The 71501-nt window shown below is 44.9% G+C and overlaps 1 protein-coding gene, 1 long non-coding RNA gene, 1 other non-coding gene and 1 pseudogene across 3 annotated transcripts; 2 read left to right on the forward strand and 2 right to left on the reverse strand.

Moving 5' to 3' along the window:
* Positions 1-534: 534 nt before the first annotated feature.
* On the reverse strand, positions 535-8838 carry Eif5 (eukaryotic translation initiation factor 5). The gene is made up of 12 exons (XM_020167363.2): positions 8706-8838; positions 8387-8580; positions 7391-7670; positions 7194-7275; positions 6728-6900; positions 6304-6415; positions 5089-5231; positions 4667-4825; positions 4357-4518; positions 3873-4037; positions 3611-3745; positions 535-2711 (listed from the first exon to the last, which is right to left on the reverse strand). Exons 3-12 carry the CDS (start codon positions 7460-7462, stop codon positions 2622-2624), a joined length of 1293 nt encoding a protein of 430 aa, XP_020022952.1. The 5' UTR covers positions 7463-7670; positions 8387-8580; positions 8706-8838; the 3' UTR covers positions 535-2621.
* Positions 5879-6004, reverse strand: LOC141422247 (small nucleolar RNA SNORA28). The gene has a single exon (XR_012446846.1). It is a non-coding gene; the product is annotated as a small nucleolar RNA SNORA28 (small nucleolar RNA).
* Positions 8839-8938: 100 nt separating the features above from the next.
* On the forward strand, positions 8939-41978 carry LOC141421471 (uncharacterized). The gene is made up of 3 exons (XR_012445997.1): positions 8939-11168; positions 11931-12007; positions 40239-41978. It is a non-coding gene; the product is annotated as an uncharacterized lncRNA (long non-coding RNA).
* Positions 41979-60489: 18511 nt separating this feature from the next.
* LOC109688800 (ras-related protein Rap-2a pseudogene) lies at positions 60490-61756 on the forward strand (annotated as a pseudogene).
* Positions 61757-71501: the final 9745 nt, after the last annotated feature.

Here is a 71501-nt window from a genome sequence, read left to right on the forward strand (position 1 = left end):
AATCACATCACAAAAAAGGGTTGGTGAAATGGCTCAAGGTGTGCTAAGGTTTTTGGGTGGCTTTTTTCTCCCTCTGCTGAGAACTGGAGTTTGAACAGTTAAGTCTGTACTCAATACACCCAAACTCAACATTCTTCTCAGGTGGGAAGCGCTGGATTAGAGAATCCCTCCTGTCCTTTCTTGAGGATCTAAACTAGAGCCTCCTGGTTTCAGAAAGTCATCTTCCCCATTTCTTTATGAAGAGAGCTAATGCTGCATTGCAAGTTTATACAGCTATATATTTAACTTCCCCAGTAAGCACATTTTAAGGTATCAAGAAAAACTGAGGCAGACTTTCAATTCACAGAACACAAGAGCATCAAACTTAAGCCAGTAGTCTAATGAAATGACCAATGTACTTTATGCACATGAGTCACAAGTATTCCTGCAGAAGAACATCCAACACAACTCCAAAGCAGTCCAGTTTTCAAGGCTTTGATCTCATTATAAAATAAAACCTTAGGTTAATTTTAATATTAAAGGTAAGACAAAATATAATTTTAACATTGTTTTAATCAAGTAATGTAGCTGTTTGAAACAGGAAATTTTAAGACAATTCAATAGAGCAAAGTAAAGGATTACTCTATTACAATAACCTCTAAATAAAATCCAGATTATGTAAATTTGAATTACACTGAAATTTGGCATCAGACTCAACTCTAGTCCAAAACCCAAAACCTTTTCTTAGTGTTGAGAAGCCCTGAATGTATTTCCTTTCAGAGCAAAAGCCCACAGCTCTACAACAGAATCTCAGCTTGATATGGGGTATGCTGATCTATAGAATTCCAATTAATAACAGTAAACAGGCCTTTTGCATCAGAATTTGAAACCTTGGAGACATTTGAGTTTGCAAAAACCCTTTCTCTTTGGTGTGACACAGCACTTTCCCTCCAGGTATATGGCTCCTGTTCCACACTCTCCATGCTCTATCAAAAAGGTAGATGGAGATAATCGTTTTCCAGTAAGATTGCTAGGTTTCAATTCCTTAAAATATCAAGCTAACAAGGTTTTTATTTTTATCAAATGTTTGTATAGTTTCAATGTGAAAAATCTTTACATACATGTTATTAAAAGTCTCATCATCTGAGATGGATGACAAAGCAATAAGAGGTGAATGATATGAGCCAGCGTGCCCACAAAATTAACATGGACCCTCAGAAACTCCCAGAATGTACTTTTTGTTTAAAGGAATAAATGCCAAATTTTTACCTTGAAGATGATTACTCAAACATAGTCAGAATCGATATCAAGTGACTTTACATCGACTAACTGGGTTAAAAAAAAAATCTTTTATGTATGTCCAAATTCAAACCCTAGATGGGCTCACCAGGTAACTACACCCAGAGGCCATCATCCAGACTTCTCAGGTGCACCCAGTGATATTCAATGTGAAATAAAAAATATCCCAAGTCTTAAACCAAAATACAGGCCCTGACTTAGAAGTATGATTTTAACTTTCTCTAAATAAGACATTGAGGGAAAAAAAAAAAAAATCAAGCCTGAAACACAGTTAACACTTATTTTGGCAAGATAGCAACCAAAATCTAAAAAGCGTAAGCCATGTGTCCAAATGTAAAAGGCATTAAATAAACAAAGCATAATGTTGAAGGGGGAGGGAAAAAAACCACACTGAACACAAGATACAGTATGTCCAAACATTTTGAAATTATAATTTAAGGGTAAAAGCTGAAAAACTATGCTGTTTCTGCTAGAGATTAAGTGCACCTTTTCCTGTTTCTCCCAAATAAAATCATAGTTTACTATTTAATTACACCTCAAAGTTTAAGTTTTCTCTCAGTACAAAGCAACCACTACATACACATAAAATACTTATTTGTTAATGTAATAATTTCCCTGGCTCATCCAACGTGCAATGCACATGACTCTAAAGACTACAATTTGGGGCAAGTGTACATGAACTGATAAACCACAATTTCAAGTTTCAAAACTTTTTCTTAAAAGAATTTATAGGACACTCAGGTCATTTTCACTTCTTAGTAAGATGTTGCACTGTCATTTCATTATCAGTCCACCTTTAGTACTAAAAGAATTACCAGATGCCAATTTGAAGGAACTACAGATACAACTTCAAAAGTACTATTATTTCTTAATGGCCAACTAAGGTCATTATAAATATCTGTTTACATCCTGCTGAAGAGCTCTGTATAGTTTCAGCACCTAACTATCTACCAGGCTCCAAGGACTCAGGTTAAATGATAGTGCGATATTTTAAAAAGGAGCCAATTACTTCAGCATAAGCCATTCAGAGCCCCAAATCCGAAGAATGACCAAAATCAAATCTTTATTTTTTATAACTATAATGTGATCCAAATGTGTCCACCACTAGTTTTTCCAAAAGAAACATGCTATAAATAAGCAAACTACATCTGCTCACTGATGTGTATGGACTCCCTAGATGTCTCATTGGGCTTAATTACAGACCACTCACAGTAATAATTTTTAGTATAAAGTGTAGCATGATGTTAAGCCATTTAGCTTTTGCACATACATGTTGCACTTCTGGCTGATAATGGAGAAAAATTTGCAGCATTACACTGTTAAGCTAGGTTGCATCCATCCTTTTAAATGGCATCAATATCAATGTCATCATCCTTGTTGTCAGACTTCACAGTTTCAACTTTCGGTACGCTGGCAGTCTTCGAATACACCACCTGATAAGATGAACAGTTTTACCAATTGTATACCGTTATCCCAACAAATCTTCGTGTAAAAGAAATCAAGGGGTTACAGCCAAGTGCCTGTGGCTCAAGCCTATAATCCTAGTTACTCAAGAGGTACAGATCATGAGGATTGAAGCCAGCTCCAAATAGTTCATGAGACCCTATTTAGAAAAAACCATCACAAAAATGGGGCTGACAGAGAAGCTCAAGAGGTTAGAGCACCTGCTTAGTAAGCACGAGGCCGAGTTCATATACCTACTGCCGACAAGAAAAAAAAAGAGGGAAAAAAAATTTAGGTGTCATGAAGGAGAAAAAGTGCTTAGATGCACTATTTTTTAAGATAAAATTTCATCATGCAAAAACTCATCAGTTATGTGACATGATCTTTATTCCATAATCTGAGATTAGATTTTCATTATTCAATTAATGTAATTATTTTCCAGGGTGGGGATGTAGCACTTGCCTAGCATGCACAAAGCCCTGGGTTTGATACCCAGCACTACTCCAAACCAAAAAACCCCCAAACAAAACATTTTCCAAATTGAGAGACTATGTTTTATTCATCTTTAATCTTAAATCAGAAATCACCCTGTATTGTCATTTCATGTTACCACTCACAATTCTTTTAATCTCAAACACGTATTACCAACCACTGCTGGGCACTGGTGGCTCATGCCTGTAATCCTAGCTACTCAAGAGGCAGAGATCAAGAGGATCGAAGTTTGAAACCAGCCCCTGGCAAAAAATTCATGGGGAAAACAAAAAACAAAAAAACCCAACACAAAACAAGGGCTCGTGGAATGGCTCAAGTGGTAGAATACCTGTCTTGCAAGCATGACACCCTGAATTCAAACCCCAGTACCACCAAAAAGAATTCCATCAGTATTTACCTCAATGTTCTCATCTTCATCTTCTTCTTCACCACCCGAAGATTCTTCCTCTGCCTCCTTCAACCACTTTATAAATGGTTCTGCTTTGACACGAATCTCTTTGGCAAGTTCTTTTGAGACATATTTCTTAGAGGCCTAAAAAAATTTCGGTACAATTTGCTAGTGAAGCTTTAAAATACCCAGTTATAATCAAACACAGGGACTGCAATTTAAAGTAGAGAGAGACTAGCCATTATAAATTATTTCTTGATACATCCCCCACCTTTTCTGACCAGCTGATGATGACCTCCTCCTCTAAAAGGTCTGCATCATACATCTCCTTCAAGATATGTGGAATCTTGGAGATGAGTTGAGCTTGATGCATTGCCACCACACATTCCAAACCATGAAGAAGGTACCGCTGAGCTTTTTTGTTGTTGTGACAAAACTGCAAATAGACAGTAGGCAATAACAAGAATTTTAACGTGTTCAAAGTTGGTAATTCCAATATCCAAATATACATTAATTTTCTTAAGGTTGTTCCTTAAAGGTGTGGCCCATAGGACAGTAGTTCAAAAAGGTAAATACAGATACCCTGTACTACTGTATCTACGAGAACCCACATACAGCATTCACATATGGATCACAGGCTTTTAAAGTGGTCAGTTATCTGTTTTTTCAGAATGACAATGAATTAGAAGTAATTTAAAGCCAACAGTCCCAAGGTCACACAGCCATAATTTCAACTATGGGTACAACTTGCTTACTCTTAGGAAATGGCGCCTATATTTCTTAATTTGTTCTCTAATCTTCTCATTAAAAAGAACTTCAGTCAGAACAAGAGGGCCCATGGCTTTTACATCCAGTCTCTCTGCTTCAGCAACAATTTCTTTGTCTGATGAATCAATAATGCCCTCTTCTTTCTTTTTCTGAAAATAAGAGTGAAAATAAGTCTTACATTAATGCATTAGTATTCAAAAAGATAACAGAAAGTAGTTATCAATTAACCTGAAAGTAATAAGTATCTAAAAGGCTGAGGCTGTGAAATTCATTTTGTAGATCAAGCGAATGTTTTACCTTAACAAAATCAAACAGGATATTGACACGCTCTTCTACAGTTCTTTCCAAATCATCACTCAGTGTCAGAACTTTTGCATGGTCACTGATTTCATCCATTCTGCGCCTCTGAGCTTCCTCAGTTGTATCCTCTCCCCAGTCATCATCCTCCTCTTCTTCCTGTTCATAAAAACAAAGATGCTTTGGAAATGGTCTTAAAAATATAAAAAATAAAATTTCAGATTCCTCAAGTTGACAGGATCAAATTCATTTCTTCCTGAAATATATTTATCTTAATTCAAGCAACCAAAAACCACTTGGAACCACAAATACTGATGTAGTAATGCACTGAAGGCTAGTTTTATCTTGTCTGTCCTCCTCAACCAAATGCCAGGTACTTCACACAATTTTAGTACCCACCAGGTTGTCAACCCTGCACTCACCACAGCATGTGGAGGAGGACTGATTTCATTTGGTGGTGGAGGTGGTGGTGTCTCACTGCTGGATACGGAGCCATTTTCCTTGTCTTTGCCCTTTCTATTTTTCTTTTCCTTTTCTTTCTTTCCTGTACCACTGTCACTATTCTCTATAGGGAAATAGATGGGAAATAAATTTAGTCCCATGTCTTACATCACTACCCATCAGAACATTTTTTTGGGTGGTCCTGGGGTTTGAACTTAGGGCCTTATGCTTACTAGGCAGACACTATCACTTGAGGCATTCCCTCAGCCTTTCTGCTTTAGTTATTTTTTTAACAGAATGATGCATTTATGCCTGAGTTGCCCTGGATTTCAATCCTCTTCTTTATGCCTCCTGTGTAGACGGGTGACAGACATGTACTACCAAGTACAACTTACTGACTTGAGATGGAGGTCTCACTAACATTTTGCCCAAGTTGACCTCAAACCAAAATCATCCTGTTCTCTGCTTCCTGAGCAGCAAAGGATTAGATGTGAGCCACTGCTTCATCAGAACATTTAAAATCCTGCCCCTTGCTATCAGTCCCCTACTTATAGCTCTAAAGGGCTTTGCAGACCAAATCCACTGCCTTTCATAGGTGGATTTTTTCCACAGGTGGATTATCTGGCAAAAAACAGTGACAAAAATCATTAAGGGTGCTAAACTACTGGATAAGCCTAAATGGTGATGACTCCAATTATCAGGTAGTCAAAAGATGGTCCTCGTAAGTGTGAACAGGGACATACCTCAAAACTCAGCTTTACTTAACAGAACACTGTTTAAGCCTATATAACGGCTTGTCTCATAGAGGAGAGAACACCGGAATAGGTTAGGCTTCCTTGCTATAGCAAGCTCAAATTGTGTCAGACAGCTTTGATCATCTGCCACAGAGTGTTGCTTGCAATGTTCTAAGGACACAAGTTTAATGAGGTAAGCTTTTCCAGCCCCCAAAGTAGATCCTTTGATGAGCTCCTATCACAATCTGTTTCCTCAAACCTAAGATGTCGTCTTAATTAGCAGCCTTTTTCACTTGTAGTGATACATAAAATAACACACTTTTTAATGAAACCTTATAGCTAATAAGTAAAATACAGTAGAAACTTTGAAAGTTCCTTAAACTAGTTTTATAATGACAAACTATTTTTGTTTTCAACAACTTCTTCATGTTAAGGCCTTCAAGGTTTATTATGAAGACTTACCAGGTGGGTTTTTGAGAATGAATGTGCAGAGCTTATGATGTGTATCAAGCATGCCTCGATAGCCACAGGCTTTACAAGAATTACCTATTGTTTGCTTCTTTGGATTGACATGCTGTCAAGAGAATAAAAACAAATACGTCACCCATAAGATGAAAATGCCATACAAATTTCTCGAACAAAGTATGAAAACATCTCAGAAAGCATCTAAATTCAGCATATTTTTATTCAGTAACCCATTTAAGGAAAAAAAAAAAAAAAGACACAGAAACACTTCCAAAATTTGTGGTCTTGTATTTTACTTACAATTAAGTCAGCTGTGCCTCACCAAGATCATGACTTAGTGTTATCACAGAACTTAATTCCAAAAGCAAGTACGGATTTATGGATTTCCTTTTATTGACAAAAAAATCTCAAAGGCACTCACCAGATCTGTTTCAGGATTCTCACACTCAGGACAGAGAACAAATTTTTTAATGAATCCATCCAACATGTCTTGCAGCTTATTCGCCTCATGAGACCCATTGACAATGTAACGGTCATTCTTAACATCAAACTGGGTCTGGGCTCCCAGCTCACAACCAAAATATTTGGTGGGATCTATTTGAAGAAATGATTTAATTCATCATAGTTAACTAATGGCTAATTATTCATCTACACTTACACAAGATTCACCATGTTTTAAAATTGTGGTGTTAATGAAGTGTGTTGCATGGGTAGTTTAGCAAACTTAGGGGAACCAATGGACTGGTTTAAAGCCCAAGGTTCCAAATTTAACACTTAAGGTAATTAACGTACATACAGTCCAGGCAAAATACATGTTAAAGCTGAAAAACTGTCAAGATTCCATCTGTAATATACCTGTTCAGATTTCTCCTAGAAGCTTTACTTACACGTTGGAGGCCGATTAAGCGCCTTTGCAACGTCAACCATGTTGACTATAACTGTCTTGATTCCATTTCCTTTGCCCTCAACCTAAAGGAAATAAGAATTTCAATTTTGCATGGTCTTGCCTGTAAAACGCAAATCTTTCAAAACCTACGGAGAGGGATTATAGACTGACATCCTATAAAACAAAGATGGGTATTACCTTGGCAATCAGACGGGGCATCTTGTAGCGATAGAACTGGTCTGACACACTGCGGTTGACGTTGACAGACATTTTGGCTTATTAGTGGCTTTATCAATAAGATGAAGAGATCTTTGATTGCAACTTTTTGGTATCTTCTGTCTGGAGAAGAAGGGATGACATAAACGACTGCAAGAGTTCTCGGTCTCTGACATGAAAAATTTTTCGCCACTGAGGCTGTAAGCTTCTTGCTTGTATGCTATGTTTCCCCAATACAGGTACCAATGGCTGCGCAACAGCTCTGAAAGAGAAACCGAGAAAAAAAACAAAACACATCCCCGAGGTTTAACGCCATCCATCACGCCATGCCCCGCTTCCGAGCGCTTCCCCAACTCTCCTAAGGCTACCAAGCCAGCCGGTTCAGGTGTCAAGCAGGTGACACTCTAGAGGTGTGCCCTCCATTTTGACCAACTGTGTGTCTAGCAGGGAAATGCCGCCGCGGGCGTGTCACCGAGCCCTGCGCCCAGCGAGTGACCGACGGCGTCTCAACCGCCGGGAGGCGACGCGGCCCCACTCCCCGGCCCGGCCACCCGGCCCACAACTCATCCACTTGCGCCTCCCCCGCCGGACGCCGTTGAAACGGGCAGCGCCGGGCCAGGTCCCCCGCGGCCGGCTTACTTCAGAGCGGCAGGTCGGCGGCGGGAGCCATGGGCCCGCCGGAGCCTCCGCGCGGACCCCGCCGCCCCCCCGCCCGCTGCCACCTTCGTCCTCGTCCCCATGGCTACGCCGCGGCGGGCGCTCGTCGCCGCGCCTCTCCCGGCCGGGCGGTGGAGGAGCGGCGGCCGCCGCCGTGACTCACAAACGCGCCCCGGGCCTGAGTCAGCCGGGCGCCCGCACGCGCGCGCGCTCCCGCCCAGGCCGGCCTCCCCCCCACCCCCAAACTGCGCCACACGCGCGGCGGGTCACGCGGCCGCGCCGCCATCTTGTCGCCGCCATGGCCCGCCGCCCGCGACTCACCGTTTTCGTCAAATAAAGACATAAACCCAACGCGGCTCGCCCGGGACTGGGAGGAAGAGGCGCTGGAATCCGGGTCCGAAGCGGCGGGGCGGGTGGCGAGCGGAGAAGCGGCTGGGCAGGTGCCGCCGCCGAGCAGCGGGAGGGGCTGTCCCAGCGACGTCCGCGTCCACACCGGCAACGCCGAGCCTGGCGACCTGGTCGGGGACACGGCTGTGAGCCGCGGGCGGCCGGGCGGTGCCTGCCCCCGCCGGCGGCCCGCGGAGGGGAGGGGCGGGGAGCGCTGGGCAGGGGCGCGGGCCGCCGCCCCCCGCGGACTCACCTCTGGAATGTTCTCGCTCTGACTGAACAACGCCGCCGCCGCGCTCAAGCTACCCTCGGCCCCGGCGCCCGCCCCCCACGACGGGCCGTACTACCCATTGGCCGGAGACCCGCCCGAGCTCGCGCTTCATTGGCTCGCAGGCTGCGTCAATCGCACATTTCCCCCGCCCTCCGTTTCCTGGGCCTCCACTCGCGGCCTCGTCCCGCCTCCAGCCCGGGGTCGGACTTCCTTCCCTTCCCCTCTCCGCCCTTCCCACAGGCCTTTGCGGTCTCGCGACAGTGGGGCAGGACTATCGGTTCGGCTTTCTGGGAAGATGGTGGTTGCCCCCTCCCTCGCCGGGTGGGGCCGTGGTGACTCCCAGTGGCGCAGGACCAGCGTGCTCGCAGCCGCCCCCGAGGCCGTGTTTTCCCCCAGCGAATGAGCTCTAGTGCGCGGCTCATCCCGGCCCCGGGGCCGCCCGTCTCCCTCCGCGGTCCCAAGCCTGGTTCTGTCAGTCTAGGTGCTGCTTCCGCGGGTAGTGAGGTATCCTCACTTTTGTGGTTCCCCGTTTTCCAAAGCGGAAACGCCACCTTAGCGTGCGATTGGGGACCCTGAGAGCGGATGGTGGTGGTGCCTCCGCCCTGTGAAACCCCGATCGGCTCCCTCCCTGCTTGCATCATCCTCCCCCATGGTGCTCCGCTGCGGCTCTGCCCGCCACGTCGGGCCACCCTCGGCGCAGCCCAGCCCAGCTTGTAAACTGGATTCCTGCTGGTGAACCGTAGTAGCCCAGGGCAGGTGTTCGTGATGACATGCCAGTACTGTATTCAGTGAATACAATTTCTGTAGCAACTCTCCCATTCTTTTAGAAACTTAGATTTTGTGCAAAAGTTGCAGCTAAGACTTAAAACCACACCAGCCTCCACAATGAACCTCGACGGTTTACCTGGGTGGCAGAGCCTTTGGTTCCAGGCCGTGTGGCCCTGAGACCTCCGAAGAGCAGCCTGGCGAAGTCCGAGCTGCTGCGTCGTTTCCTGGATCGGGGTGAAACAGCAACACTGTGGTTGATGAGGGGCTGCCCTTTGTTCTAAGCCAGTCGAGTTTGCAAGAAGGTTAGAATTCAAACATCTGTTTTTTATTGAAATCCAAGATTAGTCTTCTATGATTTATACTCTTCACAAGCCATTTACAAATTGGAGAATAAACCAAAGGAGGGCATGATGCAGAATTGAGAGAACTGCTCTGTGTCCTTTCAGTCAGGGGCTTTTGTTACAATCACACCGAATGTATACTGCTTTATGGGCACCGGGGTTCCCCTCAGCAGAGTGGAAGGGTAGATCCCAGACACATTGCTTCCATTCACTGTGGAGCATGACTTAGCAGTATTGAAACGAGTTTTTGCTTGGCTGCACACGAATGACATTATATTAGAAACTTGGAAAATAGGGGTGTGAAACTACTACAAGGTAAGAGGCTTGTCTCAGCAAAGTTCTTAAAAAACTAAATACGAAGTTTTTAATATATGTTTGGTGGCCCGATTTTTAATTTCATTTTAAAAGTTCGTGCTAATTTTAACTTTTTTTAGTATGCTCCATCACTTCTGTGTATTCATAGATAACATAAAAAATATTCTCAATCAGACTGTTGAATGCTGATCATATCCTAGAAACTTGCTAAGTCTTTAGAATACCCTGTTGACTTCTCGGAATCTGAGGAATTTTAATTCCCATTTTACAAATGAGCAAATTGAGGCTCGGTGGAAAAAAGCTGCTTGCCCAAGATCATATTCCCAGTAAGTGGCAGAACTAGGATTTAAACCCAGATCTCTCTGATCCCTAAGCCTGTTTCCTTAACCATTATGTGTCACAGCCTTTCCAGATAAATGTAAACATAAGTACAACTAGATGGTTTGCACGTGTAGCCCCATTTAATTCATTAATAATCCTGTGAAGGGGTGTTGTTATGCCCGTATTTTACAGGGGAGGACAGAGACTCAGGAAGGTTAAGCAATTTTCCCCAGTTACCTGTTTAATAAATGGTGGACAGCGTTTGAACCCCAGCTTGTTAGACGCCAAGCTCATTACACAATTCCACCTACCATTTCTGTCCCCGCCTCATTTGGCTATGTTATTTCCATCAATCAGATACTCACACGTTGTTAAATGGACACTCAGTGGTTATGAAATCCTTGTGGAGTGAGTGCACTGATCGTGCATTTCAGCGTACACCCCGGATGGCAGACATGAATAGCTGCCAGAAAGATAAATAGTAAATTGGCCTTGTGGTTGTTTAGACATTGGTGTCTGTGAGTCTGTTCAGTGTGAATTAGCCCCCTTCAGCAAGGACAGCTCTTCCTGAACTGAGAACCTGTGTTTCTGAGCTGTGGGCCATTGAGGGGACTGATGTAGTGCCCATTGTGAGGGACATCTGGTTGGCTGTCTGGCCCCCCTCTGTGACATCCTTTCTCAACTTTTAAAGTTGCATAGGGTGAGTTACTGTCTCCCCTACTTGAGCATGAGCTTCAGGGCATGAGCAAAATTCGCTGCAGTATGCATAGAGCAGAATTCAAAGATGCCAAAAGGGAATGAAGGTTATCTTGTGAGTACAGAAGCCTTGGCTGACATGAGGGCTGTTGTCCTAAATCATGGTAACCTAATGCATCCATATCAATAAACATTGCAGTGCTGGGCAGCGAAGATACAGGGCCATGTGCATCACAGGCCCTGCGCAGGGAGGCCACGTGAAGGCTAATAACTGCTTGGTGGACTTCTCTGAAATCTCTGACCCTCTGGGCAGGATGCCTCCTTGCTTTTGTGACCTGCCCACCCTGCCCTACCCCAATACCACATCGTTAGCATTCATGTCACTTTATTGTGGTTGTCTGTTTACTTATCCCTCCTCCTTATTAGTCCAAACAACTTGGGGTTAGGTGTCTGAGCAAAAGATTAGAATCTTAAGTGAGGTGTGGCTGGGGATGATATAGTATCTGCCTCCTCTCAAGGGTAGCACTGTGACCCTACCAGACTCTTATCTTGTTGCTTCTCTGGAAGGAGAGACAAAATTGCAAAATGATATGAATCAGCCTGGATGTGGTTCCATACACAGTAGGTGATGGGGGCTGAGAGAAGTGGGAGAGCTGGCCCTGCTCTTGGATTGGTTTTGTATTGGGTACCTGGAAGCCACAGATAGCACTCTGCATGGGACTGCCACCCTTCAGAGCCATACTCTGATGTCTTTTGCTCACTTCAGGTACATAGCCACTTAACAATCCCTGCCTTTGGGACTCTAGTGGCTCCAAGGAAGACATCCCTGGAGGAATGCACGGTGTGAGTACTGCAAATGCTGGTTGAGGGTGGAGGTGTGGCACGCAACTGGTTCTTCTGCCTGAGACCCTGGGATGCCTGCTTTGGTTCCTTATAGCCGTCTGTAAACTTCTGTGAATGAGCATTGCCCTTGTACCCTGTCCTCTCACACACTGTCCTCCTTACTTGTGAATCTGGCGAAGTTCCCATTACCTAGGGGGTGAGCCCTGAACCCTGATGGTCTGTGTGGGGAGTAGGTCCTGTCATTGGAGTGCCAGGCCACACCACTGGGAGTGTTCTGACTAGCTCCTCAGCACTGAGTCACCAGCCCCCTCGTCTAGGTGTCATCTCAGTTTTGAATACTGCATTCTGGGTTTCCCTCCGTCTTTTCCTTCCTTCCTTCCTTCCTTCCTTCCTTCCTTCCTTCCTTCCTTCCTTCCTTCCTTCCTTCCTTCCTTCCTTCCTTCCTCATGCTAGGCAAGATCTCTACCTCTTGAGCCATGCCCCAAGTCCTTTTTGTTTTTATTTTTGTTTCTGAGATACAATCTTTGTCTGGACTGTCCTCAAACTCATGATCCTGTTGTGTCTTCCAAGTAGCTGAGATTACAGGCATGTACCACCACACCTGGCATTGGCTTTGTTTTTTAAAGGAAACCTCCCCTACCTACCTGTGTGTGGGTAGTGGGTGGTAGGCGGATGCTGGTTCCTTTGAAACATGGATTCTCAAATGTGAGGTCTGAATAAGCCTTCAGGGTTCAATGGAGGTTTATTAATCTGCAGCCTGAGCCCTGCAGAGGGTCTGGTTCCTGATAGGACTGAGAATTTAGATTCTGACAAATTCTCAGAGTTGCGGGTGCTGTGGGTCCCAGAACTGGACTCTGCCTGAAAGCTAAGGGATCCCATAACTTTGGAACCCCTCAGCACAGTCCCAGAAGTTTCCTTTTGAGATATCCGGGTGCCTGAATCAGGCAGTCCTTCTGCAAATGAAAGCAAGAAAAGAGGAACAGTATCTCTGCCCCAGTAAATGTGTGAGGTAAGCAGTATCCAGGTCCAGTGGTGGGTCTGGCATCATGCCTAGTAGAATCAGGATGACCATGAAGTGCTTGTCAGTGATCTCACATCTGTGTGAGACACATGTGCATGTTCTCCTCAACTCATGGATGTGGAAACTGAGGTTCAGAGAGATGACTTAGCAGCTCAGGTGTCCTGACTCCCAGTTTCCAGGCTATTCCCTGCATGTGGACTGCATATTCCCTGCATATCCTGTTTGGTGGCTTCTGGTGCTTGGAAGTTTGCTTTGCTTCCTGTAGATTCAATTGCTCTAATGCTCTTTTTCAGACGTGTCAGAGGGGAAGTAGAATCTGAGCACCAGCCATGGGAGGGAAGACAGGATGTGTGAGTGGCCTGGAGGTCCACTAGAGACCTGTGAGGAAATATTTTCCTTTAGGCCGCTGATTTTCATTCACCAGCCTTTGTGCATCCTGCCTAGAGTTGCACCAGACATTAGTTGCACCAATGGGCCCCTTGGGGGGGGTACAGTATCCCCTCACTCATATGTCTATTTTGATTGGGAGCCAACATTTTAAAACTTAAGGAGACTTCACATAAAAATCCAGATTTCTGGCTCCTTGAGAAATTCAGAGCCCTGAAGCATTGGTACATACCTCTTCACAAGGTAGCCTTTCTAGAAGTCTAGTCTTAGCCAGCAGGCCAGAGTGGAAGATGGGGCCAGAGTGCAGAGTGCTCATAAATGTGAAGTATTGGCCCTCCAGCTGTGCATGGGCCCCCCCATCCAGATGTGTATGTATCCCACTCCCCTATATAGGTGTATATGTGCACTGCCCCATCTATGTACACTGCTGTCATCCAGGTATGCATGTACATTACTCCCATCCATATGTGCATAACATTCTTTTTTTGGGGAGAAATACTGGGTTTGAACTCAGGGCCTCACACTTGGCAGGCCAGTATTCTATCGCTTGAGCCATGCCTCCATCCTGCTTCTAGGTGTGTATGCTCCCTATCCAAGTGTACATGTGCCCTACTCCCAACCCAGGTGTGCCCCATCTGCCCCATCACTCACTCACTGTTACTTGTCTTACCTCTGTTCATCTTCACTCATCCTCATTCACTCCTTCAGCCAGTTTATGTCACATGCTTTCTATGTATCAACACCAGAGAGTGAGTATTAAACACATTGTGCATCAGTCTATTTTTTTCCTTACTATTGTGCTGGGGGCAAATTGTGACATTTACAAAAGTTCTTACAATCTATCATAGTTGAATTCACACCCTCCATTATTCTCCTTTACCCCTCCTCCCCCCATTCCTAGAATCGTTTCAACAGGTCTCATTTTTCCATTTTCATACATGAGTATATAATATTTGCACCATATTTACCCTCCTACATTCTCCCCCCTCCCACTGGTGCCAATCCTTAGACAGGACCTAAAAAACAATACAAAACAGGTAAAATGCCTTCCTGTTCTCCATTTTTGAAAAAAGATACATATTTTTAAAGATAGCTATGCAGGGAATTTCATTGTGACATTTCCATGTATATATGTATTATAACATGTATTGGTTCATCCCCTCTATCTTTGACCTTTCTACCTTAGTCCCCTTATGGTGATTTCAGCAGGTTTAAAAATTTTATATTCACTCTTGTACGGAAAGTGCATCAACCATGTTCACCTTCTTCCTTCTTTTATCCTCCCTCTCCCATTATTGACTTCCCTTTAGTGTGTCCCGCTTTTCACAATGTTGCTTGTACTTTCTCCCATATATGAGAGAAAACATGTGGCCTTTGGCTTTCTGAACCTGGCTAACTTCACTTAAGATGACATTCTCAATTCTATCCATTTATCTGCAAACGACAAAATTGCATTCTTTATGTCCAAATAAAATTCCATTTTATATAAGTACAACACCAAACTTCTTAATCCATTAATCAGTTGTGGGGCATCTTAACTGTTTCCACAGCTTAGCTATTGTGAATAATGCTGCAATAAACAGGTGTGCAGGTGTCTTTATTGTAACCTGTCATTCTATTTTTTTTTTTAAATACCTGAGGCAGGCTAACTTTATAAAGCAAAGAGGTCATAGTGTTGAGGACTGAAAGTGCATGATCAAGCAGCTGTGTTCAGCCTCTGGTGAGGTCCTAATAACATCATTGTAGGAGTGTGTACCAGAGGTCATATTTTTTTTTGTTGTTGTTTTTTGGCAGTACTGGAGTGCCACAGTTCCTTCCAAGGGACTAATTGACCTTAGGACTTCTTAGCATCACTCTTTTTTTTTGGGTACTGAACCTTTTTGTGGTGGGTATTTTTGAGATAGGGTCTCGTGAACTATTTGCCGGGGTTGGCTTTGAACCAAGATTCTCCTGATGTCTGCCTCCTGAGTAGTTGAATTAGATGCATCAGCCACCAGCGCCCAGCCCCTTACTTTCACTCTTAAAACGTTTGCCACCTCTGATTGCCACACTGGTGTTTCAAGCTTCCAACACTTGAAACTTTGGGGGACATATTTAAACCCTAGCACATTGTATTAGTTTCTTAGGGCTGCTGTAAGACAGCACACAAACTGAGTGACTTAAAACAACAGAGATTTATTTTGTCACAGTTCTGAAGGCCAGAAGTCCAAAATTAGGGGATCTAAATGCCATGCTGTCTCCCCTGGCTTCTAGTGTTGCTGGCAATCTTTGGTATCCCTTGGCTTGTCACTACAAAACTCCAATCTCACTGAGCATCTGTAACCCCAGCACTCAGGTGACCAAGGCAGGAGGACTGATGAGTGCAAGGCCAGCCTACATTATATAACAAGACCCTATTTTTTTTAAAGTAATATTAGAATATATTTTTAAAAACTCCAATCTTAGTCTCTGTTGTGAAATGGTTTCTTTGCCTTCATGTATCTATGTCTTCACGTGACATTCTTTGTGTGAGCCTGTTTCTGTGTCTGTTCTTTTTTTTTGGTGGTACTGGGGTTTGAACTCAGAGCTTCACGCTTCTAGGTGGGTGCTCTATTGCTTGAGCCAAGACTCCAGCTGTTCTCTTCTCATAAGGACACTATACACATTGGATTAAAGGCCTGCTGTACTCCAGTATGACCTATCTTACTTGATTATATCAAGTTAAAAACCCAAATAACCCAAAATTTACAGCATGGCTCTTGTTCATCATCCACTTGGGGAGCTAAGTTAGCCAGTGTCCACTGCTGAGCACTCCCAACCAAGTGTGCCCCTGAATACTTTATGTAGATTACTTCATTTAATCCCCACAGCTCCAGGTATGTTCTCTTGTTACTGCATTTTGCAGATGAAGAAACTGAGGCACAGACAGGTTATGAAGCTCTGCCAAGGTCTCCTGGGGGGAAGAGCTAGTATGAACTCAGCAGGTGGTAGGGTTCAGAGAAGCTTGGAAAATCTGTATTCTTTTCCATTGAAAAAGATCTCCCTGTGACAAGGACAGTGTAAGAGCAACTTTTGTCTATATAATCCCCCTGAGAGGTAGAACAGGCCAGCCCTGCTGCTCTGTGCACTTTCCAGGGTGATTGCAGGGCTTCAAGTGCGATGTATAAACAAGATCTGATTATCTTCTGCACCTGGAAGGTGATGTTTCTAAACTTCCAATTAAGCAAGATTATATCCACATTTAGGATCAATTTCTATATTTTTGTTATGTTCTGTAGTAGATGGAAGAACCATCCAGAAACCATAAGAACATGTTCTAAGTAACCTTTATTTTTCAGTACTGATCTAAGTAAATATAGCTAGTACCAGATGGGACTGTTGCAATGTAGAATTCTTAAGGAAAGAATGGATTAATTTTGAGTTTTCTTAAATTACGTGAGCAAGTTTTTTCCCCCTGGGTGATGAACTCCCACGTTCAACACTCTTGGCGTGACATTTTGTGCTGTTATACTTGGTAAGTGAAGCCCAGCTATTCTGAGCTTTGTGTGCCAGAAGCCTATGCTCAGAGTTCCTTTTTTAGATTAGTTCATAAAGGCTGCTTATATGTTTGGGTATTTCATGCAGAAAGAAGTCTTTCCGGCTAGGTCACTCACATTCCATACTGTTTTGCTAGATATTTACAAAGTTTATGGTTGGTTTTAACACACACCTTTGTTACCTTAAAATCACAGTTGAATTTGAAGTTATAATTGGTTTATCGTCGTTAGGAGAATGCTTTCAAAGTGAGTCACAAAAGGACAAATACTGTAGGATTCTACTTACTTGAAGTGCCTAAAATAAGCAAATTCAGAGATATAAAGTAGGTAGGTAGCGGCCGGGCTGGAGGAGGAGGAATGAGGAGTTGTTCTTTCAGGTGTCAGAGCTTCAGTTTTACAAGACTCAAAGAAGTCTGGAGCTGGATGGCGGTGATGGTTGCACAACATATAAATACACTTAAAATTGGTTAACATGGCAAATTTGACGTTACATATATGTATATACACTTTTTTTTTTTTGGTGGGACTGGGGATTGAACTCAGGGCTTTGTGCTTACGAAGCAGACTCTCTACCACTTGAGCCACACCTCCAGCCCATTTTGCTCTAGTTATTTTGGAAATGAGGGGGAGGGTCTTGTGAACTATTTGCCCAGTCTTATATCACTTCATATAAACCATCCTCAAATCATCTTCCTGGCTGATGTAGAGAGAGAATCCCTGCCAATGTCTGATCAGCTATCTTACAACAGAAAGTTCTTTTTCTACCACCACCTTGCCTCTGCTGGTTGGCTTCAGTTGTGTGGCACGCACAGCAAGACTTGTGCGGTAACAATGCCGTTGAGCCCAGAGCCAGATACCCATGGCCTTTCAGGGGCTGGGCAGGCGATAGCAGAGTGAAGTAAGGAGTGGCAGGGCCTATGGCAAACTGGAGTGTCTCATTTAAAGGCATCACATTCAATTTAAAAAAAAGAAAACCCAAATAAAACTCTGAACCAAATAAAACGTTCTGGGTGGTGTATGACTGGTGGACTACCAGACTGCAATTTCTGCTGTGGAGTGAGAAGATTAGATCTAGGAGTATGGGAGGTCTATTCAAGCCAACCTTTACTTTTCAGAAGAGAAACCCTTAGAGGTGCACTCTTCAGAAAAGTCTCGTTCAGAATCTCCATCTTCCCTCCCACTACAAGCGAGAAACATTTCCCCCCCCAGATAACAAATTCTTGTAAGTTTGAATTTAAATCTTTTTAAAAACATAGATAAATTTACTTAATTTAATCTTGCCTAACGTCAGCTCCTGGTACTTTTCTGTTTTCATAATAGCTCCCACTTCCTGACAAAACCCAAGATTCAATGTTTGGCAGAAATTTTGATATTTATACTATGTGCCTACTAGCCTTTTAAAATTGTAATTTAATTTTGCTCTTTGGATTACCATGCCAAAGGAATTTATTTGAGAATATTCTCGTAGCTGGGATTCTGTTGGACTTCTGTGAAATTTAGCTTGTCTTGAGAAAGATAGCTTTTTTCTTTGGCTCTCAGGTTAACATCTACTGTGAGAATTTGCATGATTTTAGTAAAACTCTTAACTCAAGGGGACAACTTGGCAGACCTTAAGTGGACATGGTCCCTGCAGAACTATTGTGTTTGGCTAACGCTGTGTTTCAAATCTCCTCCCTTCCCCCCTCCGCAATGTCTTGAGGGCATTGGATGCTAGGGCAGCCTTGTACCCTGCACATTCCCTCTCTTCCCCCAGATGACAGCTTCTTCTTCCCAATTGGCCACTTCCCATTGGCCAGTCCCCCCTGGCCAATGAAGCTGTGTGTAGTTGTGACTGGTGTCACCCCAGATGCAGCACAGCACTGTGTTGTCAAAGTGAGGTTCTCAAGGAGATGTGTAGAGGTAGGAGGCAGTGCCAGAGCAGCCTGAGTCACCAGACAGTATGGGCTAGTTCAACTGCTCCCAACTCCATGAGGGCTGCCTCCTGACCATGTGCAGAAATGCCATCTGGTTCTTTAGCTCAGGTGGTTGTCCATGAACAATGGAAACCCATATAGTTTGAGACTGTAATCCTGAACCATACCAGCCCTGTGTCCTGAGCAAGCATTTGTGGCAAGCATCCTTGCAGCTCATCCCTGTAAGACTGTCAACATGAGCTATGATAATACAGCAGCTGCCCATATTCATCCAGCTACTGCCAGGGAGCATGTTTTGATCAAAGGAATTTGTCCAGGGGATGTTAGAATCTGCATTACAAACACAACTTCCCTTTGATGGGGGAGCTGAGGTCCAGCTTGTCCAGGTATGCTTGGAACTTTCCTGTCTTAGCACCGAAGATCCCTCTACCTGGGAACTCCTCAGGTCCAGGCAAAACAGAAATTTTAGCCTGCCTGTGCAGGGCATGGGTTTCACTTAAATTACTTGGTATAACAGAGTGGAATAAACAACAACAACAAAGTGGAAAAAAGTAGAATTTAAAAAACTAGACCCTTGTGTGTGCTCAAGTGGTAGAACACTTGGCTATCAAGCTCAAGGGCCTGAGTTCAAACCCCAGTACCATCAAAATAACAATAGTAACAATAGCAAACAAACAAACAAAAAACTTAGACCAAAAGAATGATCAAGTTCTGTATGACCTATAAGACATGCTGTCTACACTGTAGGTAATAGCTGGGAGAAATCAATTTAGCAGGGCCAGAACACTTAATTTTTTTTAAAAACAGTTTTAGATTCATAACAAAATTAAGATGAAGGTATACAGAGATATCCATGAACTACTGTCTCCCAAATCTCCCCCCATTCTCAGTGCCTCCTTTTATTTCCTGTGCCATGGATGAACCCATCCAGAATCTGAAACTTAACTAAGGCTCATTCTTGGTGTAGTATATTCCATGCAGAAGAGCATTTTAAAAAATGAAATAGACTAGACCTGGCCAATGTACTCTTCCTGTGTGGTGACAGTATTGTCCTGTGAAACTTTTGTCTCAGTCATACATCTGCACGTGTGTCCTGGCAGTCATATGAGATCCTAGCCTTGTTGTGGGTTGTGGTGACGAAAGGTTGAGAGAGATGCTATGGAAGCTCAAGGGATGGCAAGGCATGCCAGGTCAGGAAGACCTTGAAGGGACTCTCAGGGAGGATTGAAAGGTAGGGAAGGAGAGAAGAAATCCAAGAGAGGCCTGAGAGTGTGAAGGAGTGACTGTGGGATAACCAGGAATATGAGGGGCATGTTCAGGAAAGGGGAGTAGACAGGTAGGGTGGGAGCTAGGGATAGAAGGTTGTGAAGGGTGACCAGGCCTTGGATTTTATTCCATGGTGAACTGGTTAATCTTTATTGTCAACTTGATTGGATCAAGAGATGCCTAGGAGATTAGTAAAGCACATGTCTCTGTGGCGATGAGGGTGTTTCCAGAGACAATTGGATCCTGATCTAATCACTGATTTAATCATTAATGGATTCAAAATTTAAATAGACTATTGGGACATGATGGAACTGTGTTAGGTGGGAAACCGGTTAAAGGAAGTGAGTTGCTGGGGGAATGACTTTGAAGGGTTTATCTTGGCCCTGACCCCTCCTTTTTCCTTCCTGTCTGCTTCCTGGCTGCCATGAGGAGAGAGCCTCTACCACAAGCTCCTGCAGTCATGATGTTCAGCCTTACCACCTTAGGTCCAGAGCGATGGATCCAGCCAACCTTAAACTAAAACTGTGACTCAAACAAGTCATTGCTCTCTTAAGTTGTTATCTCACATATTTTTGTCACAGTGATGAAAAGTCTGACTAACACACATGAGCATTGTGGAGCTGTGGAGGGTGATAAAGAGGTGCTGGGTATTTGAATCCTGCTCTCCCATGCATATCCCAGTGCATTGCTGATCTCTCTGAGCCTCTGCTTGTCTACAGTGAGACGGGGCAGCAATGGCACCCACATGGGTGGCTTGGTTTGGGCATCAGGTGAGTGAATCCATGAGATCCCTTGACATGGTGCCTGAAGTAAGATTTTATAACTTAGCCTTCATTATGGTCAGATTTCATCTCTAGCATAGCTAAGGGAGGGCAGAGATGGTGCCTAATCCAGGCAGACAGCCAACATGGAGTGCAGGTGGGAGATGCTGGGTGACCAGCCTCTGATGTTTTACCTTCAGGGGACAGTGTCCACTGTGCTTATGGTACTGATTTGGTTTACAGCGTAGAGGTTTGTCTTTAGCACACTGATGGTAAATCAGGAGAGTGGTGGGAACTGTCAATGTTTGTGGCACCAAGGAGATCCCAAAGTCTCCCGGGTCTGCCACAGAGGACTGTCTAGTTGAATGCATTGGCTCTGCCCTGCTGGATTCTCCAAGGGTCCTGCCACTCAGGAGTTGCATCACCCTACCCTGTTCTACATCTGGAGAGAGCCTTGACTATATTGTTTCTTAATCTCATGAAACACAAAGAGAGGTGCTTCCAGGATACCCAGGACTCCCCCCTACTAAGCCCTATTTTTGGCACCTGTTTATGGACTGGCTTTAGTGAATTCCCACTGCCCACCTGTCTCGTAGCTTCCTGATACTCCTTTTGAAAACCAAAACACTAGTGACCTTGCCAGCTTGAATCATAGATTTTAGAGCCCTAGACTTTTGAAACAAAAAGCCTGTTTATCACACCCATGTCCTAGGACAAGACAGGGACTCCATATACTTCTCTTACCAATCAAAGAAAACAAGCACCATTTCATCCAGATCAGGCCCCGCTCCCTTGGGTCTATGTGCCTTTGCCCCCAGGTAGATTGTTGGTTCTTTAAGACCAGTCAGAGATGGACTGGTCTCAGTCATGGAACTTCCTACTCACATAGCTGCGCAAAGATCACCTTGGCTGCTTTCCACCTCGGGAGAGTTGGCAGTAGGGCAGTGGGCATCCATGCTGTCTGTGATTGAAGCATAGTGATGCCTGGGCTCAGGGGGCTCCTGCCGTGCATCAGCTTCTCATGAGTTAGCACACCTTGAGTGCACTGTGCTTCCAGGAAATCCTGAAGGCAGGATGCATGGTGATCAGTGCGTAGACACACCTAGAGTTCAGTGCACTGTGCATTGGGGGCATGCAGTGGCCTGTGTACCTCTCTCTAGTATAGATATCTTGGCCCTAGCCCCTCCTGTTCCTTCCTTTCTGCTTTCTAGCTGCCCATGAGGTGAGAAGCCTCTGCCACCATAATGTTCTGCCTCACCACCTCAGACCCAAAGCAATGGATCCCTGTCAGTGTGCCTCTCTCCAATGTGGTGACTGTTGTGTGTGTGAAGGTGGAAGGTGGGAAGGCAAAGACCACATTTAGCAGATAATGAGAGGCCCAGGCTGGCTGCTGGTAAGTCCTAGATGGCACATTGGAAGGAGGGTGGGACCGGACCCTCATAGGGGACAGCACTGGCTTGTGATCATTAGCAATCAATATTTATTAGCAGCTTCCTTTGTTCAGGCCCTGTGCTGGGCTTCAGGACACAGCAATGAGCTGGAGAGGTAATCCTAGGTAAAGCAGCCACTGCTCATGTCCTCTAGAACCCTGGGGTCCAAGACGGGGAAGGGGAACTCCAAAGGCTCTGGGGATTATACAGGTACCTGTATAGGGTAAGGGGGTGGGTGGTGGGGCGTCACTGGACATGATATGGAGGCCTGCTTGGTGAAGGTTTCTCAGTGTACATTTAGTTGTTACCCAGGAGCAATTTCTGTATCACGATTAGTGCATTTAACATTGTTCTGAAACCTGTAGCTGTCACAAGGCACATACAAGGGACATTGTCTTCTACCTGAATGCAGACCAAGCTGATGGGGTCTGTGAAGGCTCCTTGGTGGTATGGGACTACCTCTGGCTCAGGTGGGCAGAGAACAAGCCACTGTGGTCTTTCCCAGAGGCCCTGCTGTCCAGCATTGGTAGAGATGAGTGCTCTAAGCAGGAGCTAGGGGAGAAAGATAGTGTCATGGCACTAAGATGCGAGTGGGAGCTCAGAGCCCAGTGGTGCTGCTGGACCGCGGGAAAGGGGCAGCAGCCAACCTTGCCAGCAACTCATTTGATAGTCTGGATTCATGGGCAGCAAAATGCTCAGCTCTTCTGTTGTGACTGTTTCATCACATCTTATGAAAGCCTCACTTCACAGCACACTCACCTTCTGATAGATCCTGGACAGAGCGAGAGACTTAACCAGTTCACCTTGAGAATAGTGCATAGCATCTCCTGTGGTCAGATGTTTCTCCATTTTGCACATGAGGAACAAGTTGGGATGGTTACTTGTTTTAATTGCTGTGCTTAGAAAGATGCTGGTGGGCTCAACTGCTTCTGGCAATGGGCTGGGCCTTTTAAGGGACTGGTGATTCTGTTGTGGGACTTGGCTTAGGGCCTCTCTGAGCTGTGAGTTCTCTGCAAGCCTATGGTGAGGACGGCTTATCTTTTCACGACAAATGTGACTGACACTCTCAGACCAACCTGGGAAACCATCGTATCAAGGCCCCACATGCCAGAGACCTGGGGCTGGGCAGGAGGAGGTGGTTCCTTGGTGTTGGGTGTGTGTAAATAAACATTCTACCCACCTGGCTTCCAGACCTCACTCCTCCCCGCCAACTTACTATTTCCTGCATGTCCTCTTCTCTGAGAATGTAAAATGCACACTTGGTGGATTCCATTTCCAATTCTGCTTACTGGTCGCCTTTTTTTTTTTAACTGGCGCTTTTTTTTTTTTTGGTGGCACTAGGACTTGAACTCAGGGCCTCACGCTGGCTAAGGAGACACTGTTACCACTTGAACCATTCTGCCAGCTCCTGTGCTTGGCACTTCTGTCTGGAGTGTAGTGTCTGTTCTGGTTCTCAGAGAGCAAGGGCTGACTTTTCTATGTCTGGATGTTAGTGTCTTTTTTCAGTTCTAGAAAACCTAGCTATCCCCACTTTCCTTCTGGACTCCTGATAGTATTCTTTAACCCATGAATTATTTAGTGTTTAGGTGTTTTTAACTTTCCAAACACTCAAGGGTTTTAAAAAATCCATCTCTTTTTTTCTTTTTCTTTTGAGACAGGGTCTCATAGTCCTGGCTGTCCTAAAACTTACTGTGTAGCCCAGGATGGCCTTGAACTCACGATCTTCCTGCCTCCAACTCCAGAGTGCTGGGATTACAGGTATCCACCACCACACTTGGCATAAAACCCATCTTTTCTGTTAGGAACATTTCATTTTAGCAATACATGGTCCAAGCTCATAGTCAAGTTGAGACCCAGTCTTTGCAACAAGCTGAGGCCTAGAAAGTATAGAGAAGATTTTTGTAAATGCCCTCTGTGGGTCACTATAAAACTCTGTGGATAAACACTGTTACTTGTTTACTAGAGCTAAGTCCTTGCTGCTTTTACTGTCAATATTTAAATGATTAATATTTGAAGGATGGGACTGGGGGCTGGGTAGCTCCATGGTAGAGCACTTGCCTACATGCACAAAACAGTGTTGATTCTCAACACTGCAAACAAAACAAAACCCCTCCAGCATTTGAAAGATGTGTTGAACTCTCCCATTAAGATGGTGGCTCTGTCCTTTTCTCTCCATTCTTTATGGATTTTTGAGGCTACTCTATCAGGTGCATACAGGTTTAAGGCATAATCTACCACTTGTGCCATGCTCCTAGCCTTTTGTATGTATTTTGTTTTTGAGATAGGGTCTTACTAACTTTTGCCTGGTCTGGCCTGGAACTCATAATCCAAGTAGCTAAGATTACAGGTATATTCTACCATGCCCAGCAAAACTTTGTCTTTAAGTCTCTTTCTTTCTTTGGCTAGCGCTTACCTGCTTTGTTGATTTCCATTTTTCATTTCTAACATTTGTGTATCCTTAGACTTCACATGTGTCTTTGACAAACAGTGTATACTATATATGGACTTTAAAAAAATCTAGTGTGTCAACGTCTATCTTTTGACTGATAGGTGTAGTCTGTTTTCTTTTATTGTAATTATTGATATATTTGCCCAGTTTCTATTCCTTTTCGGTATTTGGATTAATGTCTTTATGCTCCCCTGGGCAGAGAAGAAATGACCAACTGCTGGGTGCCAGTGGCTCACGCCTGTAATTCTAGCTACTCAGGAGGCAGCAATCAGGAGGATTGAGGTTGAAAGCCACCCCAGGTAAATAGTTTGAGAGACTCTGTCTAGAAAATATCCAACACAGTACAGGGCTGGCAGAGTGGCTCAAGTGGTAGAGTGCCTGCCTAGCAAGTGTGAGGCCCAATACTGCCAAAAAAAAAAAAGCAGGGGGTGGGGAGGAAGACCAATTGTTTACATCCTTTGGTTCCCACTGATCCCTTGACTTCTTTTTTTTTTTTTATTTATTATTTATTTATTTTTTTTTGACTTCTTGAGTTAATAGCAAACTAGCAGTGCTATGCTCCTTTGCCTAACCCCGCACTATCTTTCCCCATTTTAATGCTGTCCTAATAAATCTTTGTTTTCTCCTAAAAACAAAACAAACATACAAAAAAAAAAAAACCCACAAAAAACCTGGCCTTTTACTTCTGGGTTGTTGTGGATGGATGTTTCTCCTTTTGGTCTTAGCTAGGTATTCTTTTCATTTTAGTCCATGGGTGTGGGTTTTCTCTGAGTCTTAGTCTCAGGTTTTCTATGTAGTTTACTTTTTAGTTGTGGGAACTGTATCTTCACTATTTCTTTAGATGTGTAGCTGGCTTCTCTTGGCTCTCTTACATCTGGCTGTTAAGAATTCTGTGTCTATCCACTGCCTCTTTTGGCATTTCCATTTTCTATCCACCATCTCTCTGGGCAGTTGTTTTCTACCCACTACTTTCTTGGCATTTTCATTTTCCGTTTCTTCGTCCTACTCCTCTTCCTTCTAGGAAGTTTCTTCCATCAGATCTTCCCATCTTCCAATCTGCTCCTCAACTGTGTTGTCTGCTCTTTATTTCACCTATTGTGTTCTGAACTTCCAACCATGCTTTCCATGGTCCAGCTTTCTGCTTGGCTCTTTTTCTTTGTAATGCCTTCCATCATGATTTTGTGCTGCTCATACTTCCCCCTTATCTCACTTGTGTTTAGCAGGCTAATTTCAAGCTTCTGGTCATTTGTTGCAATATTTGTGTTTCTGATAGAATCTGTAAACACAGGTTGTTGGTCTCCTTTTGGAGCAATCCTGCTCTGCAGTGCCTGGATGGTTTTTTTTGTGCTTAATTTCCCTGGAGCAAAAACTATTTTGTTGGGCTGTGTACATAGAGGAGGCCATGGTGCAAGGCTTGGGGTGGGGTAGGTGAGTCCCAGATGGGTCAACTGTAGATCAGGGCCTGCTGCCCCCAGGGAGACCAGGTCAGGTTTCATGGGATAGAGGAAAGGTTGGAGTGCCCTTGGGCACTGAGTGGCCTAGGAAGGTTTGCACTGCTGTCAATGAATCCTAGAGCCAAAACTGGCCACCAAGTGTTACCTGTCTGAAATAGATGGTAAGGACCTACCTTTCCCTGGGGCATTGTTAGAGCACTGTTCAATACTGTTAAAGGACTGTTACTGATAAGCCTTTGTTGTAAGCACCTCTTCCATTATTTACTTTTTCCTGCTTTAACTGTGCTGAGATGTTGGGGCTGGAGAGTCCTTAATTGATCCTTCCCAGAGGCTCTTGTTACCTTGAGCAAAGGACTGCCATCCAGGCAGCCAGACTGCCCTCCTGCCAGCAGAACTCTGACTCCAGAACGCACTGTCCCAGGAAGCAGCTTGCACTGGACTTTTGCCACTGCAAATCAAATTGAACTCTGGAAGATGCTGCAACCACTTTCAACAAGACCAGAGGCAGAATACTTCCTTCCCTGGTGGCCCAGCAGAAGAACTGTGACTGGTACAAACACAGTCCTTCATTTGCAAGAGGGGATTGCCATGATTGGTATAGACATCCTTGTCATACCCACTTTCTGGCTATATAAGTAGGCTGCTCAGCTTACTTTGTGAGTAGTGGAGAGTCAAGTTTTACACTTTTCCTTGGTGTTGCAATAGTAGGTCCAATAAAGACAGCTCTCAGTAGTCTTCCTTGCCTACTTTTTCACTTCCTGGTGATACTAAGGGTTGAACTTAAGGCCTGAGCTTGCTAGGCAGGCGTTCTGTCCCTTGAGCCATGCCCCCAATCCTTCTTATTCCCCCCTTGTCTAATTTCGATTCTAGTCATTAGTAGAACAGTTGACTTGGTAACGGAGAAAGGACCAGGGGTGTGGCTCAAGTGGTAGAGCCCTTGCCTAGCAAGCACAAAGTTCTGAGTTCAAATCCAAGTACTGAAAAAGAAAGAAAGAAAAGAGAAATGGCAACAGAAGTAGCAGCAGCAAGTGAGGCAGAGCTGACGGCAAAAGCAAGAGCTGACAGATGGCTCCCATGACATTGGAGCCCTCAGCAGGAGCAGCCTTGGGTCAGTCAGGTGCATCACACCTGGGACAGCAGAAGCAGCAGCAGCAGAGGGGCAAGGGCAAGAGCAGATGATTCCTAAGGTAGCAGAAGCCATCATCAGGAGTGGCACTGAGGTTGACAGAAGCTGGTTGGGGCCTCCCCCATTGGTGGAAACAGAGGAACTGACCAGGGCCACCACAGCAGTAGGGGCAGGATTTGACTGGGTAATCCATTGGAACCACAGTGGTGGAGGCAAAAGTGATGGAAATGACATGTGCAGCCCATGGGGCAAGCAGCAGCAAGAGTGAAAGTGAAGCAGACTGGTTGGATGGCAGAGAGATGCCCTACAGTAGGCTATCAAACGTTCTGGGCCTGAACCCACAGTAAAAGCTATAATATACCCTTGCTGTGGGCTGTCTATTGACCTGGACTCCAACCCTGAGGCATGGAACTCCCTGCACAGCCCTAGCTGTTAAAGGCCTCAGGCTGACCCCCAAGGCCTGGGACCCTCTGCTGCTGCCCTCACTGTGAAAAGCCCAGGTCCAGCTGCTGCTGCCTGCTGTCATCCACTGCTGCTGCTTATGAGCACTTGCTGAGGGCCTGGAATAACTGAAGGAACTTCTCATCTGCCCACAGTTTCTATCTGGGTGGGGCAGAGCAGAAGGACCCCAGCCTGCTAGTTTATGACATATTCGGAACAGGCCTGCCTTCATGTCCTTGCCACACTAGGTCACTGGCTGGGAGCAACCTGTGGGAAAGATGAGTTTCAGAGCTCAGTAACTGGAACCCTGGGCCAGGGACGCTCCCTAGAGCTGGAAGTTGGAGAGGCTCATTCTGATGGCCACACACACTCCTGGGCATTATTGGCCTGGACCTGTCCCCTCTACTTTCCTCCATGGTGACAGGTCAAGGGGAGCTGTGACCCTAACTAATGTGTCTGTCACTAGTTACTTCCTGCTTCCTGATACTCCCACCTTTCACTTTGAGGATCAAGTTCCTGTTTGATGGATGCTGGGGTCAAAATGGAAAATAATTCTGTTGCTACCATGTAGGTTTCTGAGGAGGGAGGATGGAAAATCAGGTCATGGGGCCTGGGCTAGAATGCAGAATAATTAAAGCATACAATCTACAGAGGTTCTGTGAGACAGCCTGGGGCTTGAGGGAGAGAGATGCATAAGTAGTGTTGTCCCAGTGACTTGCTTGCTTGGGGCTGTGGCCTTTGGATAATGCCGGCATCACTGTCTCCACGGAAGAGCAGCCCGAGCTTGTTTTCAAGCTTTGCTGCTTCTGAGCAACATTTAAATTCATCCCGGTACTTCCTCGACTGCCTGGGAGACGTCCTAATTCAGGCCGGGAATCTGGGTCAGCTGTTTATAAGCACGCTGTTTGCTGAATGAAGTTGGCAGCTCAGGCAGCGGGTGACCTCTGGGGGTGGCAGGAGGTGGGCATGGGAGAGATTTGACCATGAGCTCATGCATTTGACATCTGCTTTCTGCTACACTTATTTTAATTCTCAGAGTGGTTTGGTGTGGTCATTGGCCACTGCACTGAGCACACAGGGAAAGCCCACAGCACAGTGTGGCACATAGGAATTCTTCTCTCATGGATGACGTTTGCAGGGCCAGAGTGGTAGTTACCTATGGCACAGGCAACTCGGCCACTGCATGCAGCTCTGTGCCCCTGCCTGCACCCGCCTCGAGCTTGCTCATGATCCAGCAAATAGCAGAAGTTTCTCCTGCCCAGCATTTTCTTCTTCATGGACCAGGAATGGACCAGACTGACCTTTGATTCTTTCTGAATTTTTACTGAGGGGGCCTGGGGAGGGGGGGCCTGCATAGCCCCCCTCCCCTACCATACCTTTCTCCCAAAAAAGCAGCCCCCACTCATGAGATGGACTACCCCTGTGCCTTTGGCCCCTGGTGAGAGGGTCCAGGTATTTGAGCTCAGACTCTTCTTTGCTGTCATTGTTTTCATACCTGAGTGGATGTGCACACACACGCACTGCACAATAATGCAAGATGTGTTTCTTACAGTGGTCCACACTCAAGAGGTGGAGATACCTTAAGAGGAACTCTGCCTTAAGCTCTGTCTGTGTATGTGTATGGATGGAGGTGTAGCTGTCTCCCCGACATATCTAATGTAGAGAAGTTTTCCAGTTGGGAAGAATAACTTGGGTGTAGTCCCCTTGCTTATTTAAGTTAAGGGAAAGTCAGTCATAGGATAGGCTGCTGCTTTGCCTGGGATGCATGGCTATCATGGCTTTGAAACCAGGGCTTGCTGGTCACTCTAGAAGGCCCTATCACAACTGGACACCTTTCAGCTTAGTCAGTAGCCAGACATCTCAGGGACATTCTAGGAGAAGAGGGGGATCTGAGAAGAAGACTGGCCTGGTCTTGGCCACCTGGTCCCCAGCCTCCTGGCCCAAGACCCAGCCTAGTCCCGTGTGGTCCAGGGGAAGAGGAGCTCAGTCTTAGGCTATCAAAAGGTGGACCTAACTACACTGATCAGTAGACTGGCACTTGGCAAGGTCAGTTTGAGTCAGGCAGGTGGAGCACTTGCTCCTAGCTCTCCTGCTGGCTTAGTGCTGGCCCTTGTCTCAGGATTCCTGGGAGGGGGCCATGCACTCCCCAGGGGCAGCCAAAGAAGGGGGCTCCCAGCAAAAGTGATCAGCAGCCCTGATCACTGGCAGAGTCCATCACTGCCATCATGGGGCGCTTCCTCTAGTCCCACCCCTCCCCAGGCAGAGGCAGCAGAGAAGTTGTGATGGACCAAGGCTGGTGAGTGGAGGTGAACACACATTCCGTGCTGGGTTAGTTGCACTCCCATTGCTGAGGAATTCTCCTGTTTTTTTTGTTTTCTTTTTTAAATGGGACTGGGGTTTGAACTCAGTGCTTCACGCTTGCAAAACAGACATTCTACTACATGAGCCATACCTCCAGTTCATTTTTGGAGATGGGCTCTCATGAACTGTTTGCCCAGGCTGGCCTCAAACCATGATACTCCCAATCTTAGCCTCCCAAGTAGTACCAGCTTGTATTTTTCCAGGTATTGGGGCTTGAACTCAGGACTTTGCACCTGAGAGGTAGGTGTTCTACTGCTTGAGTCATGCCTCCAGCCATAACGAAAACTTTTTTTTTTTGTTTTCAGTACTGGGGCTTGAACTTGGGGCCTTCACCCTGAGACACTCCACCAGCCCTATTTTTGTGAAGGGTTTTTCGAGATAGGATCTTGCAAACTATTTGCCTGGATTGGCTTTGAACCGTGATCCTCCTGATCATTTGATAACAGGAGTTTGAGGCCAGTCTGGACAACATAATGAGCCCCCCCCCCCATAAATTAAAAATAAGGCTGGGTACTGGTGGCTCATGCCTGTAATCCCACCTACACAGGAGGCAGAGATCAGGAGGATCTTGGTTTGAAGCCAGCCCAGGCAAATAGTTTATGAGACCCTATCTTGAAAACCTATCATAAAAATAAGGCTGCTGGAGTGTTTCAAGGTGTAGGCCCTGAGTTCAAACCCCAGTACCTCAAAAAAAAAATGAATGAACGAATAAACAAACAAAGAAGGGCATGGTATACACTTATTCATTTATTTCTCAAACAAGTCATTCTCCTAGGTAAGCACAGTGCCATCGTTACACTTGCGACATGAAGGGCAATCCCTCCCTGCCAGCATCACCCTGCCCATCTTGGTCATCTGGGTCCAAAGGACTTTTACATTTTCTTTTTTCTTTTTTCAAGCATCAATTTCAAAGTGCATTCCAAGAATGTAAGTTTGTGTCACATGCTCAACCTTGTACATAAGTTAGTTTTATTTATTTATTTTTTATTTTTTACTATTTTATTAGCATACATTAACAGCACAAAGGTGTTTCATTGTGCTAATTCCACGGACGTATTCAGTAGTGTACTTTGAACAAGTTCACCCCCTATTATATTCCCTTAGCCTGGCTCTCTCCTCCCCCCTTTTCAAATATATTTGCTGGGTTCCATCTTGCTATCTTCATTTATATATGTGACATACTTCAATCCTCTTCACCCCCAGTACTCGCTGTTTTCCTCCTCTCCCCTCCTGTTGATTCGACCCTCTGAGTATCCCCCTTTTGCAATCATGTCCCGCCACCATCACCACCAGCACTACCATCATTGTTTTAGTACAGATTCTACATATGAGCAAAAATGTGATATTGTCTTTCTGAGCTTGGCTTAGCTACCTTTGTTTTCCTTTTTTTTGTTGTTGTTGTTGGCACTGGAGTTTGAGCTCAGGACTTCACACTTGTGAAGCATGTGTTCTACTGCTCGAGGCATGCCCCCAGTCCTTTTTGCTTTGGTTATTCTGGAGATGGGGTCTCACGTTTTACCCAGGCCAGCCTGGACTGTGATCCTCCTAATTTACAGGCACTTGCCTTTTTTTCCTGTTGAGAGGACTCTCACAAACTTTTTTCCCCCGGCTGACCTGGAGTCATGATTCTCCTGATCTCAGCCTCCCAAGTAGTTAGGATTACAGGTATGAGACACCAGTGGCTGGCTATATTTTGTTTAAGAAATTTAGAAATAATTTTAAGTAAGAATAAAAGGATAGCAACCAGCTTTATTAGAATCTTAACAAAAATTCAAACATCACAACCCTAACTTTTTATTGCATGTTTGTGAATTTGAAGGTACATGGGCAGCATCTCTTGATTGCCACTAGTGACTTGTCCCTTGTGTTGCACGAACCTGGAACACTGATCTTGTAAATACCAATTCTCGAATACACTCTTGCTGGGCTCTACTCTGTCAGTACTTTTCCTTGCACAAGCATCCTTAAAAGGCAGTATTTGGAAGAACCTTTTGAAATCTTCAACACATAATTTTTTCAAAGAAAGCATGGTCATTTTCCTTGCTTCATGACTATAAAACATTTTCCTTTTTTGATTTATAGACACCCATTATAATAATCAATTCATTTAAAAAATTCTACATCACGTATTTCTTCTGGTACTTTCATCTATACATCTGCCTTCAACATTCCTCCCCTTAGGAGGTGCATCACATTTTGTTCATGAATGTAAAAAATGTGAAAGAATGCCGCCACGTGTCCTTTTAGAAAAATGTGGTAGCCAAGGATTTTGTTTTTGTTTGTTTGTTTTGGAGAGTTTTTAAAAATTATTATCATATTATTGTTGTACTGAGGGTACACTGTAACATTTACAAAAGTTCTTACAATATATCATAGTTGAATTCATTCTCCTTTATCTCCCCTTCCCCCAAAAAGTTCTTTTGTGTGTGTGTGTGGTGTGTGTGTACTGGGGTTTGAACTCAGGCTTCATGCTTGCTAGGCAGGTGCTCTACCACTTGAGCCACTCTGCCAGCAGTCCAAGTTCTTATTGCAAGATACCATGTGAAGTCTGTCCTGTTGACTGTCTGAACATGATTTTTCCTTCCATCCTTGGAAATATGGGTTTGAGAGCATCATCTTAAGTGAAGTTAGCTGGACAGAGAAGGCCAAAAGCTGCATGTTCTCCCTCATTTGTGGAATATAGACCTAATACAAATTCAGCAATACTATGAAATGCTGGTCACACTAAGAGGAGGTCATGCACGGGCTGGGTAGGGAAACTAAGAACTTGAATATGGTTGATATACTCTCTATACAAGAATGACTATAGAAATCTTAACCCCACTGAAACTACCATAAGAAATGGACTAAGGGTAAAATGTAGAAAATTAGAAGAGATAAACCGATTGGGGTTATAATACATACATACATGGAAATACCACAAGGAAACTCCCATGTCATGTTTTTCATTTTCTCTTTTCTCTTTTTTCTTCTACAAAATTGGAAAACAGGAGGTAGAACAAGTCCTGGCCAGGTGGGAGAGCTGACACCATGGGAGAGGGGAGGTGAATGGGAAAGGAGGTAGGAGGGTGAATACGGTGCAAAAAATGTGTACACATGTGTATAAATGCAAAATTGATACCTGTTGAAACTATTCCAGGAATCTGGGGGGGGGAGGGCAAAGGAGAACTATAGAGGGGATGAATTCATGTGTGACATATTGGATACATTGTAAGAACTTGTGCAAATGTTACAGTGTACCCCCATCCAGCACAATAATAAAGAAAAAAATAACCATTAAAAAAAAGGTACCTAAGATGTGGTCACCTGCAGACTCACTGAGATTTCTCTCATTCTGTTGATTTTGCCATCATCTTTAACATCCAGCTAGAGAGACACTGTCCTCCACAACGACTTTTTCTTTTTGGTGGTACTGGGGTTTTGAACTCAGGCCCTTGTTCTTGCTAAACAGGTGCTCTACCACTTGGGTCCTCCATCTCTTTTTTGCTTTAGAAATTTTTCAGATAGAGTCTCTTGCTTTTGCCAGGGTGAGCCTTGGACCCCCAAACACCCTACCTTCATCTCCTGCATAGCTGGGATTATAGGCACCTACACCATGCTGTACTTGTTCTTTGAGATAAGGTCTTACTTTTTCCTGGGTTGGCCTTGAACTGTTATCTCCTATCGCTGCCTCCCAAACAGTTAGGATTACAGGCATGAACCACCACGCCCAGTCCCCACCTGATTTTGATTGCCTGGTGACAGTGAAATGTCTCCCTGGGTCAGTTTTCCCCTTTACTGTTACAGTTCCTGAATGCTCAGCTGTGTTGTTAGATAAAAGTGGAAGAAGGGAAAGCCAGCCTCCAGACCTCCTTGACACCTCCTTGGAAGTTGATGGAATACTTTGGGCCATGGGGTGAGAAAACGGAAGGATGATGTGGTGGGATGGGTTCTCTCATTGTGGTGTTACTGTTTTAGGCAATCTCTTCCATCTTCTGTTTCCTTGTTATTTTACACTCTTTTAGCAACATTAGAAATACTCAGTAAATAGTGTTGAAATAGTTCCCAGGATGATGAAATAACAAACTGTTTCAATAGATGGGAAAAACAAAGTCTCTATGATTCTAAAATGTATCTTAGATTTATTACTGCTTGAATGAATGAGCCCATGTGGTAATTTTAAGACAATGAATTTTGCTCTGTTTTTTCTAAAACACAGAAAGTACATTTCTATTTCTTTTCTTTTTTTTTTTTTTTTTTTTTTTTGCTATTTTGGTTTTCTTTTTTTGGTGTGACTGGGGTTTGACCTAAGGGCTTCCTACTTGCAAAGCAAGTGCTCTAGGCTTGAGCCACACCTCCAGTCCATTTTGCTCTGGATATCTTGGAGATGGGGTTTTAAGAACTACTTGCCCAGGCTGTCGTTGCACCACAATCCTCCCGATCTCAGCCTTTCAAGTAGCTGGGATTACAGGCATAAGCCACTGGTACCCAGCTCTATTCTTGTTCTTTGAGAGGTCCCTAAGGGACAATAAAAGTCAGGATCTATCAGTTGTTATTTAAAAAAAAATTGTTAGAATTGCTCAACAAAAAGTAAAAAGATAAAATAAAATAAATGGATCCATTAAACCCAGACTTAGTAAATAGGGTTAATATCACTGAATACTCAGTGTCACATTTAAATTATCTAAATCTTCACAAGATTGACCTGTGTATGCTAATGTCTCTCCCATCACTTAGAAGTGTCTTCTAATCTGGAATGACCCCCTCCTTGGTTTAATACCATTTGTTCACTTAGGAAACTGGACCATTTATCCAGTAGCATGTCCCACATTTCAGATTTGCCTGATTACTTCTTCAAGGGGTCATGGCTGTGCCCCATATTTCCTGGCGTTTGCATTGGACAGACTCAGTTTTGCCTTTGGGGGTGTGGCTGCAGCAGGCTGCCTCACTCTGGGAGGTACTTCTTTGATTCCCCAGTGGTCTCTGTCTGACCTTAAAGGGGCCAGCAGTGATTGGCTGGGACCTGACCCTTCTGTAGTAGGGAGCTGAGTGGTGGCTGTGAGCCCTGCAGTTGTTTCTCACTGGCTTGTATTGGACTTCATTGTCCCTATCTATGGACTGGAGCTAATGTTCTTGCCCTGTCTCCCCCTGAGTTCTTATAGGAGTCAAATGAGAACACAGACTGGACAAAGCTGAGAAAGCTGTGACATGTCGTTTGGGTGACAGTCATTATCCCCCTTAGGCCTGTATTAGTTTCTGACTCCCTTGTCCCACCATGCTCCCAACACCCTCCACACCCCTAGCCCTTTTTGTTTTAGTTATTTTTCAGCTAGGGTCTTTCATTTTTTGCCCTGACTGACCTTGGGCTGCAATCCTCCTACCTAAGACCTCTTGAATAGTGGAGACTACAGGTGTGCAACACTACACCCAGTTTATTGGTTAAATTACAGAATCTCACTAAATTTTTGCCCAGTTTGGCCTCAAACTGCAATCTTTCCAGTCTCCACCTCCTGCATATTGTGCATAATCAGTGTGAGCCTGACCAGGTTAAAAGCATCTCTTACTAGAGGTTGGAGCAAACAATGAGAAGCCACTGTCCTAAGTGGCTGTAAGGGTTAAACAGGAGATACCATGTTTAAGTGTGCTAAGTGCCTGGTGTGTAACAGTGCCCCTGGGTGCTATAATCACTGTCATTCCATTCCCTAGGGGCCTCAACCTGTGGGGTTTTTTTTGTTTGTTTTTGTTTTTAGGATTTTCTTAAAAGAGCGCTGAGCCTTTAAGCATTCATTGTCTTATGTCTTAGAAAATGTCCCCACTTGATTTTTCCCTTGTGTTTTAAGCTGAAGACCTCAGTGCTGTGGGCCTCACCTGGGCAAAGTCACCACCAGGTGGACAATGAGCCAAATACACTTCCACCATTGACCACTAGGTGGTGAGGCCCAGCTGTGACCTGAGGAGCTACCACAATTACAGCTAATGGCTGCTGATGGGTATGGAGCAGGGAGAAGGCCTCCCTTGGATTATCCCCTTTATTCCAGAATTTCGTCCTTTTGTCACCATCCCTGTTATACAGCAGGGGTAAATAAGCCCCACTAGGGCTGGAATGTGGGACCAGGGTGTGAACCCCACCAGGCAGCCCTCTGGGGGAAGAGGAGCTGATTCCTAGTGGCTTGTTAGGTGAGGACTGTTTCCTTTTACTGGGGAAGGGGAGTGTGACTGGGTTTTAGGGGGCCCATCGGACCTCCTTATATGGAGGAAGTTTTCACCTTGTGGGTGGTAGAGCACCTTTGTGGAAGACACTGAACAAGGTGGGAGTCTGCTCATGTGACCCAACTTTGGGTTGACTTATCTGTGGTCCAAAGGGGGACTATAGTGAGAAAGGCCATTATTATTAATTATACCAGGGTATTAGTTCTCACCCGAGACTGCCCTAGGTGACCAGGAATGGAGTCACCCACCTTGCTTTCATCACAAAAACTTCTGCAGTGACCCTTTTTGGGAAGCATGGGCCGGGGGAGGACTTTCTGGTGGACTTGATGGTTGCAAGGTTGAGTTTCTGGGGTGACACCGTGGAGACAGAGACAGGGAATAGCCCGAGCAAGACTGAAGTCCTAGAGCTCTCCCATCCCAAGTGATCCTCTGATAAGCTCAGTTTCTGCAGAAGCCATGCAAAGGCAGCTTCTGTCACTTGCAGCTAACAGCTCTGACAGGTCCATGTACATCATGACAGAGGCTTGTCCTCCCACTGCCCCAACACTGGGGTGGGGGGTAGCTGCTCTCAACACATACATAGGGAAGCAGAGACACCCTGTGGAGAAAGGATGCTGGGCAGCCAAGGGACCTGGCAGAGCAGCCTCTGGTGGCCATTAGTGAAGGCCTTAGAGCAAGGAGAGGCCTCTGAGCAGGAAGAGTCGAGGGGTGGGAGTGTGCTTCTGCAGAAGGGACCCAGTGTATGGAAGGACCCTGGGAGCCTAGGGCATGGGGCTTCATGAACTTAGGGGCAAGCCATTTAAAAGTTCATTCACATTTCTTTTTCAATGCAGGAAGCATAAAGAAGAGAACCAAAATGATTCACAATCCTTTTCTACTTTGGCAACCCACTTACATTAAAGTCACCTGCGCATGTGATGAAATTCAGCCACAGAGAAAAGTCTAGAATCAAAAACTCAGGTTTTCTTCCTAGGGTACAGAGTCTTTTATTCCAAAGCTAAACTCTGTTCACTGTTTCTGGTGAATCCTTCCAAAAAGGGTTCACACAAACCATAGTGCACAGGCCACTATTTACTGAACCCAGAAGAGATAATTCTGTGTCTGCAGAAACTGCCAAGACCCTTTTGCTTAGCTGCTGGTGGCAGTTTGCGTTGAGGTCCGTGCCTCAGGAATGTGCTTCACTGTGTCTAGTGTAAGTGCTGGTCCTCCTGGCACTATCAAAATTTATGGGACCTGTTTCCTCTTGGTGTGTTTTGGCCTGTGTCTAGCTCCTGCTTTTGTAAGAACACTGTGATTCTTTCCTTATTTACAGTGAATCTGTGTCCTTTTCTTAGGGTGTCAGAAGGGTTTGTTTTTGTAATGGAATTGCAGGACAGAATCAAAATGGACCTTCTTGTGTCAAGCCCTAATCACAAAAAAAAAAAAAAAATATATGAAGGAGAGGGTTCTCAGACTTATAACAAGAACCCACCAGAACCACAACCTGGAGGGAAAAAAACCCCAAAAACTTCCCTTTGCCTGGACTTCCTTGAATAGCTTATGCTGGCATGCCTATTTCCATTGTAATGTTCATTCCCAAAAAACTCTTTGAGGCCAAGAAACCTCCCAAAAGTTTTCAAGAGGAATAAAAACTTGAAACTGCTGTCACATGAAAAAAATGTCAAGAGATTTGAGCCTCCCCTTTCACACCTGGCAAGACCTTGTTTTTACCTCACTGTGTATTATTACCAAAAGATACTTTTTCATTTTGTATTTTATTTTATTTTTTGATGGTGGTACAGAAGTTTAAACTCAGGGCCTCATACTTGCTAGGCAGGTGTACTTGAGCCACACCCTAGTCCTTTTGCTTTAGTTTATTTTTCAGATAGGATCTGGCTCTTTTACCCTGACAAGCCTGGACCGAGATCCTGCTATTTAAGCCTCTCTCACAGCTGGGATGACAAATGTGCAGCACTGTGCCTGGCCTTTTTCTTTTATATTTGAAAAATTAACACTCAGAAAAGCACAAAGAATTCCCCACCCCCAGAGCTCACAGTGCCTGTGTTTGTCATGTTTGCTTCAAGAATGGGAGACAGATGAGCTGCAGGGAAAGGTGGACAACTGGCACCGAGCCAGGAAGGGTACAGCCAGCCTCAGAGTGGAATTTCCTGCCACCACTGGTCCTGAGCTAGGAAATCCTGGTTCAAGGTGGCAACTGGCCTTGTTGTGGCAAGTGGCCCTCCCTGAGCAGCACAGGGTGGCTAGGGACACTCTGAGGACAGTATGTTTACATGGCGAAGGGAAGATGTGGTGGTCCTGGAAGAGGATGCTGGGCAGAGTTCCACAGGAGGCCAAAGTCACCTGCTCATGGGGACAGGTGGGAAGAGTGAGAAGGGAGATGAGGGACCATCAGGAAGCAACCACACTATCCTGGCAGAACTAAGGGTGTGAAATGGGCAGCGATTCTTCCACTAGCCTGTCTCATGGGTCAGATGTGTATTCGCTGGGCCCACTGCTCATTCCATGTCAAGGAGAGGTCACCCTTTTCCTCTCATGGACCAGACCTGGCCAAGAGGCTCTGCTCAGGCTGGGCAGAACTTGGGACTAAAGCAAAAAGGGCTGAGGTGTGGCTCAAGTGGTAGAGCACTGCCCTAGCAAGGACATAGGCCCTGAGTTCAAACCCCAGTACTGCCAACAAAAACATAAACTTACCTCTAGGGCTCTCTCTTACTGGACAGCAAGTCCAGAGTAGGGGGCAGAAGAGGGGGCTGTGAAAGTGCAGATTAAGTACTGTCTTTATTTAAAATTTGATATTTTGGTTGTTGTGGATATTTTTGCAGTGATTTCAATTTTTTAAAATTTTGCCTTAAACTATTTATCTCAGTGACTCAACTTTTTTGCCATTCCCTTAAACTTTTCAGCCAAGGTAAGGGTCTGTTCTTTCCTTCCACCTATACACATATCTCTTTGTCTCTCCCTCTCAATTGCCCTATTTATTGGCCAATTCCCAGACCTCACACCTAGCAAGGCCCTGTTGCTAATTTAGGTGGGACTTCAGTGTTTTCTGACAGGTTGGGGTTTGGTGGTTGTGGTAGAGCCCTGGGGTACTCATGTTTGGGTGCTTGGCTGGGCTCAGGAGGCCACAGGGGGCCTTTCGTTCTGTGTGTTTCTGAGGGTTAGAGCAAACCCTCTTCTGCCTCTTTATGCCCTGCCCAGTGCTGGGTCCCAGGAGGACCTGAGGTTTGTGCCTCACTAAGTTGCCAGGGATATAGAGGCTGCCATAAAGCGATAAAGCCCTGTCCGCCTGCCTCAGGAAACCTCAGGCCTGCTGAGTGCCCAGAGGTGATGAAGGGCTTCTAGGGGGTGTAGGGGACACTGGCCTCCTGGTAAGTTCTGGCTCTGCCCTGGAGAAGCCCCTGAACATGGGAGGTTGGCTAGTCCAGAGCCCCAAGGGGGTGCTTCTTGTATCCAGCTTTAGTCACCCGAGGAGAGAGAACATGGAGCTCTCTGACCAGCCCTGCGTGTGCTGGGCACTGAGGTCCTGAGGCTCTGTTGCAGGGTTCTTGGGTGTTTATTGGAGGGGCGACTGTCATTCACATACATATGCATGCATATATATGAACATACAGAAAACCTGCCTCTTCCCTGTGTTACCATCACCAGCATTTTCCTTTAACAAAGCTATTCAGCTATTAAGAACGCCCTTGAATTGCTTCTTTGGTAGACGCCTTTTCAAATGCTTGAGGTTGCAAGTAGGTGAACTTGACCCACTAACAGTCTGCAGCTTAAACAGGCACAAAGAAAACCAAAGTCAATATCTGTAAAAACCCTTCAAATTAAAAAAAAAAAAAGGTGTTTCCAGGAAATTCTCTCATGTCATCACACATGAGATGTAGGTCGATCTATTTAAAGTATGTTTTCTCATGTTTCCGCGACCAGGGCACGGTGGAAACGACTTGCTGGGAATTCCAACAAGGCTCAGGAAAGCGCTTTGCAGACCCTGGCCGCACAGCGCATGCGCCCCCGCGGGACTGCTGAGAGGCGCAGAAAGAGCGCAGGGGGGTTGCGCAGGACGGATCCACAGACTCACAAGCAGCGAACTGTGAACACAAAGCGCCATGCACTTCATGTGCACGAAGCATGCTAGTGCAGAGCCCAGGCATGGCAGCCTCTCCTGGGCCTGGCCGGCATCAGGGTTTATCAAAATGCACGGAAGGAAAGTGTCCTGGTGACATTCAGGCTGCAAACGACATTACATGTTGAGGAAAGACTCAAGGAGTTCAGCTAAATGCTTTACTATCTAATCCCAAATATCAACTGTCACTCTCAAAACAAACTCACTCTCTCTCTTTATCTCTGTCTCTCTCTCACACACACACACAAAACTCACAAAAGCATGTGAAGAAGGTGTAGTGTTGAATCTCTAAAGAGACATGTGACTATCACTATCCTTTAGAAGCACCACCATGAAAGGATGTCGAGGCATGGTGGATCGTCAATATACACAAGCCCTTTTAAGTAGCAATATGTTCTCTGTTGAATATTTTGCTAAAGCTTGGCCTAGGTGGGTCCTGCTGAGCATAAGTAAAAAGCAGAATGGAAACTGATGAAGATGAAATTTTCAGCTCCGCGAAGTCATGCTGTTAGTTAATTTGATTCTGGCAACCATTTCGCCGTGTCTTTGCACATGGAATCATCAGTTCATACACCTTAAATACATACAAATCTTATTTCTCAATAAAACCGGGGATCAGTTTTTTAAAATTACTTTTTACATGTAGTCATTAAGTTAGAAAGCTTATAGAAAAGCACTGATTTAAAAGTCACGCCAGAAACAAAAAAAAAATCTCATGCGGACACTGCTGAGCCATACTACTTGATCCATGAAGGCCTGGACCCCATCTGTCCTCCATCCTGAGAACACCATGGTCTACCCTGTCCTCTCATGCTCAGGCTGCCTCCACCTGCCGCCAACCTGCCATACACCTGGCCCTGGGGCCTTGCTTTGGTGGTGACCTTCAGGTCTCCCTGCCCCCATGGCTGAGCATCAGCTCATTAGGCTGTGTGGCTTCAAGGAGAAATAGGCTCCCAGACTCGGGGCTCTAGACCTTGGGAGACCCAAGCTGTGCCCCCATGAGAGTGGCCTTGCCCCTAAGGGTCCCGCTCCCATTGGGCCCCTCCACAGTGCCAAAGGTTCCAGGTGTTCAGATCAGTACCCCAGGGTACCCAGGTCCAGACCTTGAGCCCTCTCACTCCCTACTGCCCACACTCTCTTATGTCACTCCTCTCCCTGAGGCCCTGGGGGCTTCTGGGTGCCTGCTTGTTCTTCCCCTGGAGACTTGAAGCCCAGCCTGTACCTCCACATCCACCTTTGTGGTCGCAGCCTGACCACCCCGCCCAGGCCAGGAGAACCAGCATTGAGAAAGGTGATGGGGGTGGAGAGGAGAAAGGAGCTGTGGTTGAGGTTGGCTCAGAGGTGCAGCCTGACAGGCTGAGGGGGTCTCCAGGGAATGGGGTGTCCCACGACCACACATCTCCCACCTCCCTCTCCCAAGAGGTGCATATGGAACTCCAGGACCAGTGAGGATGACCAGGAGCCAGGTGGTCCCCACCTCTGAACCCCTTGCCCTCTGCAGCCTGGGTCATCCCTTGCAGAATGATGCAAGGGTGGGAAAGGGTCAGCACTGGGACAGGCATTTAATTCATGTTGGTTGATTGACTGATTGGATAAAAGCCATGAAATTAAATACTCCTAAATGTCTTCCTCCCACAAGGAGAGGTAACAGCAGGCTTATTGTAGGCCTGTAAGATAAGACAACCCTTAAGAGCCTGTAAGATAAGGCCCTTAGAAAACACGCCATTACTCCTGACTTTAGTATTTGACCTATGTGACTATTAGGTAAACATTCTGTGATGCATGTTTCGCTGGTTGACTATCCATAGCTTGACAAAGAACAGCCCAGACTGACCAATTTTTTCGCTAAGAATGTAATAATTACCATCTCAGTCCAGTGGTCAGAATGTCCCTTCCTTATCTTAACTGGCCTATGTAACCCCCCACCAGATACATTGGCTGTTGTGATTTACAATCATCTTTGTTCTGTCAGTAAAAGTTGTTATACTTTCCTTCTTTCCAACTCTCATTCAAAGCAACTCGAATCTGTGTTCCTGGGTCTAGGTCTTTTTTCTTGTGAAGTGGAGCTGTTAGGAATCCCTTTAGTCTCCTCCACCCAAGACCTGCTTTTTCAACTCTGTTTTTACTCCCCTCCCTTTATCACATGTTCTCCAGTCCAGTCTGCACTCTGGGGTATTCCAGCATGTTCCAAAGGGCTCACAGGTACTCTCGGCTTTAAGGGATTCAGTCCCAGTTCTGGGACCTCCTATGAATTCCTTCCTAAAACCCACTGGTGTGTGAATGCCCCTCAGGACCAAGTGTCCTGAAGGCTCTCCTGTCCTCTCAACCTTGCCTCCCTTTCAAAAGACACCAGGCTGTGTTCCAAAGACCCATTGCTCCTTGATGAAAGAACCCTAGGGCCACACTCAAAAGACAATGCACAAAGTGGTTTAGAATGGATAAAGTCTCATGGCTTCTGGCCTTTTGGCTAAGATCAGTGTTTGGTGGATAGAGTGTCCTTCAGCAAATTTCCACAAAGTCAAGGCAGTCCACGAGCCTTGTTCTGTCTCCTTGAAGACAACGTGAAGTTAGAAGCTGGATACTTTGACCCTCGGTGAGGATATACACATATCCATCTATGATGCATCTGTGTATACTGTACGATGTCTTACGTGACAGTGTCTTCACCTGACTTGCCAAGAAACACTGGACTCCCAAAGCACCCACCTGGGAGGGGAAGACAGGGCATCAGGGAGAAATGAGAAGGGGTCACCTCAGGTCAGCTAGGCTCCCTCACAGGTAAGGACCTGCCTTTTCCAGGTCTTCTCTTCCAAGAAGGACTCAAAGGAGATGGCTCTAATGGGGGCACGAGTGAGAGGTCCCAAGTTCTGATGTTGGAGCTTGATGTCCACAGAGCAGGTGGTCAGGAAGGAACAATTCAGGAGCAGTTATAGTGTTGCGGGAGGTTGCTAGCTGAGATATGGGACTCTTGGGGCAATTAGCAGGAAGCAGTGTTTTACTGTGCCAGCACAGACTCAGCGGACTCATGTCCAAAGGCTGAGCCCTGAGAACAGAGGGGTCTCACCTTATGTACCCTTGCAATTAGGTTACAGAAGCAAAAAAGCAAGGTCTAATCCATATATGGTTATATTTAATTTTATTGGCTACTTTACCCTAGTGCTATGTGACTTTCCCCTCCCTGGTGCTATGTGACCTTCCTCATGTTTAGTTTCTCAGGTTTTATCTCTCTGCTATGCCATCCCTTCCTCCCTGCTACTTTATCAGGACTCAGGTCTAGTCTGTTTTCTTCTGATCCTCCTCCCTGCTACATTATTCCACACTTTGATGTTTGGACCCACTTAGGGTCAAAGAGCATCATCTTAATTTAGGGGTTTGTATTTTCATATCATCATTACATGTAAGGCCATTTTTAAGATAATGGCCTTTATAATAGTCTTGAGACCGCAGCACCAGGGGAACCAGGCAGGGCAATATTAAGCAAGTTTCTAGGATTAGGCCTAGTGCCCCATCAGGGTTTTAAATCTACCTAAGGCAGAAAATCATCCTAAAAACAGGTCATTGGGATTCCAACCTCTCCAAGTCTGGACGGAGACATGGGTAAGCTTTCTCACTCTCTCTGTGATCTCTTTTACAACCTTTTTTATTTTATTTTTTTTTTTATTTTTATTTTTATTTTTATTTTTTTTGGCAGTAGAAAGCTCAACATGCCAGCCTTAGCCTTGGTCTTTACTTTGACTTTGTTGTTCAAATTTATGTCACATTTTCTGCTTAATCATTTAAATAAATTCATATACAGCTCACACAACACAAACTTTATCCATTAAAAATACACAATTCAATGGATTTTAGCAGATTCATATATCTATTCATATATATATAAAGAAAAAAAAATATATATGAATCTTTATTCACTGCTATTTCAAAAGTCTTCTTCTCCCCAAAGGGAACAATTTACCCATTAATAAATAATTAATAAATAATAATCACTTCTTATTCTCCCCCCACCACTCCCATCAACCAATATTCTACTCTCTATCTCTATGAATTTGCCTCTTCTGGACATTTCATGTAGATGGCATCATATATGTGTGGTTTTCTATGTCTGGCTCAACTTGCTTAGTGAATTCTTTTTTTTTTTTATTTTTCTTTTATTATTCATATGTGCATACAAGGCTTGGTTCATTTCTCCCCCCTGCCCCCACTCCCTCCCTTACCACCCACTCCACCCCCTCCCGCTCCCCCCCCTCAATACCCAGCAGAAACTGTTTTGCCCTTATCTCTAATTTTGTTGTAGAGAGAGTATAAGCAATAATAGGAAGGAACAAGGGGTTTTGCTGGTTGAGATAAGGATAGCTATACAGGGCATTGACTCACATTGATTTCCTGTGCGTGGGTGTTACCTTCTAGGTTAATTCTTTTTGATCTAACCTTTTCTCTAGTTCCTGGTCCCCTTTTCCTATTGGCCTCAGTTGCTTTAAGGTATCTGCTTTAGTTTCTCTGCATTAAGGGCAACAAATGCTAGCTAGTTTTTTAGGTGTCTTACCTATCCTCACCCCTCCCTTGTGTGCTCTCGCTTTTATCATGTGCTCATAGTCCAATCCCCTTGTTGTGTTTGCCCTTGATCTAATGTCCACATATGAGGGAGAACATACGATTTTTGGTCTTTTGGGCCAGGCTAACCTCACTCAGAATGATTTTTTTTTTTTAAATCATTAATCTGTAAGCAGCAGTTGTTTAGGTCAAATTTTTTTTACAAACTTTTTCCTCAAGAGCAAGCAAATAGTCTAAGGCCAAGCAGTTCTAATAGATGGCATTGCACATCTTAGTGCTTTGTTTTGCCAGCAAATTGAGGGCTCTTGCAGTTTCATTAGTTATAATTTCAACAACAGTCTGCAGCCTGATGATGTGGTTGAGCATATATATATATAGGGGTGTGATAGCCCCAGGACTGTCTTTTGCCCAGGTGGCAGGACCATAGTACTGGATGATTTACTCAGGAGGCCATTTGTCATTTTTTCCCCAAGCCCAATGGTCTTCCATGTTGGTTCTCCCACAAACATAGCATGAAGTGACATTTAGTGTCTGAGCTATAGACCCAGTCAGTGAGAGAAATAAGCTTTTAGCTTTGGCAGAAATGGAAAATTCATCATTTGATGTAAAGGCTCTTTTTCAAGCTAGGCCCCCACAGCCAGAGCCTGTACCTCCACATCCACCTTTGTCTACGGCTGCAAATGCAGCAAAGAGCACTGACACTGGTTCATCAGGACTAAACACCTGGGGGTGGCTGACGAGGTTCCCAGGGTGGCAGATGCTCCTAACCATTGCGTCCCGAGGGTGGTAAGAGGGGTTGAAGCAGATATGCCGATTACCATGGGAACACACTAGGTAGGTGGTGTGATTGTGAGTGCATGACCCGATGACAGAGCCTGCATAGGAATTAGTAAGTATGGAAAGCGAAGTCCTAGTGACAACACTTCTTGTCCGAGCAGTACACATACATAGGTCACAGGAGGAGGGCTCTGGGGCCACGAAGGGAAACCACATAAGTGACAATAAATAGTAATTACGCATTCTGTCCTAAAGAAATAGAAGAAGCAAATAAAAACCTTTCACCGTGAGACCAATCCTTGGGGGCAGTTTCTGCCAAGCCTATGGCAAAGACTAGGGTGAGAACTACAGCAGCAGACACAGACAAGGGGTGACAATGCAATGCAGTGAGATAACTGTGTGAAAAAACAACCTGTTTGTCCCGTTGCAGAGTTGACTCCTCAAGCTTCTGCCACGCGTAGACTAGTCAGCTTCCTAGGGTGACTAGTGCAGGGTTGTCATCCTGCCATTCTTGGTCCCCTGTTGTTTCCTGGGAAGCGGAGTCCTGCCGAAAGAGAGCGCTCAGGTTCCGGAGGGTGATCCTGCACAGTGAAGCCAGATCAGGGATGCACTCCCACTCGAGAGAAGCTGGCTTGACTCGACTGTGGTGGATCCAAGGAGCAATCTCTGCTACTTTAACTGTGGTGGGAGTAGTAGACAAGATAACAACAAAAGGGCCCCTCCAATGGGATTTTAATCTTTGGATATTTTATTTTATTTTTACCCAATTTTTTTAACTGAATAGAGTTACCGTGGCAAAAATATATTATCAGTATATATGTCCAAGAAAACGAATTGTTTTAAAGAAAGTTAAAACCACCATCTTTAATTATCAAAGGACATGTTAAGAGCCAGTAAAAATAGTTATTTTGTCTCTATTTAAGTGGAAGACCCTGTCTAAAAATATGAGTTTGTGTCTGGAAGGGCTTTAATGCCAGATAACCACACATGTGTAAGAACAATTTCTTTAATCCTCTTGGCCTTGGTTATTTTTGAGAGGTCTGACACCAGTGACTCCATTTGAACTTTGACAGCATTCCCCCCTTGTCTCCAAACTGCTTGTCTCTGAGAAGTCTCTTTTGACGATCTTTCTCCCATCCAAGTACTAACCAGGCCCGACCCTGCTTAGCTTCCAAGATCAGACCAGATGGGGGCATTTAGGGTGGTATGGCTGTAGACCAAAGATCTTTCTTGATTGGTTACTCTTTCCTCGATTTTGTTTTTTTGGTTTTGGTTCCACGTGTCTGTGGGGGGGAATTACAAGCAGATCAGGTGGGAGTCAGTGCCAACTAGACCCTTTTGGCCAAATTTAAGCAACAGAGAGGCTTAGAAGGAGTGGCTCTTAGGCAGCAGGCTTCTAGACAAGGACAATACAAAACAAAATCTAATAAAAGCAGATGTCTAAAAAGCTAACCTGGTTGGCACATAAGTAGTTATTAGAGTCATTTTTTATGGACTTGATTATAAATGCCCCAGAAGGATCAGAGCTATAATGACAAAAACTTAAGAGTCATAGTTAAAATTTTGATGGACAATTTATCAACTAACAGAACAGTATATCAGTACCACTAACCTTTTGTTACCATGTTAATGTAAAATTTGTATTTTAGAAGGCTTGATATACTTGAAAAACATAACTATAATTAATATATAGGAACCAGCAACAGCATCACAGCTCTATAGAGCTTATATATACATATTAGTTTAGTTGTTGTTCTTGAAGTAAAACCTTAGATTTTTTTCATCAGTTGAGGGAGGAGAACAGGGTCAGTGACCCCAAATAGCCCAGTCACAGACACATATAAGATACCAACTGCATTAGAATCACCCAAGACAACAGTTGTTTAACCACGAGGCCATCTAGATGGTTTTATATAAACTGTTAGAAAATAAGAGGCATGGAAGAGGCAGAGAGACAGCTCAAACACCAGTATAGAGTTTTTGTTTAGGCAGGAGCCCTGTGGAGGGGGACCCCAACAAGAGAGCTAGAGTCCATTGTCATACACAGGCTTGGTCTAGATATAGGGGGCTAGTAGAAAAATACCAGGAAGGTCACTAAGGGATATTGTTGCCGGGCAACCAAGAAAGATAGGTTGTAGTTAAGGTCACTGTCTGCCCAACTGTCCTTTGCATCTGTAAGGGAGCTAAAGGTAAGCCATCTGTAAGGGGGAGGGAGTCTAGTCCTAACATGTCTGTCCTTATTGTTAACCCCAACATAAACCAACTCTTAAGTGAACATGACTCAGTTACCTTAGTAGTCAAAACCCTGACCAAGAACACAAGTAAATATTTATGGGGACTAAGTGTGGAGTTAGGAAACCTAATGGCCAAGAATCATGACTCAGATGTTGATAAGGGATCACATCCCAGATTGCTGACATTTACAGATGGTTCATGACATACAGCAGGATCCCACCAATCTGTAGTCAATGGAGCCCCCCTAAAATAGTCTGGCCATTCCAGGCCCAAAATTCCCTCTACCTGACATGTGGAAGGAGCAGGACTAACATCTCCACTCTGTTGACTCCAATAAAAACTGGAGGTCTTAACTTTCAGTGTAGTGCTCCTTTTTGAGTTTTGTTTATTTATTTATCTATTTTTTATCCTATTTGGAGGGTGTACTTTGGCTTTGTTTTACATAAGTAAATCTGTTTTAACCCTCATATTAGTGCAGCAGCACTCCCTGTGCTCAGCTGCCTCTTGTTTCCCTGCGTTTTAATAAACTCTTGTTGTCTTGACAAATTTGTGGATTATCCTGTAGCACCAAAAATTCCTGACAGTTATTTTGATAAAACAAAAACCATTTTAAGACAAATTTTTTGTAAATGTTATCAAAAACTATACAATATTTTAAACATAGCCTTGTTGTTATGAGCTTAGAGAATTAAGTTTTAGTTTAACATCAGTACATTAAAATTTGACCTTACAAAACATTAGTGTAACTCTTAAATTTTAGTTTACTTAATCACTTACATAAGTATCTATATCTTTGTGACAATTTAATATGTACCCTCTGGGAGAGCTTGTCATTATCCTTTCTTTATCCAAAAGTATTTTTTTTTTACATTTTATTTTATAAAAGATATCCTTGATACCTTTTATATATTTTTGTTACTTGTTGAAAATAACTCATAAAATCTTTTAACTTAGAGCCTTACATTTGCATGAAAAAACAAGAAAGAAAGCAACCTTGAAATTATTTTTGTGTAAAAGCAATTTATAGAAAGCCCATTTGTTAATAGACCCATGTATTATAAGAGTGAATTCAATTCCAGATTGTATTTATGACAGAATGAAACATGTGAAGGTCATTTCCTTAACTACCCAAATTCCAAGATTCCTGCTGCAGGCTGCAGCCCCCCTTTTCTTATTCTTTCCCTCTCTGGTCTAACCCAGAGTGTTAACCCCTGAATGTCTGCATCTTAGTGAGACCTGACTGAAATAAGTTTAATAACCTGTTTTCTTAAAAGTAGCAGTAGAACAGAGTAATAATTTTTACACTGACTCTATAATAACAACTGTTCTCAAGATGTTGACATATTTATGTGTAAAAAGCCTAAGCAGTTTATAACAGAGATCTTTAAATACCCTGGTTTTTTGTTACCTTGAGTATCATATTAACCTCATAGTGGCAGTTTAAGAACCATTTTGAAGATGCTTACACACACACTGTGAGCATACACACCATTACATGGATGCATAATCTCGCCCGCCATTAGCAAGGGAACATAAGCATCTCATGACTGTCTCAATAACAGACCAAGCTTACTGTACCAACCATTTGGAACAGTTTTTTTTTACCAGCAACAGTCAAAGTTGCTCTTTTTCTCACCCTTTTAGGTAGGTTCTCCCTGTTTATGCTCCCTAGAGGTAAAGGTGCCAGCAAGTTCAGTATTTCTGACATACTTTAATAATCCTAAACTGTTTCCTATTTACTTTTTATTTTTGAGACATAAAAACTCAACTGAAGGAGTGTATTAAACCTTTCATACTTTTCTGTCTCCAAACATTTTATGACATTTCACTTTTTCTCTCTCTCTCTTTTTCCTCTCTCACTCTTCCATCTTTTTCTCCTTTTCTCTCTCTTCACTTCATCCATGAAGACCTCATCCCAATTTTGTTTTCATTCCTCCACTTTTCCCTCTCTACGTTGACAACCCTTCTGTAATATTCCTTCTTTCAAGTCAGACCAGATCTTATGTATCAGTGCAGGTCCATCCTTCCTGTGCTGATTTTGTAAGAGCTCAGTTAGTGCTGGGCCTCAGTCCTTCTTCAAGATGCCCATTTTGGGTGAAGATGTGCAAACTGGGGCACCAAAGCTACCCATCACAACTGAAAGACTCTGATTTCTCCTCAGTCTGCCCAATAAATTGCTACCTGAATTTAAATAAACAACATAGTCTGGTTTTTGAAGACCAATTTTAGCCTCTTGGCTTTTCCCATTCTCCTGGGTGTTATTTTTTTTTCACAATTACTCTGTAAACTTTATTAACCAAAGTTTTATCTAGTGACCCTTCTGGGGGTCCATCCTACACCAAGAGCAGACCAATCTACTTCACAAAGGAACTTTAGCTTTTTAGGATTTAACTTAACTCCATAGTCTCCATTAAATCCCTTTTAAAACTTATTAATCATATACTCCAAGGAAGTGTTTTACTCTGATTTCCACCCATCTCCTCCCATTACCAGACTGCCAGACAGACACAGAGGGGAAGGGATTTTGGAAAAGCAGGGCTTCATCTGTCTCCAGCCGCTCCCCTTGAGGGGACTTAGGTGACTTTAGGTGACTCTTTGATCCTAGTGAGTCTGTATAAACCCCAGACCAGAGGCCCTGTTAGGGCTCACCCTTGACCTTATGAATTTGCCACAGACCTGAGGATCTGGACTCCTTACTTGTTTTGCAGCTGGGCTGTGTCTAAGGCTCACACTTTCACACACTCACACAGCACAGTACTTCCACCTCACTCCCTGAACCTGAGAGCCATGGATTCACCCCCAAAAGGCAATTACTAGTGGTATCTGGGAGGTGATCAGTCTCCCCTTCTGCCTCCTGGGGCAGGTCTGAATTTGAACCCAGGTTCTTACCAGTCTGATGAGCAGTGCTCCCCTCCCCTCACTGGTTCCTGCACCTCACTGGGTTCCATTGTGCACCCGAGGTCCTCACCACAACTGGCCAGGAGGATGAAACCCCCTTTGGATCAATCTGTCCATTCGTGCCTGGAGGGATCTTCTCCTGGTGGTCCGGGGGGATGCACCCTGGTGACAAGGGAGGTGATAACTCACCATCTCTGCAATCTTGGACAAGCCCCCAAGAAATATGTGGGAGGTTGCTAGCTGAGATACAGGACTCTGAGGCAGACTCAGTGGACTCATGTCCAAAGGCTAAGCCCCAAGAACAGAGGGGTCTCACCTTATATACCCTTGTAAGCAGGTTACAGAAGCAAAAAGCAAAGTCTAATCCATATATGGCTATATTTAATTTTATAGGCTACTTTATCCTAGTGCTATGTGACTTTCCCCTCTCTAATGCTATGTGAACTTCCTCATGTTCAGATTTCTCAGGTTTTTCTCTCTGCTATGCCAGTCCTACCTTCTTGATATTTTCTCAGGACTCAGGTCTGGACTGTTTTCTTTTGATCCTCCTCCCTGCTACAATAGCTCTGAGCAGGAGCTGGGACCCCAAAAAGACAGACTAAATCCTTGTCAGATCTTGTTCCCCCTGACCTTGGTGATCAGGGTATTCTGCAAAACCTGGAATTCTATTTAACATCACATTTATTATCTTATCTTTAATCTGTATTTTATTTTTAATAATCTATTTATTATGTTTTCTCTTCTTCCTTTTCTTTTTCTTTTTGGCAAGACACAGTTTGAACTCCGGGCTTCACATTGCAGGTGTTCTGCGTCTTAAGCCACACCTCCAGTCCATTCTGCTCTGGCTATTTTTGGAGATGGGGTCTTGTGAACTATTTGCCTGGGCTGTCCTCGAACCTCCCAATCTTAGCCTCCCAAATGGCTAGGATTACAGGTGTGAGCCACCAGCTCTTTTTTCTTTCTTTCTTTTTAAAGCAGGGTCTTGATGTGTCGTTCTGATTGTTCTTGAACTGAAGATCCTCCTGTCTCTGCTTCAGCCTTTTTAGTGCAGGGGTTACAGATGTGTGTCACCCCACCAGGATTCCTTATATTTTTTATCTGATAATTCTACTGATGTTAATTAGATAGTTTCTGCTGGCTCTTCCTTGTGGTGGCTGACTTCTCACGTTTGGTAATTTTATTTACTTATTTATTGGTAGTACTAGAGTTTGAACTTGGGGCCTCACACTTGCTAGGCAGGCATTCTACTGACATTCAGTAACTTTAGACACTGTCTTCCTTAGAGAGGATCTTGGCAGTCTAAACTGAACATGCTTCTCTGTAGAGAAGTTGACTTTTATGGCTGCCAGGACCTATAAGAAACTATGATTCTGAACCACTTAATGTAATTTCTCAGTTTGCTATTTTATACATTTCAGTGCATGAAATGAACTCCATGTTATGCCCTAACTCACAAGAGGACAGGGTCCTTGTCACAAATGGTAGGGGCCTCTTTTACTATTTTACTAAGCCCTAGATAGGAAAATTTCTTTCATCTTCTCTTGCACTTAATGGCTGAAAATTTTCAAATTCACTCTTTCACTGATATGTGGCCTTTCTAGGATCCACACTATGTATGCAAGTCCTAGTTCTGCCTCTGCCTTTTATAAAGGCCCAAGGCCCATATGGCCTCCTTTACAATCCCAGTCCCAGGGCCCTGTTCACCAGCCTCAGTGCCTACTTGGGTTTTCAGAACTTCTTTAACTGTGGATTTCCTTTTCCCCACAATTGCCATGCAATAAAAGACTTTGTCATTTTATTCAGAATTTCTAGGCTCAAAAGAGTCTTCAAGTTATCTCACCTACTTTATTGCTGGGAAGCAAGTGATATCTTGTTCCACACTTGTCCCCTGCCTGTTTGCAGGGAGAGACTCCTCGGTAGGTTTGCAGTATTTCCAGTGGTCAATACAGTGGCCCTTGTTTGTTCCTCCCAGAAGGGTCACACAGTTGTTCTCTCAGGTGCCAGAGGTAGTGGCTCATTGCCCTTTCCTCTCTGTGCCTTGAGGTCATCAGATGCCTGTTCCTCCCTGCTGGAAGAGATCTGGAGGCCAGAGAATGTCTCTGGTTAAGGGAGGAGTCAAGTGTATAACCAGGCCTATAGGACGAGATTAGGCCTAGAGATAAGAAGGGCACAACTGGAAAATATTTGAATATGGTGTGTTCTGACCTTGAGTGTCAAGGGGCAGCACCTCTTGGGGCTGCCTAATACTGGGCAGGTGAGCTCAAATCTGAGAATTAGGAACAGGAGGGTTCCTGGCACAGTCTACCCAAGCTACCTGGTCCAGTATCATCTGCAACAAAGACAATGCATTTATGTACGTATCATTGAGTCCTCTTGTCTGATCTCTCAAGTGGACATATCTATCAGTTCAAGCTCAGAAACTAATAAGAGCAAAGAAGTGTTACTTGGGGTCTGAGGTTACTTGGGGCGAACATGGATTCCGACAGCTCTGAATGGGAGCTCTGGACGTGCTGATTGCATGTGGCTTTTAAGGGAAGGAGAGACTGAGGCTGAGGAAGTCCCATGGTTTCAGGGAAAGAAGGTGACTGAAGAGAAGTGAACCTGGCACTCAGCCATCCCTCACTGACCCACCCATGATGGTTAGCTAGGGCTGCAGCGAGGCGTAAAGTTAGCATGTCACTGGTGACAGCTGCCTGGATGCAACCTCCAATAAGAGATGTGATGGCTTGCAGGCCTGGCCCAGTTCAAAGGTCCGCATTTCTGTGTCATTTTCTTTGCCCCATCCAGGAGTTCACTTGCCCATCCCTGGCCTCAGTGGGTATTGACTCCCATTCTGTGATGGCCTTCCATCCTCCGAAGGCCTCTCCTATGGAAATGCTCTTCGTCATCATTTTCTGCTTTTCACAAGCAAGAATAATGAAGGCGTCACTTGCTGGCTCCTTCGCAGCCCTGTGTTAGCCAGTACGTTGTTCCATATTGTGCTGTATATATACCCCTTCAGATGCAAACAACTTCAACGTGAGTTTTATTTCATTGGTATATCAAAAAAATAGTCTACCAGGATAAATTCAGGTTTAATTTAGAAAGGCAAGCATTTATTCAAACATTCAATAAACACAGGCAGTTTGGCTATAAGGCAATGTACACATTCCTGAATTTCACTGTGCTATGCAAAATTGCACAACAAAAACCACAGGACTTATGGAAAAAAATTGGGCAGGATGCTCAAAACACTTCACCAGTGACAAATGTTTTAAAAAGATAAAAACCTAATAACAAAGATAGAAAGTTTTTCTTTGTTACATTTTAATGAAATTCACTGGAGGTTTAGCTCAGTGGTAGAGTACGTGTGTGGCATGTGTAAGGCTCTGGGTTCATTCCCCAGCACTGAAAAAAAAAATCAGAAAAAATACTACAACAGACATGGCCCTTCATGTGAAAAGACCTGAAATTTGCTGTGGAAGTAGACATCAAAAGAGTTGCAGCTAACATGGTGCATGCCTATAATCCCAGCACTTGGGCAGAGTAGATAAGAGGATTGTGGGTTCAAGGCCAGCCTGGGCTACATATGGAGTTTCCAAGCCTGGACTACATATGGAGTTTTCAAGTCTGGGCAGCATTGAGAGACCTTTCTCAAAAAACAAAACAAAACAAAAAACCCTGCCACTTACAAGACTCTGAGGTTGGAGGAGGGTGACACCCAAGTGGGAGAGCCTGGGTGCAGCTCACAAGTCCCAGTAAACTTCGTGAGGCAGCAGGCCAGTATTTAGCTGAGTGTCTTGGTATTTCTATGTGCCTCGGCTCTGCTGGTGGCATTTTCTGTATTCACCTAGTGTTTCTCAAAAACAAAATCACACTTGAGCAAATTCAAATTCAAAATTCACATTATGTTCCAACACTAATTGTTCAGTGGTGTTGGAACAAACTCCCATTTTCCAAGCACCTTGGGTGTGGAGGACCTTCTGGGAACTCCTGATCCAGATGCTGTGGGTTCTCCCAGGACCACCATCCCTTCTCAGCCCTCCAGGAGCTACACTGCAGTGAGGGACCCGTGAGCACATATAATCCCAAGTCTGACAAACAGAAATGCAGGGCACAACAATAAGTGCTGGTTTGTGGTGACATCTCTTGTGGGTTGGTATGTTCCTTTCCTGGACTGTCTGTTAACTAAGCACCACCTGAAATGGATTGTTTCACAGTTCTGAGGCTGGAAATCCAAGGTCAATGTGCTGGCAGGGTTGGGTTCTTCTGGGGATCTGTGCTAGGCCTCTCTCACAACTCCTGGTGGATTATTAGCAGTCTTTGGCTGCTTCTGTCTTCATGGGGTGTTCTTCTGGTGAGGAAGTCTGTGTTCAAATTTCCCTCTTTATAAGGACACCAGTTAAGTTGGAATAGGAACAATTAGATGGTCATTGTGTGCAGAAGGCAGCAAGGAGAGAAGTGAAAAGAGATGAAGTGAGGACCAGAATGACTTATCAGTAGGAAGTTCATCACCTATAAGTCATAAAATTAACAACATGTAAGGGAAAAATCTTACAAATTTATCAGAGATGGAGAAAATCAACAGAAGCCAGGCGTGGTGGTTCACATCTATAATCCCAGCTACTCAGGAGGCAGAGGCAGGAGGATCAAAAGTTAGAGGCCAGCCCAGGCAAAGTTAGGAAGACCCTAACTCAAAAACAAAATCGAAACAAAAAGGGTTGGGTGCGTATCTCAAGTGGTATAGCGCTTGCCTAGCAAGTTGAGGTCCTGGTTCAATCCCCAGTGCCGGAAAAAAAAAAAAAATCAGTAGACATTCACAATTAAAAACTCTAAGCTATAAATAGACTAAAACATTCTGTGCCATAGAGAACATTGTTTGGCATCAACAGGATGCATCCCATTAGTGGTGTCACACAAAGGCGTTTCTAGTAGTCAGAATTGAAGGGGGATGCTTGCTTTTGCTTTGCAGAGTGTAGCTAAAGCAAGTAAGGGAAGTAAGAACCATACCTCTTCATTGTTGGCAGATATGATGCCTCAGCCCCCAAATAATGAGGTACTTTCAGACAGTAAGCAGTGGGTCTGTAGCCTCTTGTGCTCTAATCACATATACACTGAGCCACCCTTGAGCCCTGGTCTTGGCTGTAGTGGCCAGTAGCTGGCCATGCAAGAGTGGTCCCAGCCCTAGCTCTACTCTGTGCTGCTGCCACCTGGAGGTTTCTGCAGGAGGCTTCCACAGTCTGGCACGCATGCACAAATGCACGAGGGTGTTTGTTTGGCTGCCGGCAGCTGAGTGTGCCTCTCTCCTGGTTGTTCAGTGGGCAATTCCTGGGTGCATTTTACCCCAGTGCCCAACTAGAAATGCACTCTGGTATTCAATCCTCCATGCCATTCCCTTTACTCTCCCAGGGTCCCCATTCATAGTCCCCGAGGCCACTTCCAAACACAAATGACTTGCCCTGGAGAGATTCTGGATTTGGAGGGAACACTGAATGGGAGACTTAGTACTTACTACAAGTGACTCTAGAGAGCAGATTCCAGGAGAAATCACACAACCTTCTGGCCCCATCATGAGGCCCTTGTCAGCTCTGGGTGAGCCTCAGCCTGCAGCGCAGTTCAGTGGCTCACCTGTGGGTTGGGGTGTAGTACAGGTAGAAGGGGAAGCCTGGGTCGCTATGCTAGGGGTGATACTTCAATTGCACTGAGGTAGTAGTAATAAGGACTGTGGGGTTAGCCAGCTTTTATCAATGGCTTTAAAAGCCTCAAAAATTACTGATATCAGGCTCAAAGCAGCCAACTGTCAATTTGAGATAGTCTATAGCTGCCCTAAAGCCTTCCTGGCAATAGGGATGTCCCTATCTCTTCCACAATACTGGGCAGCTGCTGCTGAAAACCAGCCCCAGGATTATTCAAAACTCTGAGTGATGTTGTTTTTTATTTCTCTGTTTAGCTGTGTCTAAACTACTGCTTAACCTAGCTAAGAAAAACACTCCTCTGACAACAAATGCAGGGAGAGGAGGGGTCCATACCAGCCAGTGCTCCAACTCTCCCCACCATCTGGGTGTTCTGTGGCTTGGTTCTGACTAAGCTCTGACTAACTTCCCAGAGGCGGTGCAGTTCCCATGGATTAGAAGCTCAACCCCACAATACTGCCCCTCAATTCAGAACAAATGGCAAGTCCAGGTCTCCCACACGCCTAGCCACAGCCACGTGCCGTGAAGGTTCATGGAACTCAGGGATGCACTCTGTTACCAGTTGATTATAAAGGAGCTTAACGCACAGTCACACGAGGACGTGCACAGGGCAAGGTCTGCAAGGATCCCTAGAGCAGGATCTTCTGCCCCTGGGGCCTAGAAGATAGTGTGTGCCACTCTCTCGCCATGTGGATACGTTCAATCCAGAAGTTCTCCATGCTCTTCAGGCCCCAGCACACAGGCATGCTTGAACAACTGCTGCCTTTGGCAGTTAGCTCAGTCCCAGCCACTTCCTTAGCTTGGAGAAGCAGCACCCCCAGCTCTGCTTCCATCCTCACATGGTGTTCTCCCTGTGTGCATGTCTCCATCCAAATTTTATATTTCTATAATATAATTATCTCACTTAGGAAACAGTAGCCAGTTTAGTGCAACTCCTTCAATAAGAGCGGGCTGGGGTGGAGGAAGACTGCAGGGGCTACTGACAGACTCACGATCTTTTAGCAATGTGGAAGTTAGAACTTGAGGCCCAGGGTGGGACCGGAAGGTCCAGCCTCCAGCTTGTAGATTATGCTTCTGGCAAACAGCCACATCCTGAAGTGAGCGGGGCGGGCTCCTCTCACCTCGTCACTGGAAGTGCAGGCATGACCGAAAGGGGGTGTTGCTCATTTCATCACTCAGAAATCCCAAGGGTTTGGATCCTCTTGTGTCAGAAACCAGGATAAAGATCAAATGTTAATTTCTTTCAAATATATGTAGATATATATATTATAGTTATACAGTCATTCCTCGGTTCTTGGGGGATTGGTTCTAGAACCTCTTTGCATGCTCGTTTCTTGTATTACACATGATGTAGTGTAGTGCTGAATATATATACATATATACATATTTTTTCTTTTTTACGGTACTGGGGTTTGAACTCAGGGCATCTTGCATGCTAGGCAGGTGCTCTACCACTTGAGCCACTTCACCAGCCTGGTGAATATAATTTATGCCTATCCTCTGGTATACTTTAGAATTATCCCTAGATAATTTATAAAACCTGATACAATGTAAATAGTCCTTATACTGTATTGTTTTGGGAATGACAGAATAAAATAATTTGTGCATGTTCAGTACAGATGCAATTTTTTTTCCAAGTATTTTTGATCTGGGGTTGGTTGAATCTGAGGATTTAGAACCAACTGGACCAACATGGGCTGTAGCTGGTGGAAGTTATGGGGCATGGGGGAGGACGGTGGGATTTGGGCTCCTGGTGGCTGGGGGATTTGAGGCTAAGAAGCATGGATGTTTGCAGGGGAAGCAGGCTACACTGTTAGGGTACTGCTCCTGCCCTGCAGGCCTTCAGGGGAAGTCAGAGTGTGGGGTCTAGGTAGTGTGGTGACTGTATTTCCGGACACACACACATCTGGTGGTGATGGTGGCTCCTACAAAGGCTGGTTTTTTGGAAAACATGCTCTGGGCCTCCCAAGCTCCAGCTTCCTGACCCTTCCTGGGCAAGCCCCTCCCTGCCCACCCCCCATGGCTTAAGCCACAAATGTATATTTCTTATATCATAATATCATGCCTACCAATGGACATGGTATATTAATTAAAATGGAAATTTACATTACAATTCTAAAACTTTCTTCTTTCTTTTTTGTGTGTGGTACTGGGGGTTGAACTCAAGATCCTTGGACTGCCAGGCAGGTGCTCTGCCACTTGAATCACACAGCCAGTACTAGAACTTTTTTTGGTGAGATCTCTTTCAAGTTACTTCATAGTCTCTTGTTGGTTGCTGTTACTTTTAAGCTTCCTTTTTTATTTCTTTAAACACATAAAATGTAAGTATTTTATGTCTGACAATGCCAATGTTGCAGTTTGCTGGATGTGATTGTGTCGTCACGGGTTTCTGATGGCTCTTGTCACATTGATACTTTCCTGTATGTTTTGTAACAGTTCTGACTGCGAATCGCTTGCGTTCCTTCAAAAGCATCTGTGGGAAGTTGCTGAAACCTGGCTTTAACTTGCATTTCTCCAGGGAATGCTTGCAGTTACCCATTTTTCACATTGACTTCTAGTTTTACTACCTCGCAGCCCTAGAATGTCTTGTAAGGTTTCTGTTTAGAAATCACATTGTTCTGTTGAGGATGTTCTATGCACCGTTTGTAGAAAAGCACACTCAGTGACCAACCACAAACTCCACTGTGCAAGATGTGTTCTGTGGGCACTTAGATCTCACCGGAGCCTCTGCTGCCCTGGAGGCAGGGAACTCAAGTGCAGCGGGGTTCTGGGGCCCTGCCTGGACCAGGGCTGCCTGGGAAAGGTAGCTGCTCTTGCTAGAGGCAGAGGGTTGCAGTTTACTCAGGAAGACAAACCTAGCCCCCATTGTCCCACCACCCAGGCTTCCTCCTCTGAAACCAAGGAGTAATAAGAGGAAATCAGAACTCTGAGCACCTTCTTCACACGTAGGGTGACTCCACTGACTTTGCCCAGGGCTTCCCAGGTTTCTGTCTGCTGTTGGGTGCACTCTTTCACTTCCAAGTGACCTGGTTTGGATGGCGAATTAAGTTATCACTCTACTGTTAGGCCATGGTGAGAAGTCTTGACTTTACCAGGATGACACTTAAAGGAGGGTTTGGGTGGGAAAGAATTCATGATTTACATTTTATAAAGATCCCCTGAGCTCTGCTCAGGGAGAAGAGATTGGAGAGCCCGCCAGAGATGGGGGGAGTAGATGGTGTGTGTGTGTGTGTGTGTGTGTGTGTGTGTGTGTGTGTACGACTCCACAAGGCACTTGGAGCCCTCAGTGTGAAGGTCCCTGGCAGGCACCCCCTTCACTTGCCCTTGAGCCTGGGGTCCTCCCTGCTTGAAGGAGCCCCAGCTGTGCGGCCTAGCTAGGCCTGACCTTGAGTGGGCAGCCTAGCTCTGTCTATGCGGATCTCGGCATCTGGAATGCTGGAGAAATCCCTGCATTTCCTGGGTTGGCCTGGAAGGGATCAGGTTACCTTCTGGTCGGCACACAGAGGGGCTTCCAAGTAAGTAGAGCCCGCCCAGGGACTGACTAAGGGGCCCCAGCTGGTCATCAGGCGGGGCATGAGGGGGAAGATCGGGCAGGGCCTGGCAGCTCTGGGGGACCTACCATAGGGGAGGGAGGCCTGGAGGAGGGGCTGGTAGGGCCAGCCGCAGCCAGGACGCCCGGGCGGGGCGGAGCGAGACTGGAGAGGAGCTCAGCAGGCTAGAGGCGGAGGGACTCGCGGCGCAGAGACCCCCGTGTCTGTGGCGGGAAGTAGAAGGTGAACCTCCAAACGCCGAGTCAGATCCAGGTGGGGAGGTAGCGGGTACAGGCCAGAGTGAAGACGCCCACCCCTCCCTTTCCAGAGGGTGTGCGCCCGCCCTTCGGGAGCCCCCCTTCCACCCCGCCCCGCCCCCTGCCCGCCCTCCCCTCCACCCCGCCCCCGCGCGCCATTCCCCGCGCCCCGCGTCCCCTCGCGTCCCGGCCATGGCAGGCCTGGTGCTGCGCCCAGCCAAGGGCTACCGGGTGGTGCTGCTCGGCAGCGTGGCCGTGGGCAAGACGGCGCTGGCCACGCAGTTCGCGTGCGGCCGCTTCCCCGAGCACTGCGAGTCGTCGGTGGAGGAGCTGTTCAGCAAAGTGATCGAGGTGAACGCGGCGCCCGCGCTGCTGGAGATCGTGGACACGGTGGGCGCCGAGCACCTGGTCACTCTCAAGGACCTGTACATCCGGAACAGCGACGGCTTCGTGGTGCTCTACAGCGTGTGCAACGAGGCCTCGTTCGAAGCGGTGCGGCCGCTGCGTGAGCGCATGGGCCGGCTGCGGGGGTCCCGGGCCGTCCCGCTGGTGCTGGTGGGCACCAAGGCCGACCTGGACGCCGAGCGCCAGGTGCTGACGGCGCAGGGCCGCGCGCTGGCCCGCGAGTGGCGCTGCCCGTTCCTGGAGGTCACGGCCAAGAGCAAGATGATGGTGGACCGCGTGTTCACGCAGGTGGTGCGCGAGATGGAGGCCCTGGCCCCGCCGCAGCAGGAGGCTCCGCGCATCCCCGCCAACGCCCAGGATACGTGGCCGTCCGAGAGATTCATTGGCTAGTGCGCAACGGCCGAATCTTACGCGATCGCCGCCCTGGGTGACTTCTGAAGCTCCGTGTTCTTACTCAGTGCCTTTTAAAACAAAGTTACCAAACCGGAAACAAGTGGTTACTTCGATATGTTAACGCAAAATCCTGCTTCAAGCTGTCTTTCTTCGGTATTTGCAAAAGCTTTGCAACTTTGTTTACCTCTGACAGTGCTACAAGCAGAAACCAAAAATTGCATTATTTTCCTGTATGGAGAAAGTACTGTCCTGCCCTTTGAGTCTTCGATTGGAATTCGTTACCGGACTTTTTGTTTGTTTTTGTAATTAGCACGTTCCAAGTTGCCGCCCACGTTTGAATTGAGAAGTGCGAACTAAAGACTTCAGTTTTTAGTTCCGGGAAGTTTTCCCGTGTTTCCCTCTCTTTTACAGCACTGCAAGATTTTTCCTCAACGTGTATTTCTAAATATAGTTATGACCTACGCAGCGTTGGCTGGAAATGGGATACGGTTCGGGAGGGGACATCTGTGCTCACACAAAGATAGTTCAGGGCTGCCTCTTTGTAATTGACATCTAGTTGGTTTCTGCATCTGTACATTGGAAATAAAATTACTTTAGAAATGGAGTAATTTTTAATATGCATCTTTCTAACTTACGTGTGCGTCTGTAACTCCTAAAGTTTTCAGTCGCTGTCTTTTTGCTTGAGTTATTGTCCGGGAAACAAGTTGATAACTAGAGAGAGAGCTGCACCCCATCTCCTGTTTGGGGGGTGCGGTTAGGGGATTCAAAAGCGCTGTCAGGAGGCAATGTTTTTCTTGTTTGCCAGATGAAGATGTTTTGTCTGAATACCTGAATGGCTTAACAGTGCATAGGTACTGACACACAAGCAAAATATGTAAGGATCTTTTTTGTACAGTTTTCACATAATAGATTTTTCTTGCTTAAAAATACTTGGGTAAAGTAAAAAATTGACCTTTGAAAAGCACTGTTTGTACATATTTACATGAGTTAAAAGGTTTCACCTTGCTAGCTGCGACATGTTTTTCAAATTTAGGAGCTTAATCATTTGAACAAACTTCTAAAAATACCCATAGAAGGTCAACACTATGCCCGTCGCCTCAAATAGTCAATATTGTTAAAGAATGATTATTTATATGGCGATGATTACAGGGGCTCTGTTTGTTTTATTTGTATGGTATGTAATATTTTAATAGAAGGATAGATTTTTCCTTAATGTTGAACATGTTTCAGAACCTAGCTGCAGATTTGCCTTTGGAGAGGGCTGGCTGGGACTGTCCACCTTTCTCTCCTCCTCTTTCTCCTGGGGCAGGTTGGGTCTGAATACTTACTTTGGGATACCCTGCAGATCTTTTCTCCTTCCTCCTGGCAGAGCCCTCAAGGGAAGTCCTGTGCCTTCCTGGCCTCAGCATCTAGTCACAGCTGCCAGTTCTCCAGCTGGAGCAGAGCAAAAGCAAGATTGGACTGTACAGGGAAGGTTCACAGGGAACAAGTCATCTAGTTCCCAGCCCTGACAGTTGGCCAGGACTGGATGCTAGGTGGTCCATGCCCAGCCCTTCTGACTCTGTATATGCCTGTGCTGAGTCCTTTGCAGAGGGCTTGTATTCCTGGGTCCCACTACCCCTGGATACCAGGCCTGGACCCAGGAAAACAATCCTAGATAGCTATTTCTGCTATTGGATTCCTGAGATAAGTCAGATACCCCCCCCCCCCCCCCCCCGCCACCTTCCCAGTCAGTTCCAAGTTTCCACCAGAGCTCAGGGGTGTTCCTGGCTGACTGGTCAAGCAAGGCCACATGGCTTGCTGCTCTGCTCTCAGGAGTGTGATCAAAGCAGCTTTGGGGGTGTGTATGCACATACATGTTCAGATTCCCATAAAATTTACACACCGAATTCCCTTTGCCTTCTTACATTCAGTGGGTGAGGTTCATGTTGCCTCAGTTCCTGTGGAGGCAAGAGAGGCCAAAGTGATTTCAAAGTGAATCTGCAAGCGGCAGAGAGGCCCTCATGTTAGGCTGCTTTGCTCCTGCAGGCTTGTGGCCAGATGAGGGACCTGTGGGGCTGACTGGCTAACTTGTGTACTTGTGGGTGGGGTGAAATACAGCCCTTCCCAGTTCTTGACGCTGGCTGCATGGCTACCTTAACTAGGGGTGTCAGATGGGGTGAGTGGCTGTAACTTCCATACAAGCAGGGTGAGTGACACTCTGCAGCTCTGGGCATGCACGGGCCAACTGCTTCTGCTCAGTGTGCTGTGGCTTCTGTGTGCGTTGTTCACATTTCTGGGATTCTGAGGATTCTTTTGGAATGGACAAACGACATTTATTTTCCTCTTCTATGAAATGCCTGGTCCTTTTGCCAGCTGGTTTTTGCTTTTCTCTTCCTGGTTTGTGGAGGTCTACTGTGTCTGTGTGGTGGGCAGCCCAAGATGCCCCATGACCCCAATTTCATGGTAATCATGCTCCAAGGGACTCTTCTCTGAGGGTGGGCTGGCCTGCTGAAGTTCTTTTAAGGATTCTCAGATGACCACAGTGGTGGGATGTCACTGCCTGGATTACACTCCAAAAAAGACCAATTTCTGCCTTGCTCACCTGTGATCTTTCTCTGAGTCCCTATTCTGGGAATAGTAAACTGCAATGCTGTGACCAGCCCTGTGGACAGGGCAAGGAACTAATGTCACTGATGTCAGCTACTGAGGCCCTGAGACCTGACAGCAGCCATGTGAGGGAGCCTGGACCTGGATCCTTTCCTAGTTGAGTGTAGAGTTGTCCCTGACCCCCTCGTTACAGCCATGAGACATATAACGCCATGAGCTCAGCGCTGCAAGGCTCCTGACTTCCAGGACTGTGAGAGCATCAGCCTATTGTATTCCACCGCTAATGTGGTTATGGGGCCCCTGCAGAGCGGTGCTGACCCACAAGTCCGTGAAAATGCAGGGGTGATCTGACTTCCGAGTGTGGTAGTATTCCAAGTCACACAGAAGGTCTCTTAAAAAGACTAAGGTGTGTCCCTGTCAATACACAACGGAGTAGTAGAAAGCTTTGCCCCCAGCTGCACCATAGGAGCCCAAGGTGGAGAAGGGCTTATCTCAAAGACTTTGGGTGTCTTTCCTCTAATGAGTTGATGTCAGATCACAGGGGTCCACAGATGTTTTGAAAGAATTATATCACTGAAGACATCACCAGTGTGAGCTAAAAAAGCAGAGATACTACAGAGTGAAGGGAAACTTTGGACCCCCAAAATCATACTGTAAGGAGGCACCATGTAGCTACAAGCATTCGCTCTCTTCCATGAAAAAAAAAAATTACTAAGAGGGGAGAACTGAGAGCTCAGAGGGCAGAGCCTAAGTCATGGAGAATTAATCACAGACCTTAAGACCTATCAGAGCCCAGCTGGACTTCAGAACTGTCATGGACTGGTACCCCTGTGGCAGGCCCACCCTGGCTGTGCAGAGGAGGGCAGGACAGAAGAGGCAGGTCTACAGAGGAGGAGAATCTGCACTTGGAGGAGCTGTGTATGTGAGGAACTGTACTTAGGTTCCTCCTCCTTTCCAGTATTTCATAGGATTCTGAGTGGTTAACTTCAGAATTTAGTTTAGCTTAAGTTTTTTTTCTTAAGTACTAGAGTTTATACTCAGGGCCTCATGCTTGCTAAACATTTCAGCCTTACCCTCCAGCACCCAGCCCTTTTTTGCTGTAGTTTTTTTTCAGATAGTGTCTTGAGTTTTTGCCTGGGGCGGAGTTTAGATTTTAATCCTCCCACTTATGACTTCCTGCTTAGCTGTGATTACTGGCATATACCACCATGTCCAGTTTATTGGTTGAGATGGAGGGGGATCTCACCAACTTTTTACCTGTGTTGACCTTAAACCGAGATCCTTTCATCTCTGCTTCCTGAGTAGCTGGGATTACACGTGTGAACCCCCCATCCCCCATCATCTGTCCCTGTCAATCCCCTCCCCACTCCACTTAAAGCAATTGCAAGAGGTTTCTTAGTTCCGTTTCATATAGATATGTGAAGTCCATCAACCATATACCATCACCTTAATCTCCTTCGCCCTCCCCATTTTTCTTTTCATGGAACCTTTTGAGTTTTCTATATAAGATCACATCATCTGCAAACAGATCATTTTACTTCTTCTGATCTGATTTGTGTGCCTTTTATTTCCTTTCCTTGCTGAAAATTCTGGTTAGAACTTCCCATACTATGTTGAATAGAAGCAGTGAGCTGCTACCTTTGTCTTGTTTCTAATCTTAGAAGAAAAACACCTCGTGTTTATTGAGTATGAAATGCACAGTTAACTTTTGATATATGGCTTCTATTATGTTGAGGTAGTTTCCTCTTGCTCCTAATTTATTGAATTTTTTAAAAATCATAAATGGGTATTGAATTTTATTTGTTTGGTTTTGGAGGCAAGATCTCATTATGTAGTCTAGGCTGGCCTCTGACTCTTAATCCTCCTGTCTCAGCCTCTGAAGTGCTGGGATTACAGGCGTGTACTGTCATGCCCTATTTGAATTTTGTCAAATGCTTTTTTTTTCTGCATCACTTGGGAGGATTGTGTGTTTTTTCCATCTTAATTCTGTTAATATAGTGAATTACTGTGATTTTTTTTATGTGTGTGGGGGGGCATTGGGTTTGAACTCAGGGCTACATGCTTGCAAAGCAGGTATTCTATTGCTTGAGCCCAACCTCCAGTCCATTTTTTTTTTTTTTTTTGGAAATGGGAGTCTTGTGAACTATTTGCCTGGGTTGGCCCAATTTGCAATCCTCTCAAACACAGCCTCCCAAGTAGCTAGGATTACAGGTGTGAGCCACCAGTGCCTGGCTTGTGATTGATTTTTGATGCTGCCCTCAGCATAATAAACATCTATTTTAGCCAGGTGCCAGTAGCTCACGCCTGGAATTCTAGCTACTCAGGAGGCAGAGATCAGGAGGATCAAGGCAAATAGTTCGTGAAACCCTATCTCAAAAAACCCTTCACAAAAAAGGGCTGGTGGAGTGACCTGAGGTGTAGATCTTGAGTTCAAGCCCCAGTACTGTAAAAACAAACAAACAAACAAACAAAAAAACCCCATTTAGGATCATCAATGCAATAAAAGAGGAAATTAAAAAGTTCCTGGAAGTCAATGAAAATGAAAACACAACCTACCGGAACCTATGGGACACAGCTAAGGCAGTCCTGAGAGGAAAGTTTATAGCCATGAGTGCATATATTAAAAAGATTGAAAGATCCCAAATCAATGACCTAATGATACATCTCAAACTCCTAGAAAAACAAGAACAAGCAAATCCCAAAACAAATAGAAGGAGAGAAATAATAAAAATAAGAGCTGAAATCAACGAAATAGAAACAAAAAAAAAAAACATACAAAGAATTAATGAAACAAAAAGTTGGTTCTTTGAAAAAATAAACAAGATCGATAGACCTCTGGCAAACCTGACTAAAATGAGGAGAGAAAAAACCCAAATTAGTAGAATTAGGAATGCAAAAGGGGAGATAACAACAAATACCATGGAAGTCCAGGAAATCATCAGATACTACTTTGAGAACCTATATTCAAATAAATTTGAAAATCTTAAAGAAATGGACAGATTTCTAGATACATATGATCATCCAAAACTGAACCAAGAGGAAATTAATCACCTGAATAGACCTATAACACAAAATGAAATTGAAGCAGCAATCAAGAGTCTCCCCAAAAAGAAAAGTCCAGGACCTGATGGATTCTCTGCTGAATTCTATCAGACCTTTAAAGAAGAACTGATACCAACCCTCCTTAAACTGTTCCACGAAATAGAAAGGGAAGGAAAACTGCCAAACACATTTTATGAAGCCAGTATTACACTTATCCCAAAACCAGGCAAAGACACCTCCAAAGAGGAGAACTATAGGCCAATCTCCTTAATGAACATTGATGCAAAAATCCTCAACAAAATAATGGCAAACCGAATTCAGCAACACATCAAAAAGATTATTCACCACGACCAAGTAGGCTTCATCCCAGGGATGCAGGGGTGGTTCAACATACGAAAATCAATAAACATAATAAACCACATTAACAGAAGCAAAGACAAAAACCACGTGATCATCTCAATAGATGCAGAAAAAGCCTTTGATAAGATCCAACATCATTTCATGATAAAAGCTCTAAGAAAACTAGGAATAGAAGGAAAGTTCCTCAACATTATAAAAGCTATATATGACAAACCTACAGCCAGCATTATACTTAATGGAGAAAAACTAAAACCATTCCCTCTAAAATCAGGAACGAGACAAGGATGCCCACTATCTCCACTCCTATTCAACATAGTACTGGAATTCCTAGCCAGAGCAATTAGGCAAGAAGAAGGAATAAAAGGAATACAAATAGGTAAAGAAACTGTCAAAATATCCCTATTTGCAGACGACATGATCCTATACCTTAAAGACCCAAAAAACTCTACTCAGAAGCTTCTAGACATCATCAATAGCTATAGCAAGGGTAGCAGGATATAAAATCAACATAGAAAAATCATTAGCATTTCTATACACTAATAATGAGCAAACTGAAAAAGAATGTATAAAAACAATTCCATTTACAATAGCCTCAAAAAAAATCAAATACCTAGGTGTAAACCTAACAAAAGATGTGAAAGACCTCTACAAGGAAAACTATACACTTCTGAAGAAAGAGAATGAGGAAGACTATAGAAAGTGGAGAGATCTCCCATGCTCATGGATTGGTAGAATCAACATAGTAAAAATGTCGATACTCCCCAAAGTAATCTACATGTTTAATGCAATTCCCATCAAAATTCCAATGATATTCATTAAAGAGATTGAAAAATCTACTGTTAAATTTATATGGAAACACAAGAGGCCACGAATAGACAAGGCAATACTCAGTCAAAAGAACAATGCAGGAGGTATCACAATACCTGACTTCAAACTATATTACAAAGCAATAACAATAAAAACAGCATGGTACTGGCACAAAAACAGACATGAAGACCAGTGGAACAGAATAGAGGACCCAGATATGAAGCCACACAACTATAAGCAACTTATCTTTGACAAAGGAGCTAAAAATATATGATGGAGAAATAGCAGCCTCTTCAACAAAAACTGCTGGGAAAACTGGTTAGCAGTCTGCAAAAAACTGAAACTAGATCCATGTATATCACCCTATACCAAGATTAACTCAAAATGGATCAAGGATCTTAATATCAGACCCCAAACTCTTAAGTTGATACAAGAAAAAGTAGGAAATACTCTGGAGTTAGTAGGTATAGGTAAGAACTTTCTCAATGAAACCCCAGCAGCACAGCAACTAAGAGATAGCATAGATAAATGGGACCTCATAAAACTAAAAAGCTTCTGTTCATCAAAAGAAATGGTCTCTAAACTGAAGAGAACACCCACAGAGTGGGAGAAAATATTTGCCAACTATACATCAGACAAAGGACTGATAACCAGAATATACAGGGAACTTAAAAAACTATATTCTCCCAAAACTAATGAACCAATAAAGAAATGGGCAAGTGAACTAAACAGAACTTTCTCAAAAGAAGAAATTCAAATGGCCAGAAAACACATGAAAAAATGCTCACCATCTCTAGCAATAAAGGAAATGCAAATTAAAACCATGCTAAGATTCCACCTCACCCCTGTTAGAATAGCCATCATCAGCAACACCACCAACAACAGGTGTTGGTGAGGATGCGGGGAAAAAGGAACCCTCTTACACTGTTGGTGGGAATGTAGACTAGTACAACCACTCTGGAAAAAAATTTGGAGGCTACTTAAAAAGCTGGACATCGATCTACCATTTGATCCAGCAATACCACTGTTGGGGATATACCCAAAAGACTGTGACACAGGTTACTCCAGAGGCACCTGCACATCCATGTTTATTGTGGCACTATTCACAATAGCCAAGTTATGGAAACAGCCAAGATGCCCCAGCACTGACGAATGGATTAAGAAAATGTGGTATCTATACACAATGGAATTTTATGCAGCCATGAAGAAGAACGAAATGTTATCATTCGCTGGTAAATGGATGGAATTGGAGAACATCATTCTGAGTGAGGTTAGCCTGGCCCAAAAGACCAAAAATCGTATGTTCTCCCTCATATGTGGATATTAGATCAAGGGCAAACACAACAAGGGGATTGGACAATGAGCACATGATAAAAGCGAGAGCACACAAGGAAGGGGTGAGGATAGGTAAGACACCTAAAAAACTAGCTAGCATTTGTTGCCCTTAACGCAGAGAAACTAAAGCAGATACCTTAAAGCAACTGAGGCCAATAGGGAAAGGGGAACAGGTACTAGAGAAAAGGTTAGATCAAAAAGAATTAACCTAGAAGGTAACACACATGCACAGAAAATCAATGTGAGTCAATGTTCTGTATAGCTATCCTTATCTCAACCAGCAAAAACCCTTGTTTCTTCCTATTATTGCTTATACTCTCTCTACAACAAAATTAGAAATAAGGGCAAAATAGTTTCTGCTGGGTATTGAGGGGGGGAGAGGGAGGGGCGGAGTGGGTGGTAAGGGAGGGGGTGGGGGCAGGGGGGAGAAATGAACCAAGCCTTGTATGCACATATGAATAATAAAAGAAAAATGAAAAAAAAAACCCATTTATTTCAGTGAGGACAAATTGCTGCTACCCCCATGATGGAAGGAATCTACCAGACACACACCATAGGAGGGCTCGGCATTAGTGTCTGCTGTGGGAAGATGCTCCACAGAGAGGACAGCCAGCCAGCTTGGTGAGGCAAAGCTACCTCTTGCCTGCCTGGCCACTGCTACAGAGGAAGGACTGTGTCATCCACTTGATTACTGACAACCTGCTCTGCAGTAGATGCTCCTGGATGGGCAGTCACATGTAAATAAGGGTCTTTATCAGTCGTGCCTGGCCAGAGAATTCCATCCTTATCTCTTTCCCCAGGCTACCTCACTATCAATCTTCCAATTTGGCTCTCAGGCTGATGATCTGGCCAAACCTTAGCAACTATGTGCAAGTCTGTGTCCACCATTCTTGTGGCCACTTTCAGTCCAGATGAGGTGTCTGGAACCCAGCACTGTGTTGAGGTAATGACCACAGGGAGGCTTTTCATTCCATCCTCTCTCTCGCGGCCACCCCTGAGCTGGACTGGCATGCTGCAGCAATTCATTTCCAGACCATCCACGCACCCGGCTCAGATTCACCCTCCTCACCAGCTGCTCACAAAGTACTCCCTGTGAGGTTATAGGTTTGGATTGTGGAGGGAGACATCACGACAAAAGGTAAGACAATAGCCATCAGCATATGGTGAGTGACTCAACAACTCCAGCTCTACCTTCCAAGGTCTCAGGCACAGGGGACAACAGTCCTTCCAAGTGTTTGGTCCCAGTAGGGCAGGGCACACCTGCTCTCCACACACATCTTCTGCACACACATCTGCCTGCTGGAGGAAGAACAGCTGCCCGACTGGCTCCCACAGAGAGACACTTGTGCTCTCCTGGTGAGCACAAATGTCACAAGACACCAGCATCACCCTCGGCCATTCTGACTGACCAGTCAAGACAAAAGCAGGAACATTGTACAACCCTGTCTGAACAGAGATGGGATCCTGCCCTCCAACAGTGCAGCACCCTGGCTGAGGTGAGGGATGGCTGCCGGTTACAGCAGCAACCTCTACCCCTAGGTGAGATTCCTGAAGATGCTCAGTCACGGAGTTGCCCTGCTGCTGACTGTCTCATCCAGAGCACTTCCAAATTCCATTTACCTTCACCCAAACCTCCTCTCACAAGCCCAAACAAATCCCAGCCCTTCCTGACACCACTTTTGGGGATACCTGTGACCCCCATGGTGCATGCTCCCCCTGTCTGCAACAAATAGTCAACTGTCCAAGGACAGATATATTCCTGGTGGTCCTCAGCTGGGGGCAACAGCTGGCCCAGGCTTTTTGGTTGCTGGTAATTTGAGCAGGGGTTGATTTAACAGACATAACCAGGTGGTGTTGGAAGAGTCAGCACTATTGGGAGAGCTGGGGGAGGTTCCAGGCTTGGCTTCTGCTGATAAGTCCAGAATAGTAAGAAACTATGTGTGTGTGTGTGGGGGGGGGGGTGTGCTAAGTCTAGGGCTGTGATACTTTACAGAAAAACCAGAGCTGCACCCCCCACCCCTAGGTCTGTAGCCAAAACAGAGACACCCTGGCCTCTGCCTTCTGGGAAAACATCTTGGAATGCTGCTGCGAGAGCCCCCGACTTTCATGATCTCACTAGTTGCAGAAAACAGCAAAGAGCAATGAGGGACATGATTCCCATGTCTCTTCCAGCATTCACATCTGTGTTAAGCAGGCAGTTGGCAGAACCAGAATCC

The sequence above is a fragment of the Castor canadensis genome, chromosome 3 (assembly GCF_047511655.1).
Source record: "Castor canadensis chromosome 3, mCasCan1.hap1v2, whole genome shotgun sequence".
NCBI classification, from domain to species: Eukaryota; Metazoa; Chordata; class Mammalia; order Rodentia; family Castoridae; genus Castor; species Castor canadensis.

Excerpts from the sequence above, each read along its gene's own strand:
- Eif5 (XM_020167363.2), bottom strand. The coding sequence starts at position 7,462 with ATGTCTGTCAACGTCAACCGCAGTGTGTCAGACCAGTTCTATCGCTAC. Across the intron at positions 6,901-7,193 it reads GCTTAATCGGCCTCCAACGT|ATCCCACCAAATATTTTGGT; the intron begins GTAAGTAAAGCT and ends TTCTTCAAATAG. Across the intron at positions 4,826-5,088 it reads GTCCTCCTCCACATGCTGTG|GAAGAAGAGGAGGATGATGA; the intron begins GTGAGTGCAGGG and ends TTTTATGAACAG.